This window comes from Hippopotamus amphibius, chromosome 2, assembly GCF_030028045.1.
Source record: "Hippopotamus amphibius kiboko isolate mHipAmp2 chromosome 2, mHipAmp2.hap2, whole genome shotgun sequence".
Classification (NCBI taxonomy): Eukaryota; Metazoa; Chordata; class Mammalia; order Artiodactyla; family Hippopotamidae; genus Hippopotamus; species Hippopotamus amphibius.
The window spans coordinates 117,067,445-117,139,533 of NC_080187.1; the positions used below are offsets into that span (position 1 = coordinate 117,067,445).

Below are 72,089 nucleotides of genomic sequence, written 5' to 3' on the forward strand. Positions count from 1 at the left end.
ATACGCGCTGCTTTGGGATTTTTATTTATTTGCGCATCACCCATGCTAATACTGATACATTTTTAAAAATATTGTGTGTACTTTAAAATTCTTGAGCTCATGATATGTTAAAATATATTTTTTCTGAATACAGATTAAAATGCATAATTACTAAAATTAAAAAAAAATGCCTGTCACCATCACCCTGCTACCTGAAATCAACTGACATAATGCCAGTGGGACACACACTGTAATATGCTAAAAGATGAGAAACCTGGCAGAGAAGGGGAGGGATGCGTGTTGCTTCACTCTTCAGGTTTCTGTTCTAATCCTGATGATGGAAGGTGGTACTGGATAAATATTTGGGGCCCCTCTCTACACCTTCTCTCTCGCACCTTCCCAGGCAACAAAGAAGAACTCAGTTTCTAAGACTTGCAGGAGCTCAGGTACAGCGTTTTCTAATTCTGCCCTTGGCGTTCAGGGAGCAGTACTTCTTACTCCCACGCTGGAGCTGGGCTTGAGTGAGGAAGACTGAAGTTCATTTGTGGAGAACTGGAGCAAACCTATTTCTGCTTTAGGCCTAAGCCTCATCTCCTACTCAGCTTTACTAGGGAACCCCATAATTTAGATGATAAGACATACATTTCAATCTCTGCTTCCTGGGTCTATTTCTCAACCTGGCTAAAGTCCATAAAGCAGAAGCCCAAATTCCAACACAGCATTTAGTTACAAAAACAAGTGAAAGAAATGAGAGAAGAAAATGTTGACTGAAGAAAACGAATGCTCCTGTTACACAACAAAATGTTTTGTGTTAATAAACATTTAGTGATAGCTTATTATGCAAAAGAGTTTTTTAAAAAGTTAATGTTCCTTGACACTCAAATATTGTGGCTGTGAGTTTTCACTTCTCCAGCTTGGGGTTAGAGTCGTGTGGTATTGTAGTCTCCTTGGCTGAGTCTGCACAGGGAAACAGGGGAACCCTTCTTTGTTCCCCAGTCTCTGAGAAGCAATGAGATACAGTAGAAAGAATATGGGCTTTGGAGTCGGGTCTGGGGATGTATTCTGGATGTTTCAAGTTGGGCAAATTACTTAACCTTCCTGAATCTCACTGTTTACAGGTATAAAATGGGGATAGTGACTCTCATTGGGTTGTTGTGAGGACTGAGATAATGCATGTGTAATGTACTAACTTGATGCCGGATCCCCTCCCTGCCCACAAATTGAGCTAAAGATACTCTAGGAAGGATTCTTTCTCCCTACTCAGTGTTCCTTCACGGTTATCCTCTGGGACTTACTGGGGATCAGCAGTTATAAAACCTTCATTCTGGATCCAGTCCTTCTCTTTCCACACTCTTCTCCCCTCACAGACCTGAAGTTTTGGAGCTATTCCTTACTCTGGAGGACTTGTCATTTGGAACTCAGACTTCATCATTTTCTTTGCTTCGTGGCTCTGCCTATGTCCCATCACCAGTTTCCAAGACCACAGGCTGTAGCCCAAGTCTCCCACTTCCCCACCTACAAGGAACCAGGCTGAACAGGTGTAAAGCACCGAATTGGTATTTGGCACACAGTAGATGCTCATTACCTATAAATTTCTTTTCTTAGATCTGGAAGCTTTGAACTGTTTTCTACAGAGCTGTATTGACTATTATGATTGAGTACAGTGATCCAAGAACTGTATTTTAGAAATGAAATATTTTGGATATCACTGACTCAGTCTTTAAAACCACTAACTTCTGCACTTAGTGAGACTGCCATTCAAATAGAAATCATATCCATGTCTAGGCATCCACTCAATATGTCCACATCTAGATAGTTTTTAAAGACGTTTTGAGATCTTTCCCTTGCATAGAAAGAGTATGGTTTGCCTCCTTATGCTCAGCGGCCTTTTCCAGCACAGATAAAATTCCAAGATAATAAAGATTTTGATCTCATGCAAGTTCCTTGGTGCAAACAGGCTTGCATAGCAAAATGATGCAGATAAACGTGGATGAAAACGGACTTTACACAAATAAATGAAACTATATTATGTTTCTCTAGTATAAAAATAGATCAAATGGCAGGAGGACAAAAATAGGTGAAGTGGTAACATAAACTGACTTGTGAAAAAAAGCAGTCAATAGAAAATGACCTCAAGATGATTCAGAGGTTGGAATTAACAAACAGGGACTTTAAAGCAGCTATTATAAGTGTGTTTAAGGACTGAAGAGAAAATATGGTAATAATGAACAGATGGACATCACTGTAGAAAGAAAGAAGTATTTTAAAAAAGCCAAATGGAAATTCTAGAACTGAGAAATACAAAAGTTCATTGATGGATTTAACAACAGACTGGAAACAACAGAAGGGTCAGTGAACTTGAAGATAGATCAACAGAAAATATCTAGTCAAAAGGACTGAGAGGACAAAAAAAAATCTATAAAAAAGTTAACAGAGCCTCAGTGTTCTCTGAGTCCAACATCAAATGGTCTAACATATATACAATTGGAGTTCAAAGAGAAGTGAATGGGGCAGAAAAAATATTTAAACACATGACCAAAAATTTCCCAACATTAGTGAAAACCTTAAATATACACACATAGTGTGAAAATGACATATATTGTGAAACTCATAAGGTGAAAAATGAAGGCTGGCTGACTTCTCATGAGAAAAATTAAAACCAGAAAAAAGTGGGAGAACATTTTAAGTGTTGAAAGGAAACTACTATTAACTAAGAATTGTCTAGGCAGTGAAAATATCTTTTAGGATTACAGTCAAAATAAAGGCATTTTCAGATAAACGAAATCAGAGAATTTGTCACCACCACACGGGTACTAAAGAAGAGTTAATGAAAGCTCTTCAGCTTGAAGAGAAAGATAAGAGATTCTACAGAGAGGAGTAAAGAGCTTGGAACATGGCTTGAGCACATGCACACATATATAAAGAATAAGGAAATGAATCCAGAAAGATATTGCTATGATTTATGTTAAGGAGTTTTATAGTGTTTTCTGTTTTCCTCTAGGAGTTTTATAGTGTCTGGTCTTACATTTAGGTCTTTAATCCATTGTGAGTTTATTTTTGTGTATGGTGTTAGAGAATGTTCTAACTTCATTCTTTTACATGTGGCTGTTCAGTTTTCCCAGCGCCATTTACTGAAGAGACTGTCTTTTATCCATTGTATATTCTTGCCCCGTTTGTCAGAGATTTGGGTTATGACGGCATCTGTGTGCTGGGATGGTGATGCACTGCCCCTCCTCCCACTCGAGAGGGCATGGAAGTTTTGTGTCCCCCACCTCGTTCCTTGCCCTATGCATCTCTTCTGTTTGGCTATTTCTGAATTGTATCCTTTATAATAAAACTGTAATGTTAATTATAGTGCTTTCCTGAGTTCTGAGTCATTTTAAGAACTCATTAAATCTGAGCAGGGAACTCCTGAATCTGTAGCTAGCCAGACATGGATGTGGGGATCCTATTTATGGCTGGCATCTGAAGCGGGGACAATACTGTGGCACTGAGTCCTTAACCTGTGGGGTCTGCACTAACTCCAGGTAGCTAGTGTCTGAATTGAGCTGGAATGTAGCTCAAAGCTGGTGCAGGAGAAGTGAAGAACTGACTGTTGTTTGTAAAACCAAACAAGGTCTCAAGGTCAACATCTGTGGTATTCCTGCCAAAAGTGCCTAACTTGTATCTATTCAAGGAAAACATTCTACAAGATAACTGCCCTGTATTCTTCCAAAATACATGTTAAGAAAGATAAACACTGAGAAACTATTCCAGATTTAATGGAGACTAAAGAGATAGAACAAGTATATGCAATATGCAGTCCTGAATTAGAGCCTTGATCAGAGGGAAAAAACAACTATAAAGGACATCATGGAACAACTGACCAAATTTGACTATAGAATGTCAGATAAGAGTACTGTATCATAAAATTTCCAGATTTTGATTAATGTATCAAAATTGTGTAAGAGAATATTCTTGTTAGAAAATATATACTCATAAAAAAGTCTCCAAATGGTTCAGAAAAAAATAATATGCATATATTACTTACATGCATTATATATAGAAAAAGAAAATAATAAAGCAAATGGCACAAAATATAAACAATTGGAGAATCTGTGTGAAGGGTATACACAAGTTTGTGATGCTGGTCTTGCAACCTTTCTGTAAGCTTGAAATAATATAAAAATAAAAGATAAAACGAAAACGGAAATAACACAGTAGACTTGCCAAATTATATGTCGGTTTTCTTCTGCAAAGTGGAATACCTAAAGATTATTAGAACATTGAACAAAGATAGAGCAGTTCCCGAACTGTGTTTCCTGGAGTACAATTATGCCATGACAAATTTATCAAATTTATCACAATTATTAATTTTGATAAATTAAAAGACTTATCAAAATTAAAACAGTTGCTGTTGTTCTTTCTTTCCTCTGAAAATTCATTTTAGAAATAATTTCATTCATCAGAAATTCACTTGAGTAGCAAGTGAGACCTGTAGGATGAGAGCTGGTGAAGATTTGTTTATCTGGAGAAGGACTGAAAAGGGAGGAATAAAGTAGGGGTGGGTGAAGGCCACATGAGTGGCAATGTGACCCTTCCCTAAGACCTTCCAAGTTTCCTCCCTAGAAATCATGGTATCCATGGAGAGGCTGTCTCCAGGAAACAAGAGAAGAGTACAAGTTTTGCATTCCAGTTGACTTAGGAAAAAGGGTTGTTTAGACAATGTAAATCCTTTGACATAGGAAATCTTGGGGAGGCTTATGGCTTCCACAGGACATGGAACCAGGGGTTCAAAGCAATTTGTGATGTTTAATTTTCTGTGTCACCTTGACTAGGCGAAGGGATACCCAAGTGCCTATAAAATGTAATTTCTAGGTGTGTCTATGAGGACGTCTCCAGAAGAGATGAACATTTGAATCAGGAGAATGAGTAAAGAAGATGTTCATCAATGCAGTGGGCATCACCCAACCCCTTGAGTACCTGAACAGAACAAAAAGGGAGAGGGAGGACGAATTTGCTTTCGGAGCTAAGACATCCATCTTCTCTTGCCCTCCTGCTGTCCATCAGAGCTCTTGGAACTAAAGCTTTTGGACTCAAACCAGAGTTACACAATTGACCCCTCCCTGATTCTTAGGCCTTCAGTTGATTATACCATCAATTTATCTGGTTCTCCAGATTGTGCAGATGGTGGGCAGATTGTGGAACTTCTAGGCCTCCATATCCAAGTGAGCTAATCCCTACAATAAATCACTTATTTATCTCTGGATATCCTACTGGTTCTGTTTCTCTGAAGAACACTGACTAATACACAATTCAATCTAGATATTGGATGATATCTAGTTTTCACATATGAGGATAATGCCAACACATTTATATAGTTGTTCTGATTATTATGTGTTAATATCTTATTATTAATAAATACTGTGCCACATTCAAGAAATTTGCATGAATGATGGGGCTGATGAAGGAGGAGATGATGTGTGACTGAACACCATTGGTATTTGTGGTCTAATTGAAACTCACTGGTCTAACCTGTGGACCTTGTCTTCTATTTTAAACATATGAATGTGTTATTTTATTAAAAATAAAATAGTTGAATCCCTAAATTTATATCATTCTGTTACAAAGTTTTAAAAAGTGAATCAAAAGTTAACCATTTCTTACAATTAATCTATCTAGCAGACTATTTTTTTACTCTTAGCTTCAATCTGAGCACTACTTTGTTTCACGGCCACTTCTTGGATTTCTACTGCTACATTATTAATTTTTAAGTGTTCTGTGGTCTCATAAGCTGAAGAAATGTGTCATTTTCACAGACACGTATTTAAAGAAGTAGGACTCAGAAAACATAGAACGTACTTTCATATTCTGACTATTTTCATAAAAGGTTATGAGACAGTATTTTGACTATTCAAATTATGAGTGGGCTAAGTGATGAATTACCCACTAGCCAACTGATTTCCACTGTTAATACCAATGTAAATTATGGCCCAGATCAATCCCACAACTTCTAATGAAATTCCTGGGATGGGAATAACTTCGGCAAGGCCTCTATAAACACAGATCAAGGGTGTCAAGGGTGAAGCAGCAACATGAGAAATCCACAGACTAAGAGGCTTCAGTCTGGGGTCACTGCAAATCCAGGACACTGAGCCTATTTTAGATGGCAGTACAAGAATTAAATCATTACTAACTGCAAAACAAAGATTACACCATCAAAACTCTAAGTATGGTAAATAGATTAAATAACGTGCATATAAGTGAAGAAATTCTCAGGGCTGGAGAAATTTAGGACCATGCAAACAGATGAAGGCTTTCTCAGCAAAGCTGTAGCATATTTATGGTCCTACTGTACTTGGGAATATAGTGCCATTGAAAAGCGGAAACCCAGCTGTCACCTAAGACAGAAAGGGAATTCTGCAAATTTGGCAGCGATCCTTCAGCTGTGTCCTTAATATCCCACTTGGAGTCTGCTATGCTGTGACATTACTTAACAGAGCTCAAAGAGGTCATGGAGATAGCTCCGTGAAGAATCAAAATTGAAAAGACTGCTGGTATAGAGTGGATTCTGAAAGCTATCTCAGGATTTAGCCAATCTGAACTATCACATCTTTCCCCAGATACCTGCCCTCAGTATTTCTCACCAGTTACTATTACTTATTCACCCAACTTCAAAACCTGAGTCTTCTCCAACTCCTCTTTTCTCCTCACTTCCACCTCCTGTTAGCTGCCAAGTCTAGCAGATTCAGCTTCTTCATCTTTAATCCATTCCCTCCTTTTGGTCTCAAAGGCCAGTGCTCTGGTTCAGGTGCTTACTCCCTCAGACTATTTAACCTGTCCTCCCAGTTTCCAGTATTTTTCCCTCTAATTCATTTTATGGCCACCATAATATTCATCTTTCTAAAGCACAGTCTGAATCATGCCAGTCCCCCTTTCAAACCATCTTTAATTAGTCCTCATGGCTCTGAATCAAATAAATACTCCTCAGCTTGGCATTTAAGACCCCAGTAATCTCCAGTAGCTCCTCAACGTCTATACTATCACCCACACATTTCCTTACAAGCACCACATGGTCCAACTTCCTGTTTCTTCCTCAAACTTCTTTTTGCAACTGGATCTCAATATGCACACGACTCAATCTACTGAAATCTTATCCATCTTCCAGGGTCCATATCAATCATTGCTTCCTCAGAGAAACCTCTCTCCATCTCCCCAATTATATGTGATCTCCTGCTTCCCTGAACCTAACACATTTTCCCTGGATCAATTATGACCTGCTATCTAGTCTACTTATTTATCTCATCTACTATAATTTTCTCCCAATCAATATTTATTAACACTTATCTATGTTCCAGGCACTGTATTAGGCATCAGGAGTACAGGAGTGAATAAAACATCTATGACCCCTCAAATTACACAGAGGAGCCTCAAGCTGGTATTATTATGGAATCTTCAAAGTGTACCACATGATAAGTAACCAGCATAATTGTTCTATCATGATGCCAGAACATAATTCATAAACATACTAAGTGTCATTCAGTTAAGATGATTTGTTTAAAACCTCTAATTCAATTAATAAAAGAATCATTTTAAATGGGAAATTTGAAAAATCATACAGTGTAAACTTTAAGTCCATAATAAAGATCTGTTCATAATGGAAGCAAAAGTGGAAGAAATATCAAATCTTTCCACTGAAATATTGTAGGGCAAAAATGTCCATTTTCTAGAGCTATCCACACATTTATTTGTTTAATGAAACGAAAGAGTGGAAAGAAAGAAACTCAGACTTTGGTGTCAAAGGGACTTCAAATGAATGAATATGATGCATTGAATGAATGAATTTAAAAAGACTATGGGTTTGGTTTTCTGACACTTTTTGGACCTATCATTTTAGAATCTTAGTAAAGTCCCCAGAAGTTCACGTGGAGATAACATAGATAGGGGATATGTATAGTGATCAGGTAAAAAGATGAAAGAATACAACTGTGAGATGAGCTATGTTAAATTATCATTAAGCAGGAAAACAAGACAATATTTCCCTCAGGCCTCTATCCTTGATTCAGCCCCCAGTGAAGAAACTCTGGCATTTAAAAGATGGGGAGGTCCTTACCAGACAGTCCCATTTTTAAAAAGTATGCACATTTTTACATCTCAGTTTCAAATATCCCCACAATTCACAGTAGTTGTCCAAGGCCCCACCCACGCTCCACCTCCCTCCCCGCCTCTGTTTCTTATTTACCTCATATGCATCTTTGATGTTCAAGGGCTCACCAAGAGCAGCCACATGTCCCACGATGCCTTTGTTCCACTCTAAGCGGATACAGTTATTTGAAGCTTCTTCCAGTGTTGAACCTTCTGCAACATCAAAGAGGCGGCTGATAAGAAACTTGTCGTTGGAGCTGTCCTCACAGACAAGGAACAGGGAATAGCGGTCAGTGGAGATGAGTCCATGGATGTGCAAGAAAATTTTGTGACATAAGGCTGTGACATCCAAGTGACTAGAAATATCTTTCACTAATTCCAAGAGTCTTGAGCACTGGTCCCCTTCATCATTATCAAACCTTGGGGGGGGTTAGAGGCATCTGTTCCTTCTTTTCTGAGTCAGAGAGGAAGCTCACAGTTCCCTCAGAATCCTTGACGACAATGGGTCTAAGAGGCCGATCAAATTCGGAGGCGGAGATTTTCCTCGTTGGTGTTCCAGGGACGCTGCTCTCTGCATGGGGACTCTGCTGCGAGGGGCAAGAGCAAGCTTCCGTGTGGCCTCTGACGCCTTCCTTGCACACAGGGATGGTGTGAACTCTCTCAGCAAACCATGCATTGACCATTTCTCTGCAGAACAGAACATGTAGACACAGTAAATGTTTGAGGAATACCCCTTCTTAAATATTGCTACCCCTGAAAGCTTCTAAAAGTCCGCTCGTGGTAAACTGATGTGGTAATGATTGATTTGTCATAGAAAATAAAAACAAGATGGTTTATTTAAGACGGTTTTATTTTGGAAGATGCCTTTGAGGACTGGGGCGGGGAGGGTGGGGGGGGCTTGGGGGGGGCGTCAAGGAAGGGAGGGAAGCTGGGGATATGTGTATAAAAACGGATGACTGAACCTGGTGTACCCCCCCAAAAAGTAAATAAATAAATAAATAAATAAATAAATAAACAAACAAAAAAAAAACAAGCAAAAAAAAAAAAAAAAAAAGAAAAACTCTAGAGGACAATTGCTTCAGTGAATGTTTTAATAAAGCCTAACTCCTATAACGTGTATTTTCAGATATCTGATTTATAACACATTGTCAAGTCTGCTCCTCTCAAATCAGTTTGTGTTAAAGTAAAAGACACTAAATTTGACAAGAGTCTTAGGAAAATATAAATATGGAAATTTATCTGCTATTTAAAACATACAACTTTTTCTGAAGTTAAATATTTAAAAATTTTTAAAAATTTATATAAAATTGGCTAGCTAATATGCTTAATTTTAGATAGTTGTTTTAATCTATATTGCTACATATAGATTAGATTTAGAAAGGGAAGTGGAAAATATAAACCATTTGATCTGGTATGTGGTAGAAAGATTATAGATTTCCATTAAAATCATCCTAATAAGATTTGTTCAATTAATGGTAAAGATGATCTCTTCTTCTAGAGTATCTACTCCTTGTATAAAGGAGAAAACAAAAAAGGTAGGTAATAACATATAGAAAATTCAGTCCAAGAAAACTTAAGTTATTTATGTTATTAATGTGCCATCCCATGAAAAAAACCCATTTGGGTTTGCCTTCACAGTGGGTGATTTTTTTTAAACAAATATGCCAGATCATACACATCCAAATGATTGTTGTTCAGGTCAAATAATTCCTCTTGGGAAGCTGCATTCTCATGCCAACTGATGGTGCCATTACTTTAGACATTTTTGGAACTCTTCTTTTGAAACTAACTTCTAAAAATTTTCAAGAGCCACATAAGAATATTAGTTTTTTAAATTAATTTTTTTTGGAGTACAGTTGATTTACAATGTTGTGTGAGTTTCCGCTGTACAGCAAAGTGAATCAGTTATACATATATCCACTCTTTTTTTGATTCTTTTCCCATGTAAGCCATTACAGAGTATTGAGTAGAAAGAATATTTGTGTTATCTTAAAGTTAGATCTTGTTTTTCACTAAGCCTTCCTCTCAAAACAAGCAAGTAAAACCACAAAAACCTAGAGTAAAAGCTAACTTAATGTATATCTTATGCATTAGACTTGACTTTTTCTGAAACTCAAATTCACTTTCAAGAGACAGAAACTTGCTACCACTGAGGATACTTAAAAGAACTGGCCTATAAAAGCAATGCAATCTCCACTTGACAATGACTTACTGATTATCTTCACCAAGGAGCCAGGATAAAAAGTTTGACAGTGTATCATTTTGGAGAGTGCAGGGAAACAGGCACTCTCTAATCCTTCTGAATGCAATAGAAATTGATAACACCTCTTCAGAGGGCAAGTAGGCAATAGCTAACAAGTTTTAAAATGCATTTATCCTTTGTTCCACAGATTTTACGCATGTGGGAAAAGAAGTACCAGGGTATTTATTTACTGTGGTACTTTTTGTTATAGTGAAGATAAGAAGCAACCTAATACCACAAACAGAAGCCTGGCAAAAAGACATCATGGCAGGCTTCCTAGGTGGCGCAGTGGTTAAGAATCCGCCTGACAATGCAGAGGTCACAGGTTCGATCCAAGCTCCAGGAAGATCCCACATGCCATGGAGCAACTAAGCCCATGTGCCAAAAAAAAAAAAAAAAAAACACATCATGGCACATTTATAAAGGGAACACTAGGCAGACATTTAAAAATGGTCATAGGTACTGATGTGAATAGTTATCACAATTTATTAAGTGAAAAAAGAAGATCCAGAAGGGAGAAAGAAGAGTTAGCCTTTTTTCTGAGTCTCTACTAAGTCTTTCACTTATAGAATGTTCCCTTAATTATTTTATTTTGAACAGCAACTATTGTTTGGTAAATACTGTACTACCCTGAAATGACACCAGTCTAGAATGAAATGGGTCAAAAAAAAGATAACACAGATATGATCAGGATTACCCCATAATTCCAAGTGTTAGATACAGTTATAAATTTTAAAGTTCTCTTTAAAAAGCAATGTAGGGACTTCCCCCGTGGTCCAGCGGTTAACACTGCATGCCCTCAAGTGCAGGGGGCAAAGGTTTGATCCCTGATTGGGGAACTAAGATCCTGCATGTGACGCAGCATGGGCCAAAATAGTAATAATAATAATAATAATAATTAGTTTTTAAAAAAGCAATATAGGGCTTCCTGGTGGTGCAGTGGTTAAGAATCCGCCCGCCATTGCACAGTGAAAGAAACCATAAACAGGACTAGAAGACAACCCTCAGAATGGGAGAAAATATTTGCCAATGAAGCAACGGACAAAGGATTAATCTTCAAAATATACAAGCAGCTCATGCAGCTTAATACCAAAAAAGCAAATAACCCAATCCACAAATGGGCAGAAGACCTAAATAGACATTTCTCCAAAGAAGACCTGCAGATGGCCAACAAACACATGAAAAGATGCTCAACATCACTACTCATTAGAGAAATGCAAGTCAAAGCCACAATGAGGTATCACCTCACACCAATCAGAATGGCCATCATCAAAACAACTAAAAACAATAAATGCTGGAGAGGGTGTGGAGAAAAGGGAACTCTCCTGCACTGCTGGTGGGAATGTAAGTTGGGGTACAGCCACTATGGAAAACAGTTTGGAGGTTCCTTAAAAAACTAAAAATGGAACTAACATATGACCCAGCAATTCCAATACTAGGCATATACTCAAAGCAAACCATAATCCCAAAAGAAACATGTACCATAATGTTCATTGCAGCACTGCTTACAACAGCCAGGAAGTGGAAGCAACCTAAATGCCCATCAACAGATGAATAAAGAAGTTGTGGCACATATATACAATGGAATATTACTCAGCCATAAAAAAGAATGAAATTGAGTTATTTGTAATGAGGTGGATAGACCTAGAGTCGGTCATGCAGAGCGAAGTAAGCCAGAAAGAGAAAAACAAATACTGTATGCTAACTCATATATATGGAATCTAAAAAAAAAAAAATGGTACTGATAAACCCAGTGACAGGGCAAGAATAAAGATGCAGATGTAGAGTATGGACTTGAGCACACAGGGTTGGGGGAGGGGGAAGGAATGGGGAAGCTGGGACGAAGTGAGAGAGTAGCTTTGAAATATATACACAACCAAATGTAAAATATATAGCTCATGAGAAGTTCCTGCATAACGTAAGGAGACAAACTCGATGATGGGTGATGACTTAGAGGGCCGGGATAGGGAGGGTTGGAGGGAGTCACGGGAGGGTGGGGATATGCGTATAAATACAGCTGATTCATTTTGATGTAACTTAAAAATTGGCAAAGCACTGTAAAGCAATTATATTCCAAAAAAGAGCTTAAATTTTAAAAAATGACACAAAGATAACTAAAAAATTAAAAAAAAAAAAAAAAAAAAGAATCCGCCTGCTAGTGCAGGGAACACAGATGGGTTCAATTCCTGGTCTGGGAAGATCCCACATGCCATGGAGCAACTAAGCCTGTGCACCACAACTACTGAAGCCCATGCACCTAGAGCCCATGCTCTGCAACAAGAGAAGCCACTGTACTGAAAAGCCCAAGCACCACAACGAAGAGTAGCCTCTGCTTTCCGCAACTAGAGAAAGCCCGCACGTAGCAATGAAGACCTAACGCAGCCAATAAATAAATAAATAAATAAATAAATAAATAAATAAATAAATAAATAAATTTATTTTTAGAAAAGCAATGTAGTAAGTATACTGTACAGATCCCCGGTGTATACCTACAGCACAGAATCTTTTAAAATATAATTGCCTAATGTTTTATAAATTCATGACAAGGCTTAGGACAAAATTTTCAGCAATGAGAACATACGGTGATAATAAAATAATGCTGTATCTCAAAAACTTCGACAGAAATGAGGGGGACATACTTTGGGAAATGCTTGCATTACCTCCAGAATCACAGCAGTAGTGCCAAAGACACTGATGTCAGACATGTATGTGAAAAATGCACAGGAAGCATTTGAATATAAGCTGTTTCATAAAATGTAAGACAGAAAAAAGCAATACATTTAACTTAACGTCTCATGTGATTTAAAAGTGTGTACATGTAACTTAAATTCTCAAATGTATACAAAAATAGGCATTTTAACTATTTCAGCTACAAACCTGAAACACAGCCTCAACTTATTTCTTATCCTCTCATTGAAAAATGGTGATCGACTTTTAAATTTTTTAATCAAACCACCTACTTGACAACTCCATGTGAACATCTAAACAGACACCTTAAAATCGTGAAATCAGAATTCCTAATGGCCCATCCTTCATCTTGCTTCAACCTCACTCCTTGACAGTTTTCTTCATATTAATAAGTAGCACCATGATCTCCCTAGCTACTCAACCAAATATCTAGGAGTTACTCTGAATTTCTGTTTCTTTCAACTCACACGTCCAATCCAGCTGCCAAGTCTTGTCTACATGACTTTCAAAACCCTATATTCTAGTCTGTTCATTTCTATCTCCTGTACTACCTCCCTGATCCAAGCCCATCACCTCTCACCTGGGACTGTGGCCACAGCCCCTTAACTGGTCTCTCTGATATTATACTAGCCTCCCTTCAATCCATTCTCCACACAGCAGCCAGAGTCATCTTTGAACAAAGAAAACCTTAACATCTTAACTACCCTACTTGGCTTCTCACTGAATTGAGACTAAAACTCAAACTCTTTCTATCCCCTACCATAGCCCCTCTCGCCCATGCCGGCCCCTGGATACTCCTCATCACATCAAACTCTAACTGCCCCCAGTCTGGACCACTCTACTCACCTGCACCCGGCTGACTGCAGCTCCTCATCCCCTGCGCAGACAGGTCTTCCCTGATCACTCCACCTCAAGTGGCCTCGACACACTATGTTCTCCCCCCACGCTATCTGAATTCTTACTATCGTCTATTTTTCTTGTTTACCAATCTGTTGGTTTATTGTCTGCCTCCTCCAAGGAGATGTAAATGTCATACTTGTCTGTCTTGTTCATGGCTGCATGTCTGTACTTAGAAAATGCCTTGCACATACTAAGTCCTTGATAACTATTTGTGTGAATGAATAAATAAATGAAGCCTCCTAAATTAACTGCATTAAAAGGGACAATAGTCCTTTGAAAATCTGAATGCTGGTATATTTGTTACAGAAAATCAACATTGTGTTTTAGCTATTAATGTTCATCTTCCTTTGGATGTGAGTCTCATAACTGACCATGGCTAATTTACCCTATAGGATATCCTATAGGGCCTAATATATGTCTTAAACTAAGCCAGTGTCCAAAAATTCTTTGTTAGGTGTTTTGTATTATATTTGTATTGTGTCACAAGTGTTTTACTTCTAGATATTTTCTTGGAGAGATGAACTCAGTATTAAATGACACAGGAAAAATAGATCTGGTATATTCAGTGACTCAATCAACAATTTTTATTAACTACCAGTCATGGAGGGAAGGGTTTTCTCACGACCACATTATTGATTATCTGAGTCCCTGTAGATATGTCCCTGCGTAGGAAAACATATGTTATCATAACATCAAAACAATCACTTATAAACCAAGCATAAATGAAATTAAATCCTCTCTCCCACCTCTCTCCCTTTAGGCATCCCTTGAGGTTTGGCAGTGCATGACCTATGTGGCTGTATGAAGTGGGCCTTCCTTCCTAAGACTAATATCTATCATCTCCTGTTGATTGTTTTTTAATACTTTAATCTCTGCAAATACAAATCACCTGCAGACTGAAATTTTACACTCTTATGTAAGATATAGAATTTCTAGAAGTAAACCAAGGTGATATTGGAGAACTATTCTAATATTACATAAAGCCACTGATAATTAAGGGTTAAGTCCAATTAAAAAACAGCTAACAACTGGAAAAAAATCAACAAGGATCATAACAAACACGTGAAAAGAGAATTCTATTCAAAGAACTGCATTCTAGATTAAGAAAGGCTGCTGGAAAAACGTCAAATATTAATTTTAAAAAACTATATTTGAGGAAAAAAGACTCTCTTTAGGATCCTGCTGCGAATGCCAAATAAGAAGTAAAGATACTTGTGTTTACGATACAGCCTTGCCAGAAAATTGTTTATTTTAATAGCTTGGAGTTTTCATTATAATCTAAATCTTCTTAAATCTAAAATAAGGTAAATTTACTCTTATAACCCACGGTTCCATTTTTCAAGATAAAGTTCCAATCAAAGCCTTTTCACTGATATTTTCCCATTGTAATTGGATTCACTTCTGTGTCCTTTTTTTTCTAGAATAAATTATTCTCATGAAGGTCCTTGAGTGTGTCAGGCACTAGGGATACAGGAGTGAGCAAGCCCAGACCTCTCCTCCCCAAACTGAAGCTTATATTGTGTCCAGCAGCTAATTTACACACACACTGAATTTGCTGTCATATGAAGTTATATGTAACTGCATATGAATGAAAAAAGATGGAAAGATGAACATGTCAAATATGAGGGTAATATACCAGATGGGATTCAAGAAACCTGGCTGGTAGCTCTGATGGGGCAAATCACTTCTTTGGCCTGAGATAGGATCTCTGTTTTCCCTTCTTTCTCTTCCTTGAGTCTCTGAGATTTTGAAAAGTATTTACATTAGTGATATTGGAAGGGAAAAAAAAGCACCATTTTATTTAAACCTCGTGAAGCAGGCATGCACAATCCCAGTTTCTAAATTATGAAGCTAAATTAAATGGCTGAACCAAACACATTCTGCAAGCTGGTAACAAAACCTGGAATCAAATCTGGGTCTCCTAATCCAAGTCTTACGGCCTACAAGAACCTAAAAGTTCCCAGAACATCAATGTTTGTCACGAAGACACTTCATAATGTCTAGCTGCATCTGAAAGAGTCAAAGATCAAATTTAAACACACAAGGCATAGAGAAAATAAAATCACCTATAATACACATCCTCTAACTAAATTCTTTCCATCCAGATCATAAAAGGACAGCACACTTAACCACCGAGGTAAAAACACTGCCTCAAGGGATTCAGAGAACAAAGATTCTTAAGGATAGTGTCCTGAAAAAAAATCTGACTGAATCCCATGCCTATGTTTCTCTGAAAGCATAAAATGTTTTACAAACCAAAAATGATTCACTGAAAAGAATATATAATAAATGTGTTCAAGAGAAGAATAATTCTCAGGGCTGCTAGATTTAGCAAATAAAAATCCTGGATATCCAGTTAAAACTCAGTTTCAGGTAAACAATGAATAATTTTTTAATATAAGCAGTATCTAAAATTCAAATTTTACTGGCTGTCCTATATTTTAGCTGGCCACACTAGTCACTCGATATTCTATTTTTCCCAAGTGAAACTGTTGGCAGGTAGACAACAAAGAAAAAAGCAGGTTCTATGCAGCATGCTAATGAGCTCCAGGCTATCAAATCACTAATACTAATTTTATCATTGAAAGAGCACAAAGGACCCTGTGTAAGATAACTGAACCTTTTGAAAGCTCTTGGATTAATAATTTGTGGCATAAAAGTCTTCCTTAAATCAAGCTTTTTCATTTTACTGTCCAAACTATACCATATATTTAATAGAGAAAAAACAAACTGCAATCTACTTATAAAAGGGAGGCTGACTACGTGCTAAAAACTCTTGGGACTTACAACCACACCCCGAGAAGCTGTGTTTTTCAGCCATAAATCCTAAATTCCAATCTGTATCTTAGCTTTTGCTACCAATGGGATTTGTGACCAGTGGCAAACAATTTTCTTCTTCTGAGTTTCGATTTCATCCTCTGTATAATAGGGGAAATACTGCCTATTCTAACTTCTTCATGAAGCGCAAGGTGCTGACTTTCTTCAGCAGAGTATGAAGTCAAGAATACCAAACTGGCCATCAGGAGAGAACTCTAGTTCCAACTATAAGAATACACAGACCTGAGGCTGAACCAATCACAACTTCTCTGGAGTTCATTTTCTCCAGAGTACAAGTTCTTCATTGTACACACGGTCAGCCATATGAACAGGTCATGAAGCCTGCTTACATGATGAACGGGCCAGTAGGTGATGATGATTAGGTTGGTCAACTCTTGTCATCTCCTTTTGCCCCTCAGCTTCCTCATTTTTAAACAGGCAAAAGGCTTCTTCCTCCTTCACTCACCGCACAGGGTTGGTGTGCGCGTCAAGTTAGAGAACGCACGTGGAAGCATTTCAAAATCTCTTCCATATATTGAAGATGTTGCTATCTCCTAGACCCTTAGGATTCATTCCAGTGGAGACGTAGGGCTGGGGTAAGGAGCCATGGCTGTTCACTCCCTCCTCAAGTCCAGCCAAGAGAATCAGAGAAAGTGAGGGAGAAAAAGGTTGTATTCCTGGTGGCACAGGCCCACAGGCTGAGTGGGCCTAAGAGGGTTTGGAAACAGGCTGACTACCTGCATCCTGAGCATCCAGAGTACTTGTCCAAAGCAGATACTGCAGATTGTCACTCATTATAGAATCCCACTGAGTTCTCCCTCTAAAAAGAAGTTACATCATAAGTCTACATAAGTTACATCCTAGCCATTTGAACGAAAAGAACAAAATGGATGCACGTTCCACAAACATATTCTACCCTCTCCTACAAGCACTAATAACTTAGTGACTCTGCTCTCAGGTATCAGCAAGTCCTTGCTAACTGCCCTGCAATCGAAAGCAGAACAGACCTCTTGAAGTCTTTGAGTTGATTTAACTTTTACAAGGCTGTTAATGAAAGACAACAGGCCCTGGTTAATGAAAGACAACAGGCCCTGGACCCTTGAAAAAAACCCACAGCCAAGGGAAATGCAATAAAAATTAACGCCAAGAATTTATAATCGATGACAAGATCCCGATGTTTAACACCCCATCTAAGTCATTCCTTCTCTCCTCACCGAAATCTGTTTTATTATTCTCCAGTCACTTATTTCCTTCCACATTTTATTACACACAAAATTTCTCACCTCATAAATGAGTTGCATTATACACCTTTTTAAAATGGGTAAATTCGACGTAGTTTTGTTTTTAAACTTCTACAATATGTCTTAAAATAACTGGAGAAACCCTGGAGGGTGCCAAAATCAATGTTGGGAGTTACTTCACTCAGGTAACATGAATGTGAATACCATCTGTGCTTTCAAACTTACAGGTACCAGAGATGCTGCTCAGGGCTCACTAAGGGATCCTTTCCCTTCCTGAGCAAGTAAAGAACCCAAAAGATTGAAATTAATTAGAGAGCCGGAAATACAGCCACTGGAAGCTGATCAAAACGTGCCATGGGTTATCATAAATGTGACTTGGATTTTAAACCCCGAATCTCTTAAAACAATGAATCCAATCAGAAGTCTACTATCTTAGTATTCTACTTTACTGAAGACGCTTGCAGCTCAAGAGTCCCACCCGTGCAATGATGATTTAATACAAAAATCAGTGTCATGAGGAATAACGTTTAACATATTTTGATTTCAGGAGGCTTCTGTAAAGCCCCAACGGCACCGCATCCTTCAAGACAATGTTCATTGTGGCTGGAGCACCCTACAAAACTAAATGAGTTCATGCATTCAAAAGGCCAGGCGGCCAGGTTCTAGCAGCTGCTGCAGGAAAAGGCTGAGCTTGACATTTCCAGTGTCAGGCATTTGGGATCTTTGGTAATACACAGAGAAATGGAAAGAATAAATTCATTCGTGAATGATACGAAAAAAGCATGGAAGAAATTCTGGGGGGTAGAAAGCCTAGGAGGTGAATTGTCATTTTTTACAACGGTTGTAACAAAGAGTTATCTCATCAAAATTACACACATGGTAGAAACAAAGTGCTACATATTTCATTCCTACACATCCTGGGTGCTCATATTTTTAAAGAAGATGAAAAGTGTATCATACTTAAAATGATAGATTCAATTAAGTTAATGGTTAAATTTAATGGTACCAAGCTAAGAATATCTTTTTACGGGATATTTAAATAGGTTTAAGTTTTAGATATGAGCTATGCTTCATCTCATATTCTACAAAAATTTTATAAACTGATTAGTAATATCCATTGAAAAAAATGGAATGTCACCAGTTGATGGCACATACTCTGCTACGAATGACAACTTCCCCCCTTTTGCAATTTCTAATTTTCACTCAATATTATTACCTATCACAGGGAGGAAAACTACAGTTTATAATTTGTGTTCTAGAAATTTCCCACTAATCTAAACAAGTCATAGCTTCTTCCAAATGCTTACTATCTAGAAGTATTAAATAGAATATGCAAAACTTACTGCATAGTGGGATGCAAATTCTCACATACCATTTCAAACACGGTTAGCAAAAGGGAGACACACACACACACACACACAAACACACATGCACTCGCAACTGTGTACAAAGGGGCTCCATGAAGCAATAACTTTTACTGTGCTCACTCATCTTAAAAAGACAGAAATACCTTAAAGTACATATTCAGTATTCCAGATGCCTTGAAAGGGAAAAATAATTTAAATACTTTGTCTAGGTTTTATAGACTATTTCCTGGCATCTAGAAAAGTAAGGAAAAGAAAAATTTACAAAGCAGTGTAAAATTCTGATGTAAACATAATTCTCACGGGTTAAAAATATAATTAGATGAAATCTACTTGTAGAGCAACTAGTTTAATGTGTTTCGTACTCTTGCCTAAAATAATGTATCAGAGGATAAAAATTCTTTGAAAATATACTGTACTTAGGGTATTTGTGTTCTAATACTAAAAATACGATGGTAACAGTCTAGTACCCAAGTTTTCAGCCATTCTATTTTAAAATGTCATTGGCGAGGTCCCACTTTTCATACTCTAAAATTATATATGGAAACGAAACCCACTTGGGCAAAGTCTTTAGGCACCTCATTTAGTAACGTGCTTGCACATTAAGAGGCCCTAGGAGAAACTTTAGCCTCTTCCTGAGTTAAATTCCTCACGACATTAAATCTATGAGTCTTTGCTTTACTTCTGTTAATATTGAATATTGAACTTCAGTAGAGATTGGTGGGTAAGGGCTCTTGGTGGGACAGACTGAGGCTTCAACCCCAGAGCTGCTTCTGAGATAAGACCTCAGGTGCATTATTCATTCTCTATAAAATAGAGATAATGGCATTAACCCTCATAGCGTTCTTCAGAAAATTAAGGGAAATGATGCCTATAAAGTAATAGCATAGAGTCTAGTACACAGTGTTTAATATGTGGTCATTACTGTTTTTAAGTTAACTGAATTTTTTTTTTCTGGCCACGCCATGCAGCCTGTGGGATCTTAGTTCCCTGACCAAGGATCGAACCCGGGCCATTGGCAGTGAAAGCACTGAGTCCTAAACACTGGACCACCAGGAAATTCCAAAGTTAATCGAACATTAACTGAAATATATTTTCAAAATTTATTTTGTAAAAATAAAAATAATTTATTCATGGGTTTCTACAGAATAATGAGATGTTACCCATTTGTTTCTTTTTAAGCTCCTAGTTTAAAAGCACTAATTTCTCTATAGAAACACTTGTGCAAAAAAAAAAAAAACTTGTTTCAATGTTGGTATTTTCTCAAATTAGAACTGAAAAAACATAGACTCCCTAGACCAATAACTACACTTACATATGACATAATTTCCTGAATAATGCACAAAGATTAAGAGCTGAACAGTGTTGTGTTTTGTTTCTTGAGAAAAATCACTGTCTTTCTATTACTACTCAGAATTTAATTTTAATTAATTTAATTTTTAAAAATAAGTTATAGAATTTCGGTGATGAGTTTTTCAAAACATCACAGATATAATAAAACTGTTTGACAACAAATGTGATAAAATATACAACTAATTACTTATGATAAAAACCATAGCAATATTTCATAACAACCATACCTCTAAACTGGAGAATGGTTTTAAATATCAACACTTGATAAAAACAATGCTTTAACACTCTGCTACAGGAGATTTGGGGATTAAAATTGGTCCACTTTAGTTCCCACCCACTTGGGGGAATTCTATAGGTAGGCTGATATCTGGGCCTCAAGGATGTTACCCTTGAGTAACATTACAGAGATTTGCAGGGTGCCTCAAACAAAACAAAGGAAAAAGTTACAGGCCCTGAATGATCCACAAACACAGTGCACAATCATGTTTTTAAGTCTGCTATTAAAACATGACCCCTTTCTCTTTCTCTCCAGTGCCTTTTTCCATCACTGATGGGAATTAACCACTTAAAACCAGAATTACAAAGAGTACACTAATTTCCTGTCTAAAAAGGGATGGTTGATAACATAGGGAAATGTGATAAAATTATCTGTAGGAAAAACATAAAAATAACTCACATAAAATATAATGTTAGATATTTCTTCCGCTCTTGGATCCTAATTTTACACAGTTCTAGTTGTGTTGTTTGCATAATTGACCTAGATCCACCACTCATACTTGGAAAATACTTAAAGAAGGAAACGATTCAATCTGAGAAGTTGATATTCTGCTCTCCTGGTGAGAATCAAGAATGCTTAGAGCTGAAAGAGATTGTTAAACTCATTTATGAATTTCTCTGCTTTGATTTCTCACCCCCTCCTATCTCCCATTTTAAAGCCAAGATTTATTAACCTGGGCCAGTCACAAAGCTGGGAACACAGGCAGGAGGTCTGGACTCCCATTTCAATTCCCTTTCCAGTACCTTACACAATCCACAAAAGGTTCTGTTCCAACCATTAATAAAAACTCATCTAAAAAATGAGAAGGACACAGTCTATTAAGTCCCTGTTCTGTTGCTCTAATTCCCACTTATCAGAATAAGGGGGTGACTCTCAAAGTTTGCAATTATAATTAAGGCACTGATGATTCTCAGTAAAATAAATAGTAACCTACTGAAAATCAGTCTAAAGAAGATAAGGAAATATGTATTAGTTCCTTTAAATTCCTTAAGAACACTAGAAGTCAATGCTATTATTCCCATTTTGCAGAGAAAGCAAATAAAGTACCTAAAGGTACTTTTAAGAAAGCGGTAGTTCTGGGATTGAAGCTTAAATCTATCTTATCTGGGGCCCTTAACCACCATAAATAGAAGTAAATTTTAAAGGGTTCAGAACAGTGGCTCCTAACCAAGTAGTGGTGCCAGCCTTTGGGGGTCATGTGGAAATGTGTGCCACAATAATTGGGGTGCTCCTGACATTTAGTTTCTGGGGCCCAGAGATGTTAAACATCCTGCAACACGCGGAACAGTTTCTCACAACAACAAAAAGTATCACTACCGAATGCCAAACAGCATCCCCTTTAAGAAGCAATGGTTTACTACAATGAAAAAGAATCTGAAAAAGATGAATCACTTCGCTTTAAACCTGAAACTAACACAACACTGTAAATCAACTATACTTCAATTAAAAAAAAAAAAAGGAAAGAAAGAAAAGCAATGGTTTGGATGAATAAAAGATTAACATACTATAACAGGGTATTAAATGAAACGGGCGATCTGGGACACCTCCAAGTGATTCCTCCAATAATCTCTACTCTGATGTTACAGTGAGTAGTTCCTTTGCTTCTGGCATGGTTTAGAAACAAATGCTGCCTAAAGTTATTTGATGTTCCCAAGTGTTCTCCAGCTATGAAAACATCTGAGATGCTTACTGGGACCAAATATAAATAAAATGCACAACTGCTTCATATTTTTACATTCAAATTTGACCAAGAGTTGCAAGAGACATGTTTTATAATTTTCCATGCATTCACAATCACATATATGAAAAATGTTCTTTCATGGAAAACCTGCTTACATCTGAAAGAAAACCTAATAAGCAAAATCTATACTGTAAATATGTAAACCGATTTGTTTTGCAGCTTAGATATGGGAAAGACTGGACTAGATTGGCATGTCTCAATCTAAGGTACGAGAAGCCGGGACAGTCCAAAGCAAGTATGTTTTGAAGATCTGTAGTTTTTCTATGGAAATGCTTCAGTTTTGCGTTTTCACACTAGTGACAATTAAAACCTAAAAAAAAAAAAGTAAAAGACATATACTTTAAATGATTGGGATGACCACCTTATAACCAAATACTATCCTGCAATTTTAGCAGTCAAGTGTATATTTCTGTTTACAATCACATTGCAGCCCAATGGTTCTGGGTAAAGAGAAAAAAAAGTAGATTTAATATGCAAATATGCTTTCAAGCCAAATAAAACCCCAAAGCTGGTGTACTGTGCTATGGGACTAAAAGTTTCATGACTGTTAAGAGGGCCCCACTGGGAGAAACAATCATCAGGAGGCAACTGCAGCCAAGGCAAGCGGACCTCACCAGACCCCCGCAGGGCAATCAGGGCCACAGTCACCCTTACGAGGATGATTTAATGAAGCCTGTCAATTTACATTTGGCTAGAGTTTTATCATTTAATTCATAATTAACTTATACACTTTTTTTGGTATTAGTTGTATAATTGCTATAACTAGGATTAACTTATACCTACTCTTAAGAATTCCACATTTAACTAACATTAAAATAAGAGAAAGTCAGTACTAGGTATGGCAGATCTCTGGAACCTCTGGAGGTGCTGACATCACTTTCTTTTGGGAACTTCTCCTCCCCCACTGACGTATCACACTATGGGCGACCTGCCCCAGCAAAGTAGTGAGACACCCCTGTTCTTCTCGACACAATGACAGGTCCAGAGCAGGCAAGTCATGCAAGCAAGGCCAAGTAATCTTGAGATGACTGATATGGATAAGAAGGTACTTCTCAAACATCAGAAGTTTAAGACCCACATAAACTTGCCAAGGAGAAACATTTCCAGTGCACAAAGAAAGCCTGCCTGAGAATAAAGCCAAAGCTGCATAGGGCCAAAGGGATGGAGGGAAGCAGGGATGGAGGGAGGGAGGGAGGGAAGGAGAGAAGGAATGATTGGAAGATTGATTAGACAGATATACAGACAAAAAGAATGTTGACAAGATTATTTCATCAGGTGAATTTCACACCCAAACCAAACTCCAGGAATGTCAATTGTCAGTTAATTTTGTATGAGTTTAAGATGAGTTTCTGTCACTTGTGACCAAAAGCTTTTTAACAAAGATACTGGGGATCAATAAGAATGTCTTTCTTACAAGGTAAACATTACTTAAATTTGAGAAACACTGGACATGATCTCCTCTAACTCTACAGTTCAAAGATCCTGTGTGTTTTAATTATTTCATCAGCTTAAAAAATCAGGGTTTTTTCTCTTCTTATAACCTCAGTATCCTTATTCAACAGAAAGTAGAAATGATGACTTTTTAAAAAATAATTATTACCAGGGATATGAGATCAGATAGGGATCTTTTCTTTCTCAAGTTTAGATATAATAAAATTATCCCGAGAAGACAATTTGCAAAAAGTTAATTTTACTTTACAATTCAGAAATAAGGGAAAGGTCTCAAAGAATACAGAAGCTAACAATGGCACCTAAGACTTTAAAAAGCATGTTCACTACAAACTACAAATGGGGTATGTGTATATATACATCTATGTATACATCCATATACAGAAGGCTTTTTATAAAGCTTTTTAGACTATTCATCAGGATGATTCTTATGAACTTAACTCTTAGTTTACCTTACCTGCCTTAAATATTTAGTTGGCAATAAGTATAAATTCCTACCAGTTAGAGAAAATGAATAAAGCACTCACACCATGAAAAAAAATATGATTCAAAATAAAGTGAGAATACCAAGTCAGTAAATAAGATTACAGAGCTAAATATCAAACAAATGACTCATGTGGAAAGAGTTTCTTCAATTTTTATTCTTAGGTTGTAATTCATAGGCACTTTTTCTTTTTTTTTTTTACTGAGAATCTGATTTAACAGATATTTCCAAGGCCACATCAATCAGCTGTAACATTGATCAACTGAATCAACATCTGTCCAGCTAAAGTAATCTCATAGGAAGTCCTGCAAAGTCAGTAGCTAGTGTGCAGTCTAAATTCAAAAATTAGTCATTTTTCAACCGTCCACTATCAATCAACTCAGTGATTTATTTAATTGCCCTGAAGCCCTTACCAAAGCAAGAGGTTTTATCCTACAATTAGCCCTGAGAACAAAGAAAAAATCTAACTTAACGCAACAGTTAGGGGTTTAATAAATTGTTAGTTTGAAAAATATTTGAGGGACAAACTAATAAATACCAAGCAGTTTTTTTTAAGACTTTTCTCGCACGAAAGAACTCTTTCCCAAGCATTATTAAAAAGTATTAGGAAGTTCAAGCATGTTTAGGTTAATTCGTGTTTTCAAATCTAGAAGAAGGGAAGCATGCATCTTAGTAAGACATACTCTCTGTAATCAGATAAGGGTGAAGGTACAAACTTTACCCATACAACTTGAAAGCATTTTCATACATTTTAAAAGAAATCGTATCAGAAACCAGACTCAAGTCATTTCTTCAGGTGGAACTATTTAGAAAGGAAATTTGGTTGCACAACATAATCAAAATGCTAAAAACTGCTCATCTTTAGGTACTGAAAACAATATTAAGAAAATACTGGCAATCTCTATAGATCTTCAGATCAAAAACAAAAAAAAGCTACTGAATTGTACTACAAGCCTATTTAAGTGTTACACTAAGCAAATAGATTTGAATGACTAATTGCCACTGATTAGTTCTGCCACAGTTTTAGGAATCATGATCTTGTATTGGGGGCTTTCAAAATGGAACTGAATATGAAACCCTGAGAACACTGGTGATAGAAGAGCAATGAGAAACATTTCAGGGGCTCCTATGGATTCTTCCAGATTCAATCCTATGCAAATTCAATCCACATGAGTACTTTTAGGGCACTAAAAGGTGTCTTAGAGCTGGCTATAAGGACCCTGGTCATAAGCAATACACGGATAAAAGGACATTATTACACCAGAATTACCATAATGAAAATAGAAATAATATCAAAGCCAGACTGAGTCAATGCCCACAGGACTTTATTATCTTCAGTATTAGTGACTGCTTAACAAAATATGCTTAGCAACTCGTTTGAAAATTGTGAAAAGTTTATATTCCTATATGATCACAGAAACAATCATTTTTAAGATCGAATAGCAAGATTTATTTTACACCCATCATCTGACTTTAAGATAAATATCATGCAAATAAAAGGTTATAGCTTTTAGAGACACACACACAGAGAGAGACAGACACGGGAAGGAAGGAAGGAAGGAAGGAAGAAAGAGAGAGAGAGAGAGAAGGAGAGAGAGAGGAAGAGAGAGAGAAAGAGAGAAAGGAAGAAAGGAAGGAAGGAAGAGAAAGAAAAAGAAAGAAAGAGAGAGAGAAAGGAAGGAAGGAAGAAAAAGAGAAAGAGAAAGAAAGAAAGAAAGAAAGAAAGAAAGAAAGAAAGAAAGAAAGAAAGGAAGAAAGAAAGAAAGAAAAAAAGAAAAAGAAAGAAAGAGAAAAAGAAAATCCCAAACACAGGACCTGAAACATCAACTAATTCACCACAGCTTTGCAATGTCAAATAAAAAGTCTATCATAGAAAACTACATGGGAGTGTAAAACTTCTGTTTCTGGACTTTGATCCAAGTAGTCATAAAAAGTTGTCCTCACTTAATATCTCCTATTTCCAGTACATGCCAAATATTCTCAAGCTTTTGCCTAGTGCAAAACAAAGCAATAAAAGTCAATCATATTACCCCTACAATACTAAAGGATCAAAAACATCACCCACAATCACAGAGCTGATTAGTAACTAATGAAAGATAAATTATTCTAATATGCTGTCAAGAATAACAACAGCTGTTAAAGTGGCATTAGCACCAAAAAGGCTCCATCTGTGAATGCACAAGCATTAAAGCCCTTAATGAACACAGCATCCCAAACCTGCAGGACTGCAAAGTTTTCTATAATAGCGAGGGTGGAAGTTTTCCATAGGTTTTAGTTACTAGTCTCAAGTTAATTTTTATGCCAATAGATTATATTATGAAATGTTCAACTGACACTCTCAAAATTCACTGAAACAGGTTTTGATTGCTAAAAAGCATCTATTTGTGTGCTACAAGCTATAGCTTTTAAGGAAAAATAATTATAGGAAATAATGTAAAATATAGCAGCGATAATTGCTTTCAAGGTCAACCAAAATTCACAGGTGTTTACATGAGAGTTAAGGAGGGCCAGAACCTTCCTTCTATTCAATGACTTACTATTGAGTGCAGACCATTCCGTTTGGGGAGAGAACAGAGAAGCATGCATGAATGTCAAACAACAATTAAATCAAATAAGGTAGAAATAATTCTACCAAGGAGCCTGTTTACAGGCACAGGTGGCCATTCTAAGTGAATGCAAATTTATTTTAAATCTTAAAACACACCAAATGCCTCTACAGAACTATTCTCTTTCAAGGCTTTCCCAAATCACATACAGTGTTCATTTTATACATAGTCTAACAAAAGGGGAAAAAGCAAAGTAATGTGAGCTTTTCGTTAAAAACCAAAAATCACAACAAAAAACAGCTGTGAACAAAGTGTCTCCAATAAGCTTTTACCACAACCATGTGAATCACACTGTGTTCAGCAGGTTGGCATTTTTATAATTTGCTAATGTTCAACCTCTCATTCTGTGTCTCCAGGTCATGCCATCAAATAGAAGCCCAAACTGGAGTACTGTTCCGTGAAAAATCTCTGGCTACAGACAAGACAGATTATATTCTTCACACTGACTACTTTCAGCGCTTTATCTATAACTCCTAAAATTGAGGGCCTACACTACTCTTGATTATCTTACACTTTCGTTTTTCAACTTGAACTCAACATAAACTCTTCTCCCAAGATTACATACACACACATATATATACCACAGAAAGCGTTTCAGCGTATTGTCCACATCAACTATGATATAAAAACCCTAACTGAAGAGAAAACCTTTAACAAAGTCTCAGATGATCTACATTTTACACTAAGCAGTGTAATTTTGAGAACTGGGATTTTAATCCTATGCTATTTGGGAGAAAAAAGTAATGTGAAAAGAAATGTAACAACTCATTCAACTTATTTTCCGGAAAAAAAACAACAAAAAAAACCAAAAAAAAACGTTACTCTCAAACTTTTGGCGGGCTCTCAAAGTGAAGTGTTGTTATGTATGAGTTAAAAGCTACCACCAAACAATCCCAAGTTTATGTCTTTAAAGGGAGAGGGGAGAAAAAAAGAAAAAGGACATTTACGCTGAGTTTAAAATAAATAATTTTGTTCTTTCTTAATAATCTGCCTAAAGAACATCCCTCTACACATTTAAAATATCAGCCCCGTTCTCCTGCCCACTCCGCATTATACTATGCGCTATAATTCATTAAGGGCGGAAGGGTGGAAGTATACAAGGGTGAAAGGAAAACGGGGACAGATGGCCTCGGAGGAGGAGACCTCTCAAAACTGCTGGCTCCCAGCAATGGATAATTCCAGACCTAGATGGTCTTAGTGCCTCACCCCAAACCCGCAGAAAAGTGCCCTTCGAAAGGGAACCACTTTCCATTCAGGATTTATCCCCTGGGTCGCTCCAGATTTAGTATTTTGATAGAAGGCGAAAGCGGGAAGAGCATTTTAAAAGGAAGGCTGAGTAATTAACCAGAGGAGATAAGATCTGTCCCGAAGCCATCGCCTCTGTTAAAACCCCCCAAAAGTGATCAAATCGACACCCACTGAACATTCGTTAGGAGCAAGGGAGTTAAAAAGCGTCCCATCTAAGACCTCAGAGTATTACATCTGCAGGAAGGTAGAGGAAGACAGAAATGTCACAGAGCACATTTTCAACGAAGCATCGCCCCGCCGGTGTGACCTGGGTGCAAGCACCCTGCACCCGGCCCCCACCGCGCCCCCGGGGAAAGTGGGGAAAGAGGGGGAGGATGCTTAAGGAAGTACCTTGTTTTGTCTCCAAAAGGCAACATAGCAAACGTGGCGAGTTGGAGATGCAGATGAGGCGGCGTCGGCGGACCCTGGACTCGAGGAGGCGCCGTGGGGGTGGGGGCTGGGGGCCGACGACGTGCCCAGGTGAGGCCAGCGACTCCAAGCCTGCTCCCCTACCGCCGCCGCCCGCTCGCCCCGCGCTGCGCCGCCCCCTGGCGGGGAGCGCCCGGCCGAGTCGCGGCGGTGCACCGGCGGGTGGGAGCCCAGCGTCCAGCCCCAGCCGGCCCCTTCACCATCACCGCCCCGCTCGCGTCTCCCTCCCGGAGAGGCGGCCAGCGCCAGCTGCCCGAGGGCCGCTGCCGGGAGCCGGCGACGCCGAGATCCCGGCCCCTCCTTCAAAGGGGTGCGTCTGGAGTCAGCCCCGCGCCGCGCGCAGCGGCCGGCCGGGCTTCGCACCAACTCCCCCGGCTTCGGGGCACCCGGCCGCCGGGCACTCTGCGTTTCGCCCTCCTAGCCCCTCGGCTTCAGCCGCGATTCCTCTCCAAGTCTCCGGCGAGCGTTTCCCACGCGCGCCCCGACTGCCCGCTGAGCAGCCGCCTCCCGAAGGATAGTCTCTCTCTCCTCCCCGCCCTCCGCAGCAGCCGCCCTGGCGCTTGGCTCCGGACCAGGAAGAGCTGGCCTTTGGGGTTGTCCCGGGCCGCGGGACCTGTCACCCCCCCCCCCTCCAGGGTCCGCTCCCCGCCGCGCCTCCGCGCCGTCCTTTGTGTGCGCGCCGCGAACCCCTCCACGGAGCCCGTTCGGCGGCGCCGCCTTGCGCGCAAAAGCAGCCGAGAGGAGGAGCGCGGGACAACCAGGGGACTGGAAGGGGGCAAAAAAACGACAGCACTCACTCTGGGAAGGTTCCGGCATGTTGCTGCCCTTGGGGCTTCTTCGTGGTCTCGTGCCCTACCCGGGCTTCCCCGCCCCGCCAGGGCCGGGGCGAAGGGGGACGGGGGAGGAGCGGAGCCACAGGGACCGCATTGGAAATGGTGCTTCCGGAGCGGCAGGGAAGGGGCTCAAAAACTGTTTTTGGTTTCGCTAAGGAGATTTAGGGGAACCAGGAGGCTAGAGCAGGGCTAGAGGAAGGCCCGTGAGCGCAGGCATAGGAAAATAGTCTTGCTCCCAGGGAATACCAGGGCTGCCAGCGTGTTGGGGGGAGGGAGGGAGGGAGAGGGGGGTCCGGCACGTTCATTTTTGGATTTGAACTTTGTGCAAGTTGGATCGAATCCGACGCTTGGGGTTTTCGGCTGTACTCGCCTTAAAGTCGAGGTCTCTACACCGTAACAGGATCACGGCCCTACTTCAAAGGCAAAGGGCCTGAGAGTGGAGACTGTTTAATGGTTAACGAAGGGGAAAATTCAATAAGGGACAGAGATCAGCCCCAGGTTACGCTCCATGCCCCGGCCGGGTCTTCCACGGGTCCTCTTCTTACCTGGTGCCTTTCCTAACAAAGTAAGAGAAGGTAAAGTCCCAGTGATCGTCCAGCCACGCTTCGACCGATTCCTGGTCCCACTGCTGCTGCGGCCGCGCGGAGCCGGGGCCGGCCCACTCCATGATCAGCGCGGCGCGTCTCTGCGGCTCCCCCGTGCAGGTTTTCCACCCCAGCTGGGGTCCCTCCCTCGGAGGAGCTGGACTCGGCCTCGAGACTCTCCCCCTTCGCCCCGCTCCAGTCCGGCCGGCTTTCGGCGGCGCTGCTCAGGCACCGGGGCAGCCTCCTGCCGCGCCCCGCCTCTCCCGGTCCTCACCGCTCCCAGGTGTGGCGGGCGGGGCGGGGTGCCGCAGCCCTGCGCTCTCCCTGGGGTCTGGCTGAGACTGGCTCTCGCAGGCTCTCGAGTCCCCAGATTCCGAGGCGCGCGCGGCGGCGACTGGCGAGCTCTGCGGGAGCCTAGTGGCCAGGACTAGAAGGCAGCTACGCGGCCGCTGGGGTGCGCTGTGTGCCGGCCGGCTCCGGACGAGCGCGCAAAGGTGACTGTGGGTGTGTGTGTTCGCTGAGCGTCCCACTCCAGGACAGGGAAGGGCGCGCTGTGGAGACCCATCCCAAGCCCAGAGAGCGGCAGCCGGGGGAAGTTTCTCCCGAAAGTGAGAGGTGCTGGTAGCCCGGGCCAGGGAGAACAATGACTGTCCCGCCTCGCTTTCTTCCAGCCCAGCGCGTGGGTTCGGGAGGAGCGGGGACCACCTCCTTCGGAGCTCCGCCAGCGCAGTGGCTCAGAGCGCGCCAGCCAAGCACCACGCCTCGGTGAGGAGAGTTGGGGCGTGTGTCACCGAAATAGATTTGCGGGTCCTGGTGGGTAACTTCCAACAAAGCCATTCCCGCGATTTAATGTTAATAATAACAATCATGATTATAAATTATGTGCCTTCGCATCAAAGGCTTAATTTGCATTAAGCCCCCTTTCTTGACTGGAAAAAGAAAAAAGTAAATTGAGATACAATAATCACGATGGTTTCTGTATGAAGTCAGAAAACAAGGGCATCTCCGTACCATTAGGTGAACTTGAAGGTACGGGAACTACCCAGGTACAGTGCAGAACAGCCAGTTAGCCGAATTTTAAATTAATTCATCATCTGTACTCAACTGGAATTAACACACACACACACACACACACACACCACGGAAAAAAGTATCTGTTTAAAAGGGCTCAGCCTTCCTACCGGGTTTTGTCCTATCCCTATTACGCTTTACAAAAAAGAATTGGTGTCTTCCTTTGCTTTATCCTCATCCCTGTCTCCCTGCAGTTTTCACATGGTATTTTGCAATGACCTAATTTTTTTGGCAGAATTAAATTGGAGCTGTGTGTTTCACAACGTGTGAACGACACCATTAGCAGTGATATCCTAAAAGTGATTTAGCTGACATACTTTTAACAAACTCCTTTCAAAATACTCTTGGCAAGAATGTAAGACATTACTCACTGTGTAGAAACACATAATTCAACAGATAATATGAGAATTTTAAAAAATGTCTTCCAGTCCCCCAATGCAATGGTTTATACTTCCTGCATTAAATAATTGTCCTTTTGTAACTTCAGTTTCTTTGAAACTTCATTATTGTATGCAAGTAGCCACAAACCAATAACAAGCAAAGGAGTATAGTATGAAGTAATGCATGATAAATTATATCCGATTTTAAAATGAAAGTTCTCTTCTAATTTGTTACTATGATAGTGATTATGGTGCTCATGGAATAAAGACTTTCTCCTCAGTGCTCAGTTTTTCCCTGTGGAAAGCCATGCATTTCTCCTCTCAAGAGGTCAATTATAATTTAAAATTCTATGTCCTACTAAAGATGGAGTGAATTTTTGGCTTGAATTTCTTGCCTTGGTTGGCTACCATGATTAACTAAACAGGCGTTATCCAAATGTCCATTTTCTTTCCTAACCTCAAAGGGTTAAATTATCAGCAACCAGGAAGGCTTCCGAAAAATTTGTGCAAGAAAAACAATCCATGGACTCTCCCATCAGTGAGTCTCAATTCTGCGTGGCATAGATGCTGGGTTGAGGGTTACTGTGAAGGCCTGTTACCTGAGTGAGTATATCTCAAGGGATGGGGGATGAGGCATTTCAAACTGTTCTAGTCTCTAGAAAACTCAGAGAAAACAGTATGTCTTGTAACTTTAAAGTACTTAAAGTTAAGCATATTTTGAACTGGCCTCACCCTGGCCTTTTGTTCTCCAGCTCCATTAATTCTTTATCCCATTTATTTGCTCCATTATTTTATGTATTTTCTAACTTTTTGGTATGGATTGCTCTAAGCATGTCTATCTTGTTGTAGAGTAAGTTGAAGAATGAGTAAGTGATAAACATTACTAGGAAATAACTTGGAAAACGATATTAATACTACTTACAACAAACAAACATGCAACAACTTAACAGAAAGCCCTCCAATGCATTCCCATTGAATAAAACCCAAACTCTCTACCATGGCTTAAAAGGTTCTGCATGATTTTTACCGACCTCTGCTGCTAAAGGTTTTATTCATACAACTAGAAAAAACGAACAAAACCATGGATAATAAAATTCCTTTTCCAAAAAAGAGAACACAAATTATAAAAGTCATGACATCTTTCCTGCCTTTTGTTTTGTTTTGTTCAAATACCACATAGCAGCTTCTGTGTCCTTGCACCGAACCTATATACTCTAGGCTTGGGAAAACTGAGTAAACACATTTGCACATATAATGCGATCTAGGTTTCTCATTGTTGAAGGGGAAGCCTAGAAGGTACATTGTGGTGTTGAAATGGAATTGGAGGTTAAAAAGTAAATGTGTGTGTGTGTGTGTGTGCATGTGTCATGTGGGGAAATCCCACATGACAAGGAAATGCAGGCAGTTTCTAAGAGCTGTGGACAGCCTCCAGCTGACAGCCTACACGGAGCTACATCCAGCAACAAAATGAATTCCTCAATCTTATAACTGCAAGGAACTGAATTCCACCAACAACTGGAGTGAGTGCAGAAGCAGATATTTCCCCAGTCAAGCCTAGATAAGACCACGATGCCAGCCAATAAACTGGTTGCAGCCTTCTGAGATGCTAAGCAGAAGACAGCTTCATAATTGGCATCTTAATAACACTGGGTCCTAGAATCTAGTAACATAGTATATTTATTCATTTATTCCAATCTTTTAAATTTCTCCCAGCAATGTCTTGTAGTTTTTAGTGCATATCTTGCATGTATTTTGTTAAACTTATCTCAGTATATACTTCACTGTCACTGAGAGATACTAGAAGCAATGACATTCATGTGGCAATGAGTACACTTCATCCCAGATTTGGTTTCTAAATACCATTATTCACTTTAAAAGAAACCAGGAGTCTTTGGAGAAAAGATTCCAGGTTTGTGTCAGGAAAAGTACAAAATGTGCCTGGAAAATCTTGTTTGGACAGAAAATAAGAAAATAAAAATGATGCCAACATATCAGAACAGAGAACATATCTGAAAGGGGCTTCCAATGTACATATCTAAAGCAATTGGAATATCAAAATATATATTGATTGCAACAAAATTTAAACCATTGACTAACATAAGAAACTGTGATTCCATACTGATATAAATAAATAACTAGATAACCAAATAAACAGAAGAGAAAGGGATGTTTCTTACAGTAGAACACCAACAAATAAATATAAAAAGAATCACGTAATTAGAAAAATATTAATAGTTACTAAAACTAATTAATGAGACTGATGATGGATAGGATATTTTCATAGCTTACAGCATCTCCTCACATAAGAATCAATATTGTCAAAGTGACTACAAAATGACTACAAAATGACTACCCAAAATGACTACAAAATGACTACCCAAAGCAATCTACAGATTCAATGCAATCCCTATCAAATTACCAATAGCATTTTTCACAGAATCAGAACAAAAAATTTTACACTTTATATCGAAACACAAAAGGCCCCAAATAGCCAAAGCAATCTTGAGAAAGAAAAATGGAACTGGAGGAATCAGACACCCTGACTTCAGACTATACAACAAAGCTACAGTAATCAAAACAGTATGATACAGGCATAAAAACAGAAATATAGATCAATGGAACAGGATAGAAAGTCCAGTGATAAACCCACACACCTATGGTCACCTAATCTATGACAAAGGAGGCAAGAATATACAATTGAGAAAAGACAGTCACTTCAAAAAGTGGTGCTAGGACTATTTACAATAGCCAGGACATGGAAGCAACCTAAATGTCCATCAACAGATGAATGGATAAAGAAGATGTGGTACATACATACAATGGAATATTACTCAGCTGTAAAAAGCAATGAAACTGCGACATTTTTAGAGACATGGATGAACCTAGAGACTGTCATACAGAGTGAAGTGAGTTAGAAAGAGAAAAACAAATATAGTATATTAACACATATATGTGGACTACAGAAAAATGGTACAAATCAACCAGTTTGCAAGGCAGAAACAGAGACACAGATGTAGAGAACAAACATATGGACACCAAGTGGGGAAAGTGGGGAGGGTTGGGGGGGGATGAATTGGGAGATTGGGATAACAAATTGTACACTCTATATGCAGTTTATTGTAAAAAATAAAAAAATTAAAAATTAAAAAAAAAGTGGTGCTAGGAAAACTGGACAACTACATGTAAAAGAATGAAAGTAGGACACTGTAATACCATACACAAAAATAAACTCAAAATGGAGTAAAGATCTAAATGTAAGGCCAGATACTATAAAACTCTTAGAGAAAAACATAGGCAGAACACTCTCTGACATAACTTGCAGGAAGATCTTTTTTCATCCACCTCCTAGAGCAATGCAAATAAAAACAAAAATAAACAAATGGGACCTCATGAAACTTAAAAGCTTTTGCACAGCAAAGGAAACCACAAACAAAACAAAAAGACAGCCCACAGATTGGGAGAAAATATTTGCAAACAAAGTGACTGACAAGAGATTGATCTCTAAAATATATAAACAGCTCATCAGCTCAATAGCAAACAAACAACCCAATCAAAAAATGGGAAAAAGATCTAAATAGACATTTCTCCAAAGAAGACATACAGATGGCCAACAGGCACACAAAAAGATGCTCAACATCACTAATTATTAGAGGAATGCAAATCAAAATGACAATGAGGTATCACCTCACACACTAGTCAGAATGACCATCATCAAAAACTCTACAAACCATTGCTGGAGAGGGTGTAGAGAAAAGGGAACCCTCTTACACTCTTACACTGTAGGTGAGAATGTAAATTGGTCCAACCAGTATGGAGGTTCCTTAAAAAACTAAAAACAGAGCTACCATATGATCCAGCAATCCCACTCCTGGGCATATATCTGGAGAAAACTATAATTCAAAAAAATACATGCACCCCAATGTTCACTGCAGCACTATTTAGCCAGGATGTGGAAGCAACCTAAATGTCCTTTGACAGAGGAATGGATAAGAAGATGTGGGGTGTGTGTGTGTGTGTGTGTGTATACACACATACATACAGTGGAATATTACTCAACCATAAAAAAGAATAAAATAATGCCATCTGCAGCAACATGGATGGACCTAGAGACTATCATACTGAGTGAAGTAAGTCAGACAGAAAAAGACAAATATCATATGATATCACATATGTGGAATCTAAAAAAGGTACAAATGAACTTATCTACAAGTCACAGATGTATAAAGCAAACTTATAGTTACCAGGGGGTAAGGGGGGGAGGGATAAATTGGGTGGTTGGGGTTGATATATACACACTACTATATATAAAATAGATAACTAATAAGAACCTACTGTATAGCACAGGGAACTCTAATTAATACTCTGTAATGACCTATATGAGAACAGAATCTAAAAAGGAGTGGCTATATGTATACATATAACTGATTCACTTTGCTGTACAGCAGAAATTAACACAACATTGTAAATCAATTATACTCCAAATAAAAACTGTAAATCAATTATACTCCAAATAAAAATTAAAATAAAAGTATCTCTTCACAGGTTGCTTATTATTTATCGTGGGAAAATAGTATCTTTACAACAAAGAGACCTGTTGGATACCTCTCTAACCAAGTGATTTGATTTAGTATCACTTATACTGGGACAGACTAACAGTATACACCTTTTAATAGAATATACTGAGAAGGACACAACATTACTTCTATGTCATTACTGCCAAAAGCATGAATCTAATCACGAGGATGAGATGGAGGGATTTATATAAAACACACCTAGACTGAGAGACATTATAACTGGCCTCTATGCTTCAAAGATTTCAAGGTCAAGAAAGACAAAGACCGAGGAGCTCCTTATTATTTATTGCTATGCAACGATATTACCACAATATTAGTGGCTTAAAGCAACACACATTTGTTACCTCCGTTTCTGTGAATTTGAAGTTTGGGTTGGTTGAGCTGGGTCCTCTGCTCAGAGGTGTCTCACAAGGCATTAAGGTGTTAGCCAGAGCTTCAGTCTCATCTGAGGCTCAACTGGAGAAGGATCCTCTTCTAAGATTACTCAGGCTGTTGGCAGAATTCAATTTCTTGTGATTGTAGAACTGAGAAATTCTTTTTCTTGTTGGGTGCTTCCTGAAGGCCTTTTTAGATTATTGGCTGGAGGCCCCTCTCTGCTTCTCAAAACCACTGTCAGTGCCTTGTCACATGGAGTTTCCCAACATGTCCAGTTGCTTCCTCAAAGCCAGCAAGGGAGAGAGCCTCCAGCAAGATGAGCAGTATAAACTTATAATAATATAATCAAACAGTCACATATACACAATCACATACATACATGCATATGTACCTTTGCCATATTATATTTGTGGAAGTGTGGACAGAAAAAAGTTGCCTGCCATTTCAGTAAACAATGAATGTTGCCTGCCATCAAGCCATGAGCCACTGTAGCTGCCCCAACAGTGTGCCCAGAGGGGAATACAGCATGGAGAAAAGCAGAATACTGGCCCTAGATATTGATAGTTAAGATGCATAACAAAGGAATAATTTCTATAAGCCCAGACTCTTGCATCTTCCCATATATAGCAAAGCACTAAAAATCATTAAGTTGAAATGTCTGGGGTTTTTGTTTGTTTTTTTTTTTTTTTTTTTGGGGGGGTGTGTGATTAGCAGTAGTCTTTTGATGTTTGACTACATGGTTTTGTTTTGTTTTGTTTTCCCAGCAGAAAATCCTCTGTGTCCTGGCTCCTCCCTTACCTCTATGGAATAGTTCCTCAGAGCTGTTTGAGAGGATGTATCCTATAGTCCTCCATAAGGCCACTGATTAAAACATAATTCTCAACTTTTAGGTTGAACATTTTTTTTCAGTTGAAAGAAGCAAGTCAAGGTTTTGCCCTCACATAAGGGGAAGGGATCATACCTGAGTGTAAACAGCAGGATGAGGGGATCATGGAGACCACCTCAGGAATCCATCTAGAATAATATTGTATAATAAAGCACAGTGATTGGGACATAGCATGGGTTCAGTAGATATTTGTTGGGTCATTTTAAAAAGAAATGTGGGCTTTTTCTTTTTTTTAATTTATTTTTGGTTGGTTGGGTCTTCGTTGCTGTGCATGGACTTTCTCTAGTTGTGGCAAGCGGGGGGTGCCCTTCGTTGCAGTGTGCAGGCTTCTCAGTGGGGTGGCTTCTCTTGTTGCAGAGCACAGCTCTAGGCATGCGGGCTCAATAGTTGTGGCTTGTGGGCTCTAGAGTGCAGGCTCAGTAGTTGTGGCACATGGGCTTAGTTGCTCCACAGCATGTGGGATCTTCCCAGACCAGGGATCAAACCCATGTCCCCTGCATTGGCAGGTGGATTCTTACCCACTGCGCCACCAGGGAAGTCCTGGGCTTTTCCTTAGAGTACTTTGGAAATACTTTTGCTCATTGTATGTATGTAAATATGTCAGCAATTGATCTCTGGGGAAGGGTTATTTCTTTTAGTAGTCTTTGGAAGTCATATCACGCTTAATAACATCACCGTTTATTCTTAGCAGCACTAAGCTCATGTGACATAGCAGTTTTCTGAGGACAGTGTTGGAGTACATGTTTCAAGTTGTCACACAGTAGAGATCAGCCTAATATCTTAAATGCGTGAATTTAAATCAGATCATAATTCTAAGTTTCAAAGACAGAGCCAAACTATGAATAATAAAACTATGTTATAGTGCAGTGCAATGATTCCAATCAGTACACAGTATTTTCCCCTCAAATCAAACCTAGGGTTTTCTACCTAGGTCCCTTGAAGCAGCCAAGAATTCAGTTTGATATACAAAGGCTGATCCATGTGAAAGGATACTACACAGAGGATGGCAAGCAGCTGTTCTCTGTATCAAGGAAGGTCACACGTAGAGGAAATGGACTTACATTAAAACAGGAGAGATTCTGGACAGATACTAGACACACTTTCCTGACAGAAGGATGCAACACAGATGGACTCGTGATGAAAACCAACTGTGGAATTTTTCCCTAGAGACTTTTACAAATGAGGTGGACAACCATCTTCTGATAATGCTTTGAAGTCCTGTCTCAGGGCAGATCAACCTCAGGAACTCTCGAGGCTCCTCACTGCCCTTTCACCTGCATATGGAGAATATGTTAAACAGAGGAATGATGTCATTTTAATTGATAAATAATATTAACCATTCACAGAAGCGTAAAATAACCTAAAACACCTATATTCAGAACAAATCTGTACTCTTTTCATCCACTTTCATATTACAGAAAAGATTTCATTCTCTAGAGAAGATATCCTGTGCTAGTCAGAGTGACTAAAAATAAAATAATTAGTTTAGAAAGAAATAGCAAGGAGACCCCGAATAGCCAAAGCAATCTTGAGAAGGAAAAATGGAGTTGGTGGAATCAGGCTTCCTGACTTCAAACTATACTACAAGGCCATAGTGATCAAGACAGTATGGTACTGGCACAAAAATAGAAAGGAAGATCAATGGAATAGAATAGAGAACTCAGAAGTAAGCCCAAACACATATGGGCACCTTATCTTTGACAAAGGAGGCACGAGTATACAATGGAAAAAAGGCAGCCTCTTCAATAAGTGGTGCTGGGAAAATTGGACAGCAACATGTAAAGGAATGAAATTAGAACACTTCCTAACACCATACACAAAAGGAGTGAAACACTTTTAAGTTAACTGCATCCAGGTGTGACACACTTAACTGAAAACCAGTTTAAAAGTAGGTCATTTAAAATAGACTCTTTAAAGGTTAAAGGAACAAAATGTGTATTTAAAAAAAGAGATAGGTTTGTTGATCTTGAGTCTAGCCTACAGAATCATTTGTTTTTCCTTTATAAGTTACAGATGAAAATTTTTTACTTGATGCTCAGTCTCATTTAGAAAACCTCGGATGGCTGCATAGACACTGTTGTGAAGCCTGCCTCTTTCCAAATGTGTAAGGAAAGGTGTGGTTTAATTATTATGCCAGAGAAAAAGAAAGAACCTCATGACTGGAGATAACTTTCATCTTTTAGGAGTAGCTTTTGGATAAACTTCTTTGACTCAATTCTTTGAAAACAAAAATCAACATTTTACAATTTAACAAAATCAATTAAAACTCAAACAAGACCCCCAAATTAGGGATAATAAGTGTGCAAAATTTTTCACTCAACTTTGATAGATGCCTTGAAAATACTCCATTTTTTAAGTAAACAAAGGCTGTATGAAGATCTAGATGAAGCCAGAAGTTCATTCTTTATATTAATAGATATAGTCACAGTGACTGAATTTTCCCATTCCTTTCTTACAGGGAAATGAATAATATATTGACAGGTGATGTGCAGCCGTTCCAATCTGGAAGTTCTAGGATAAAATTTCCAGCTATGCTTACATAAAATGTTCTCTTTAAATAATAGCACTTCCAAGAAGAGTAATCAATAAATCAATTGAAAGAAGGAAATACTCCACAGAACAGGCCCCAATTCCTTCAGTTCATTTGTTTTCATTCTTCCCTGTCCATGAAATCACTGAGGTGGTGCATATATTAGAAGTATTGTGCAAGCTATTCTAGCATGAGAGTAAAACCTGCAAAATTTCTTTCATATTAGGTCTGCGAAACTGAAAAACATTTCAATAATGTCTTAAAACTCTAGAATTGATCAATGCAAGTGATTTTCTCTCTGCAATAGTTACCTTGGAAGGCCATATGATTTTACGAATGGTATTGCCATTGCTCAAAACATTTTGGGAAATTCTTCTTTGAATGCTTTCAGAGTCTGCAGCAGACTTTTTGCATCTCTTCAGTAGTAACAATATTCTGGTTTGTTTATTTTATGCTGAGAGTGAATTTGGTTTTTTGTATATCTTAAACAGTCAAAAGTTACTTCACCTATGGTCTGGTGGGAAATACATTTTTTTTTTGGTAAAATAAGAAATGGTTATAAAATAATGGCTCTGGTTTTTATAGTCTAGATTGGAAGTTTGTATCATCCTGTTTTCCAGCTGGGTGACTGCCCAGTGCCTCAGCTTCCTTCTCTGTAACAGGAATAACAATGGCTCACATAGACTTGTTCTGACTATTATGTGATATAATAAATATACCTTAGTAGGCAGAGTGCCCAGCACTCAGTTAGAGCTCAGTAGTTCTTACCTGGAGAATAACTACATGAAGGGACTTCTAGCCCTCTCCCTTCTATTAAACTCCTTACTCCATCTATTCAAATCCAGCATATGGTTCAAAACTGACTCCAAATCCATTCTCTGAAGCCACCTTTTTGGTGTAAATAATTTATTTTGTAATTTTCTCTTTTTCCAGCCAATCATGGAGTCCTAAAGACTGATCTTATATCACAGCTCTTAAATCCATCCCCTTTCTCCAACCCACTTCCTGTCTTCAATCCTGAAGCCATGCGTTCTCTATGTCGCAGGCAGAGTGATCTTTGCAAAGTGTAAGCCTGCTGGAGTCACTTCCGTCTTAAAACATTTTGGTGTTTCCCCGTTATCCCCTCTAACCAGAGGACAATCTTCTCAGTGGGACATATAAAGCCATGTGTGGCCTGAACCGGGTTCACACTGGCAGAAGCATCAGTGCCACAGTTCTTTAAATGTAGCATATTCTCAGTTTCCCAGGACTTTGCACAAGGCTGAAATGTGCTCTCTTTGGCTTCTTGCTAACTCCTACTGTTTCCTCTGAATTTCATTTAGAGATTAAGTTCTCCAGCAAACTCATACTCCCAGGCCTTAACAGGCCCCACTTCTCACCCAAGGCTCATTTAGTATACCTCTTAAGTAATCTCATAGCACATGCCCAACCTTTGCACTGTACTGTAATCCTCTACTTGAAATTTATTCCCACATCAGGATAGGAGCTCCTGGAGGGCAGGCCCTGTGTCTTATTCATGCTAGTCTTAGTCACACCCTTCTAAGACCTTGTGTTCATATCTGTATCCCTAGGAACATAACTGAATGAATGAATGAGTAAGGTTTCTTATGTCTTATTTACTATTCTTGTGACTCATTAACAGTTTTTATTGTTATTAAGATTAAAAAAAATCTCCCAAATTGGGGAGATTGCTCACTCTGACTTAAAAAAAAAAAAACCCAAATAGTTGCATAGCTCCACATCTCAATTAATGTGGATCTTTGCTCACGTATCATCTCAGAAGGGTCTTCTGAGTAAGTAAATAGGACACACAATCAGACCACTGCCAAACACAGCTGTATTTTTCTTGATACACTTATCTACTCTGGACATTATAGTCTATATTATTTGTTTGTTTATTCCAGATGTCTGTAAGCTCCATAAAGTTGAGTTTGTTTTATTCACCACTGGGTCGCCAGCTCCCACAATACTCTCTGGTACATGCTAGGTGCTAAATGTTAAGCATTGAATACCAGATTATAAGGTGCTTGAGAAGAGTAAATTGTGTATATCCACATCATAACCTAAAATGTTATAGCATATAATTGATAAATATATGTACATGTATTTGTTTTAGTCACCTAAAAAAAAGTAACAGGGTGCCTCTTGAGGCAGACAATACCTGTAGATAGCCTTTGGGGGGGGCGGGGGAATTAAAAATTCAGTGAGCACTTCCAACCTGTAAGAAAGGAGACAGTTTCTTTGAATCAGATCGGCTGCTACAAATCACATGACATTTTCCCTTTAGTTATGTACATGGGGTATAGGAAGGGTTCCCTTGTTTGAAGGGGGAATGACAGTTGAAACAAAAGGCTGCCATTCCCTGGGACCCCTTCATCACAAACAAGGTCCCTAGGATGGAGTTAGATTAATTTTCATAAGGAATTTGGAACTTCTGGAAGAGAGGAACGAAACCACGTCTCTTTATGAGCTGTAATTCAGCACTGGGAGGCAGCGGGGGTGGCGGGGGCTGGGGTGTACTGTGTGCCAAGCTGACTCAGGATGTCCCTGATCTAGAGACAGAGGCAGAGAAGAGCAACGGCTCCTCCTGAGGAAACATCATCTGCAAAAAAAGGGCAGAGGTGGATGTACCCCAACGTTACAGAAGCTTCCGGATCATTCCTTTATAGGGCCCCTTCTGAATCTCTGAGTGGGTTTCTAGCAACATGGCCACATCGTTGCAATTATTTAACTGCTGACTGTTTAAGACAACGGACTCTTTACACCCAAAATTTCCTCCTCAGACGTCAGCAATATCACTGGAGAGGCTGAAGGCATTTTTGGGGATTCAGCGAAGAGGAAGTTCAGTTAGGAATACATTTAGTTTGGTTTAAGGGAGATATCTTTATCTGGTTCAAAGTCAATTCTTTTCATTGTTAAGTTTTTGCTCGCTGCCCTGGTGTGGGAGAGACTTATATGAATATTCCTACCACACATTCTTCAGAATCACCTAATTCCAGGATGAAAAGGGTCAGACATCGTGTTGCGAAATGAATATGCCTTACATTACTTGTTACTGGAAGTGTGTGGATAGTTCAGGAGGAAAAAGCTCTTTCTGACTTGGGGAATCTGGAAAACTGTGATAAGACTTAGTTTAAAAGGAAACTATAATATATTTAAAAATTACTGGACAGCAAAAAATTCTGGAAGGTATAGAAGGAGAATGCTCCTTTACTAGTCTTTGCTGAAAAAGGAAGTAACTATTTGATTCTGAAGATAAACCAAACAGAAAATGATGTACAGTATGAGTTTAAGGCCTTCACCTGATACTCTACCGTTCCCTGCCTTCCATCCAAAAAAAATTTTTTTAAATAGAACCTCACGATGGAAGGGGACACAGTATCTAATGTTGCTAGACTCCTGAGGCACAAATGTACTGCATCCCAAGCCTCAGCATGCTAGCACACACAGACTAACATGTTGCTACCCACCCTGTGTAAGAATGATTTGCAAGAATATTCCAATGGTGGGATTCCAGTTGGAGGTAAGTCTATTTTTTCCCTGTAGATGGGAAACTGCAGTACCATAATTGACGGTATGTAGGGAATGAAATTCTAGCCCACACCAAAGAACACTTCTATATGAACACAGATTAAGACTGGAAGAATGAAAGGTACAATAATAGGAAATACAAATGCAATGAAGGGCTTATAGGATTCTCTCCTCTTGGTCATTCCCATGTTCTCAAGAACAAACTCCTATATAACTCTAGCACAGTGCTTGAAAGCCTTTTTGAGGGTTTGGAGAGTCATTGGATATGCTGGATATCTTCTGTTTGTTCCTTCAGGTCCTACTCTGTTCCCAGAAGGCTGATCTATAAAGACTACATAAACAAGCTCCTCTGGAGCTAAGAATATACACTGGAGAACAGACAGTCTCTTCAATAAGTGGTGTTGGGAAAACTGGACAGTTACATGTAAAAGAATGAAATTAGAACATTCTCTAACACCATATACAAAAAATAAACTCAAAATGGACCAAAGACCTAAATGTCAGACCGGATACTATAAAACTCCTAGAGAAAAACACAGGCAGGACACTCTGACATAAATTGCAGCAATATCTTTTTGGATCTGTCTCCTAGAGTAATGGAGATAACAATAATAAACAAATAGGACCTAATTAAACTTAAAAGCTTTTGCACAGCAAAGAAAACCATAAACAAAACAAAAAGACAACCCACAGAATGAGAGAAAATATTTGCAAATAATGAGACCAACAAGAAACTAATTTCCAAAATACACAAACAGCTCAATATCAAAAAAACAAACAACCCAATCAAAAAATGGGCAGAAGGCCTAAATAGAAATTTCTCCAAAGAAGACATACAGATGGCCAACAGGCACATGAAAAGATGCTCAGCATCTTTGCTAATTATTAGAGAAATGCAAATGAAAACTACAATGAGGTACCACTTCACTCCGGTCAGAATGGCCATCATCAAAAAGTCTACAAACAATAAATGCTGGAGAGAATGTGGAGAAAAAGGAACCCTCCTACACTGTTCATGGGAATGTAAATTGGTACAGTCACTATGGAGAACAGTATGGAAGTTCCTTAAAAAACTAAAAACAGAGCTACCATATGATCCTGCAATCCCACTCCTGAGCATATATCTGGAGAAAACTGTAATCCAAAAAGATACATGCACCCCAATGTTCATTGCAGCACTATTTACAATAGCCAAGACATGGAAACTACCTAAATGTCCATCGACAGATGAATGGATAAAGAAGATGTGGTACATATATACAATGGAATATTAGCCATAAAATAGAATGAAATACTACCATTTGAAGCAACATGGATGGACCTAGAGATGATCATACTAAGTGAACTAAGTCAGACAAAGATGAATATATGCTATTACTTATATGTGGAATCTAAAAAAATGGTACAAAGGAATTTATTGACAAAACAGAAATAGACCCACAGACATAGAAAGCAAACTGATGGTTACCAAAGTGGAAAGGGGGGAGGGTGGGATAAATTAGGAATCTGGGATTAACATATACACACTGCTATATATAAAATAGATAACCAACAAGGACCTACTGTGTAGCACAGGGAACTATACTCAGTATTTTGTAATAACCTATAAGGGAAAAGAATCTGAAAAAAGAATATATGTGTGTGTGTGTTTGTATACACACACATATATAAAACTGAATCACTTTGCTGTACACCCGAAACTAACAAAACATTGTCAATTAACTGTATTTCAATTAAGAAAATAATATGAATATAAGAATGTATTGTGTTGGCCAAAAAGGTCATTTGGTTTTAAGTAAAACTAAAAGACATTTTTCATTTTCACAAAGCACTTTATTGAACAACATATTCACTAACCGAATGAATGTTTTGACCAACCCAATATTAACAAACAATAAATATATGACGTGATTATAAAAGTATAATAATATAAATTTGTATATTTATAAATTTGTAAATTTTCTCAAATTTTTAAATTTTAGTAGGATTAAAAAAAACAAGCTCCTTTGCCCTCTGGGTATTGGTTGTCTTGGTTTATAGAGAGCATCAGCAAGAGATGGCAGGCCAGGAGGAAATGAGCTCAGAATCTTTAATAACTGGACATGCTAAACTAAACATGCTGTCAAGGGTTTTTGTGCTGTTTCTCCAGTTGAAGATTTGATGAGTGGAGTCTAATTCCTCTCTCCCCTTTAATCAGAGCTGGCCTAAGTAACTTGCTTGAACAATCGCATGTAGTGGAAGTAACATTTTGAGACTTCTAAGGCTAGGGCATCACAAGAAGCCTTGCAGCCCCTACTACCTAGGTCTCCTGGAGCCCTCACTCTTGGAGCTCTGAGCTGTCTTGTCAGAAGTCAACTACCCTGAGACTTCCCTGCTGGAGGAAGCCATAGGGAGAGATCATGGAGAGAGAGCGATGCTGGCCATCCCCTAGCTGTTCCAGCCTTCCAAGGCAGATACGTGAGTGAAGACAACATCTTGGAGGACGTTGCAATCCCAGCAGATATATCATAGAGAAGAATGAAGGAACTCAGCCAACAACCGTACTGAGGCCCCAGATATATGACCCTTGTTGAGCTGTCTCAAACATCTCCAGCTGTTCAAACCACCCCAGCTGAGACTCCAGGCTTTGGTGAAGCAAAAATAATCCATTTCTGCTGTGCCCTGCCAGAGTTAGTGACCCACAATATTGTGCGTACAATACATGATTATTGTTTCACAGCAATAAATAACCAAACACCTGGTAACCTCCCAACTGGGTCAGCCCTGGTTGGCTGTGTCCCTCTGCCAAAATCTCTTCAAGACAGCCCTCTCCATAGAACTACTCTTGCCTTACAGCCTATGGGAGGTACTGGCTCCCTGCCATTTCTAACTGTACTATCTTTTGTTATTGACTTTTAGAAATCTTGTCCACCTTTCAAAAATGTCCCTTAATTAAATTCTCCTGAATTACCCAGTTTGAGCATGTCATCTGTTTCCTGTCAGGATCTTGGCTTATATACCAGACCTGATGTACATATCTCAAGATTTATTAAAGAACAGAGGAGAAAGCTAACAGTCTATGTTAAGGACGTCCAAAATTATGCTTTAGAAAGCCAGAGACAAATTAGCACAAGCATATGTGTGTGTATTCATATCAGGTAATTAGCATGTTACCCTTAACAAAATACTTTAGAATATTTTAGAAGAGACCAGGTTTTTCAGGCCATCCTTTATTTAGGTTTTCTGGATTCAGTGAGTCTTCCCATTGTTGCTTTGTGGGGAATTTGGTCATTTTCTGGCATGCTGTCTTATTTTATATTCTTTTATTTATATTATATATATTATATATCTTTAATATATAATTATAGATATAATTATATCTATATATAGATTCTATCAATATAATCTATAGATTAGATATATATATTAGATATATCTAATTAGATAGATATTATATAGTCTATACAGACTACGTATCTATATAATATTATATTGATAGAATCTATATATGTATGTAATCTATATATAGATATAATTATATCTATAACATATTTATATTATATAGTATATATGTTTTATATGATTCTATATTCTATAAAATATACACTTTCTATATTCCAGGCACTCTGGAACAATATACAAATAATAATTTGTTTAATCCTAATAACCTTATCAGCCATGTGCTATTATTATCGCCATTTTACAGATGCAGACACTGGAGTATGTAGAGGTTATATTATTGGTTCAAGGGCTTACTGCTAGTAAGTGGCAGAGCTCATACTTGAAGGCACACAGTTCAGCTAGAGGGTGTGCACTCTTTACCACTGTGTTATGCTGTGAAGTCTTGTCAGGAAAGGCTTAGAGAACAGGAGAAATGAGTCACCCTGGTCTGCTGTGTCATTAGGGTCAGTGAGCGCTGGCGCTGCCTATTCTCACAGGTGTCAGAGATGATGGACAGTGAAAAAGAGGAAGAGGTTGGGAGCTCCTCAGAGGACAGACGCTGGAGAGGACAAGCGTAGTAGTTATCTGTTGCTGTGTAACAGGGTGCTTCGAAGTGCAGTGGCTTAAAGCAACAATAATACGTTTTTCTGTCTCATGGTTTCTGTGGGTCAGGAATTCAGATGGGGTACAGCAGGGTCTCTAATCCACTACACCTGGAGTCCCAGGTGGACGACGTGGAGGCCGGGGTGGGAACCACGTGAAGGCTCGTTCACTCCTATGCGGGCCTAGTGGGTCTGTAGCCTGGAATACCCTTCACAGCTCCCTATCCTCCTTCTGATTCCAGGGGTGCTTAGAGGAAATGCTACCCACAACATGAAATGTGGTTTCACCTGTAGGAGTTCCTATTTTGGAGAACCTGGCTTGCGTCCTTATTTAATTGTTTCAGTCAGGATCTCTGAAGAAAATAGAGGGTAAACTCCAACTGATTCAAAGGATTATTTTTAAAACTGTGGGAGTGTTTAAAGAAACCAAAAATAAGGATTATGTAGAACTTCAGAACTAGCAACAGCGGAGAACCATTACCTGTTCCCGGTCTGAAGGAAAGGGAGAAGTGACCAGAACTCTGAGGGTGGCTATTTGTAGAGGGTGTCTGACAAGAGCTGTGGCATTTAGGGAGAGATGCAGGTAACCAAAGACGACCCAGTGGATTAACAGGAACCAAATAAGAGATATGCATAATTTTTTTTCCCTCTGGGTTTGTGGAGTAGGCCATAGTAGATACACGTTTGTGTTCTGTTAGAAAAAAGTTTTAAAGATGTCTACCTTTCTCTTTATGTATTTTTGGGAATTTGAAACTATACCAATTTATATATTCTTCACTCTTGCCCATCACTAAAACAAACAAATAATCTTGCAATACTATAAGATTAAAGGATTTGTATTTATACGCTTCATTTCCTTTGAAGGTTAACTTCTTTAATTGGGACACTCCAGCAACAGGCCTTTTCCAGAAGTTGCTTAACCTTTATGGAGGGCCTACTTTATGTCAAACATTGCTCCATGATTTTACACAGTTCATCTCATTTAAATCTTCCCACAATTCAGTGAGGTAGTTTTTCTTTCTTTTTTATAAATGAGGAGATAGCTTTATAAGGCTCAGGAATTTTTCCTAGCTGGTTATAACTGATGAGTCTCTAACCATATTATTGGGTTTATAAGCATCAATTATGATCACATTTGAATCAAATGGCAAGTGAAGCAAGAATATTAGTCAGATGCTTGAACATCTAGGAACATAGTCAAGATTTAATATAAATGGAAAATGTAATATAACAAGGGTTTGCATAGCTCCTATTTTGTTCTAATTAATCCCTCACTCCAAACAAATCGTTTTATCAGATAGCCCAGCATATTCGCCTTAAACTCTATCTCCTCCACCAAATTCATGAACTACATATGTGCCAATAATATATGAAAGATGTGTAAAAAGTACCTTGAGTAAGGATAGTGCTTGTTAAAGTCTGGCTGAATAACACATTAGAAAAAAACATAATCTGAAATGAACAGTAACAAATGCGGGAGGCAAATAAAATATCGGATACTATTTCCAAAGTTATAGCCTGACTTAAAAAATAGCAGCCACAGAGTGACCAAGCTGGTATATAATTCTTTTTTGCAAAGAGGCTGAAAACACACCATGAATTTGAAAGACAGGATTGCAAAAATCTCCTGACCGAAAAATTCTAAAGCTGCAGAATAAAAATTCTGTATATATGGAAGAGTATTGCTCCCTCAATTTTTTTATTTGCTTTTGATTTTTGGAGGGCTATATTTCATACATGATCACCAACCACTACTTGAAACAGACATTTCTGCTGCCTACAAGCATTCGTTTCTCTCTTCCTTCTGATAATACCTAAACTGTACTCAAGTATCTGCCCCTTCGCCATACCTTTCATGGGCCTCAGGAGAACCTGACCTCAATCACTCCAGGTCAGCTCTATTGGGTGGTTCTGGTGCATCTAAAGCTAACCCCATCTCTAGAGCAAGTCATGGATGCAGGAGATGCCATGTGACCCGGCTAATGTGAAAGGGGTGTTCAAGGGGCATCTGAGAAAGACATCATCACAATGAGAGAGATTCTCAGAGCAACCTTCTCTCTAGACATTGTCATGATTCTTCTGCAACTCTTTTGCTACTACCCTGAAAATGAAGCTTCTATTTAGAGTAGGAAAAAGAACTCTGGCAGGTGACAGGATTGTCACCTCTAACACCTCTCTGCCTTCTCTTTTTCTAGCTAAGTAAGCCAATAAATATGTGATTATTTAAACTAGCTTGAGTTGGGTTTCCTGTCACTTGCTGCTGAAAGTATTCGAATCTATGCACTATCAACATTTTATTCTGGTGCTGAGTCAATAAAACAAGTAAAAAAGATAGTCCTTGCTCATGGTATCAAAATGTTAAGACTCATGCTAACTCAGAAGTCTGTACTTAGAGGCCTGCAAAATCAAATAAACACTTTCTAGAGACTACGTTAGTTTAAAACTTGCCAATTCAAATATACCCACTCATCTGAAGTCACCAAGTTTCAGTTCCCTAACATTGTACATTGCGTGTTTTGTGAAATTACAAGTTTCCTATGATAGCAAGAAGCTCAAGTAATAATTTACCTGGCAAAGAAACGTGAAGAGTGAAGATGGGTATATAACTTGTGTATGAATTGCTGTAGAACCTTTGCATATTTTAACACCACATGACATGATTAAAATTTTAAAAATTAACTGATTTTAAAATCCAACAAATTAAGAAAAGGCCATGAGTTACTTTTCAGGTACAGTTAAAGAGAATCGCTACAATCAGAGCCATCAGAATTTGTTTCAAGTTGTAATGGTACCTTAAAAAGAATATTTGACCTTTGAGTAGGTGACAACGATATATACAATTTTTAGCAAACATTCTGAATTGAAATGATCACAGAACTATTGATTTGGGATTTCAAAGTGAGACTATCTCAAGCAATTAACCTGAAATAATGTGTCCATTTTGTTTAAAGGTATAGCAGAGAAGTCTAGTTGGCACTTATGAAATACCATTTCACTTACACTCAAATTTAAAACTACACTCGTGACTTGAACAATGCTCTTGAGTATAAAATAGGACTCAGATTTACTTTTAAAATTTAAATGATTTTATTTGTTAAGTGACTATTTATGGCCTACAATCAAATTATCAACTTTTTTAAAAAAGCATTTACTTTTTATGTAAAAAAGATTATTTATTAAGTTTTCTTGCTTTCCTTCCCAACTAGCATTTATGGTACATTTACTTGGTGTAAAGGGATAAAAACAATCCAGCTTTTATGTGAGCTAGAGAACTGACTTTTGGAATCCCAAAGAGATTTCTTCTTTGTATTCGACATATACTTTGTATTTATGTATTTTGGGAAAAGCAATAATTCTATTCTTTTTTTTTTTTAGGTAGCGAGATATGTGTTCTGTTGGTCAGAATTTGTTCACGTGTAATCACACTCTTGTCCCCAACTGATCTTATAGTAACTATTTTCCAACCTTTTCTTGGACTGATGGTTTATTATGTTAAACATTTATTACTTCACGTAAAATAGGTATAATCTTTAAATCAAATTAACAAATATTTATTGAATATAACTATATGCAAAATGTTATATTTAAATATTATTATTTCCCCTGTTGGACATAAAAATTCATGTTGTTTAAGTCACATTATCACCCGATAAGGTGCAGACAGTATCCCAACTGCTTTATTTACAGAAAATAATCACTAGCTGTAAAGAAACTCTAGTTGCAAAACAAGTTAGTGAAAACATGAATAGTGATCATTATAATCATAGCCAACATTCATTGTGTTGAATTTAGAAAATAAATGTTTCCTAGTGCCTTCTGAAATCTCTATCACCTTGTCTGCTCAAGACTTTCGCCACTGTCTAATAAAAATATGACTCTATTCAGATAAATGTATCCCTTATATTATCTGTTCTACAAAAGCTAATTGACTTAGAGCTTGTAATACTTTTTTCTTTTGCTCTAGGATCCAACAGGCAATGTTCTATTGCCTATAAGGGAAGGTAACTCATGTTTTGAAGAATAATTCCACTATTCACAGGATCCAGAAAGCTCCTCAATGTTTCTTCAAAGTTTATTCATCCATCTGTGTATTCATTAAAAAGGGTTTTTCTGAATGCCTCCTATGTAAAATAAATTCTAATTATTTACAAGTGTTTTGTGAAAATACACTGTTACTGGGAAGACAGCTATTAGGGCATTTATTTTCTGTTTATTTTACAAGGAAATGTACCCCTCAGAGTTTGATTTGGACATGTATTCCTAAAGTACATATTGCTATTGATGGCTTCCTGTTTAATGTCAGGCTAGTTAAGTGACCCTAGAAATCTTCCAGTTGTGTTTAAGTTTTCTTTACATGGATTCCAATGTACTTGCTGTCATATTACAAGTGAGTCAAAAATTATCTGCACTCCAGTTATATTAAAACTTCTGTTGCCCGCACTGTCTTATCAACGCTTTCCATTCAAGGCTACTGTCTCCCCAGTCACTGCTGTGCAGGTGTGAAATGTGTTACATCCGTTCATTGGTAACTGAGGTGCGAGCAAAAATGGATGCCCCACTTGTGATCTGCACGAAAGAAGAGCAGCATGCAGTGATTCATTTTTTGTGCTCTGAGGGTGCACCCGGTGCCGTTATTTATCAAAGACTTTGTGCACTGTATGGAGAAGGTGTTTTGTCGCAAAGAAGCGTATATGAATGGATAGAGAAGTTCAAGGAAGGTTGCACAAGTGTTAGCCGTCAAGAGGGAGCCGGACGCCTGTCCATGACCACGGCTGATGACAACATTGAGTGTACATGTGAAATGACTCTGTCGAATAGATGAGTGACAGTGGATTGTGTGGCAAATCGTTTGCAAATCAGCCACGGCTCTGCCTATGAAATAATCCATGACAGACTTAGGTTTCGAAAAGTTTGTGCTGAAGCCTAAACTTTGGATTAAACGCAGAGGACTACTATCCAAGGGCTTTGTGATCTGGTGTGACAATGCACATCTGCACACTTCTGCCCACACTGTTGACACTCTGCAAAAACTTCGCTTTGAGGTGTTAAAGCATCCTCCCTGTAGTCCTGATCTTGCTCCATCGGACTTTCACCTGTTTGGTCCCCTGAAAGCAGCCCTATGAGGACAAAGATTCACTTCTGATGAAGAAGTGAAGGAGGCAGTGCATTTGTGGCTCGCAGCTCAGCCTAAAACATTTTTTAATGAGGGAATACGAAAGCTCATTGACAGATGGACAAAGTGTATTGAAAAGAAGGGAGATTATGTTGAAAAATGATGTATTTGTCTTTTCTAAAAGTTAATGAAAATAAATTCTAAGGCCAGAGTGCAGATAATTTTTGACTCACTCTCATATTTGATATGTAAAACCCAGCTGCCTTCTATATTCAAACTTTTATAGCATTTTATTCTTACACTTACTAAGAGACAAATTACTTTATGAAAATAATAGTATCATTTTTAAGGAAAAATACTATGTCCCATTTGGGCCAACATTTAACATGTCACAATTTTTAGACAGAAATTAAATTAACTATCCTGGCTTCCTGGTTCTTGGGAAGTTATGTACTACCATTTTTATCTTATCTGCAAAATTAAATTCTACCAAATCTAATGAGTTTCCTACATCTGGACCCACATCCTCTGCTGTTCCTGCAGTAGCATTCTCCAACCAACTCCCTCCCCCTACCCCCAATTTGTGTTCTGGGTCCTGTTCCTCCTTAACTTCCCTGAGGCTGGGCTGATCCCATTTCTCTTCTGCATCATCCTTTCTTTCTGCACTGAATTATTCCCATCAGTTAAAAGCATGTGGAATATCTCCCATCTCATTACAAAGAATCCCTCTCTCGACTCCTCATCCCACACTAGCTCTGCCCATTTCTCTACTCCCTTTTATGCTAGAACTCCATACTTGTTTCTATTTTCTTCACCTCCTCATTCTCTGCCTGGATCTTTTATTTGAACCGACATATCTGACTCCTCCACAGCACTGTCTCTTACACCCACTGCAGTTAGGTTTTCTCCCATTTTGGCTTCATAGAAGAGCACTTGTTAAAGTCACTCATGACCTTTACCTTGCCATATCCAATATAAAATCCTCAGTCCTCATCTAATTTGACTTACAGGCAGCATTGGGAGCAATGACTACCCTTTCTCCCTTTTCTTCACTTGGTCTCCAAGACATCACTCCCACCTCCCTTTACCCCCATCTCACTGGCTGCTTGTCTCTCTTAGTTGCTGGATCTACCTCCTCTTCCTGATTAGAACTTAGTCTTCAGCCTTCTTCTCTACTCAGCGATCTCATCTCTGTGCTTAAAATTACCAAAATTATATGCTCAGCCAATGTAGAGGACTGATTTTTATTTTTCATTGTGATCTACTAACAATTAGGTAGGAAGCATCCTTCTTTCTTGATTCCATATTCAACCCTTCATCTTACTTGCTCTCCTTGGGAGCAAATATGAAGTTCACTTGTCCACTCATTTGACAAATACTTATTGAGCAATATGTGCTGGGCTCTAAGCTCCCTTATTCAAAATCTAGGCTTCTAATGGTTTCTGGCCTTTGCCCTCTTTCCTTATTTCTATCAGTTCCTCTTGCTCAATCTTATCCATTCCCATCAGTCCAGGAATGTTCTAATGACCCCTCAAATATATATCTCCGACCCAGACATTCTCCCCCTTGCTGAAAATGCAAAATTCTACCAACTAGATTTCTAATTTGCAACAAACGCTTCAAATTCAACATTACAATTTAAATATAATTTTGTTAGAAATAGAAACAACATAAACAAATGTCTCCCTGCCTAAGCCAGAGATGAGTCATTCTCAATTCCTCCTCTTCCCTAAGTATGTCCGTACCTGGTTAATTTATTTCTATTTATGCTAATACTGCTTCATCATTTAGTTGCCTTAACCATTTACTCTCTAAGAATCTCTCGGCGACTAGTCTTGTCGTCTTCGGATGCTTGACCCCCATTGCTGCCAGCATGATCTGCTTAAAATGAAATCTGAATAATTCACTTCCTTGAGTATTATCTTTGATGGCTCTCCATCTCCTATGGAATAAAGCTCATTGTCTCATTCCTTGTTAAAAACAAAACCTTGTGAGCCTCATCAGCTCTTCTTCTGCAAAAACTCTGCAAGTTCTGGCCCAACAGAGTGACTTGCAGACCCATGAAACCAACGTGCTCTTTGTATCTGCATGTGTTTCCACACCCTGTGTATCTGTGGAAGATGCACTCTTCCATAAAGACTCAGATCAATGTATACTAACTTTGAAGCTCCTTAAGCACTGATGCCACCCAGAGATAGACCGTCTCTCTTCTGTGTTATATTACCTTGTATAGATCTCTCATTTTTTCCCATGTATTTCATGTAGTGTAATTATTTATCTGCATGTCGTCTATTCCACGGTACAGGGAAGTCTCTGTAGGCAGAGACCTTGTATAATTAATCCTATCATTGCTGTCCATTATTTTTATTTCATCTGTTCTAAAGAAGAAGGAACAGCTGATGTGCATTGTCCTTTTAATGAATATTTTTAAATTGCAGAAGTTTACTTTAGATAAAACATTTTTTTCTAAAGTACAATAACTATTTCCCTAATATTAGCTACTCACTTATATAGTTTTTAAATTGACATATAATTCACCTATCATAAAACTCACCCTTCTAAAGTATACAATTCACTGGAAGTTGTACAACCATCACCACTACGTGATTCCAAAACATTTCTAATCCTAGAACACATTCATTACCAAAGAAACTCTGACCCCATTCCCTGTCACTCCCCAACCCCATCCCCTCTCCAGACCAACTAATCTATTTTCCACCTCTACAGGTGCCTACTCTGACCATTCAATATAAGTGGAATTATATAAAATATGGCCTTTTCTGTCTGGGTTCTTTCAATTAGCATAATGTTTTCAAGGTTCATCCAGGTTGTAGCATGAATCATTCCTTTTTATTAGTGAATAATATTCCACTGTATGGATATACCATGTCTTGTTTACCCCTTCTTTGATAGATGGACTTTTGGATTTTTCTACTTTTAGCTATCGTGAATAATGCTTCTGTGAATATTATTGTATGTTTTGTGTGGACCTATGTTTTGTGTGGACGTATGTTTTCAATTCTCTTCTGTTTAACTTTTTAAGGCACTGACAAATTGTCTTCCAAAGTGATTGCACAATTTTACATTCCCATGATCTATGCATGAGGGTTCCAATTTCCCTACATCCTCATTAATATGTATTGTTGTCCATCTTTTTTTATTACAGCCTTCTTAGTGGGTATGAAGTGATAGCTCATTGTGGTTATAAGGGTTTGATATCACCCTCCTGTAAAAGAGTTACAAAGAGTTCCTTCTATCTAAAATCAGTAAACATATATTTTGTTTTATACTACTCTGAAACAAATGTGAGGTAAGATTCTCAGAAGACAGCTATTCTTTTTTTCTTATCTAAACATCTTTAACATTTCATAGCACTTAGCATATTTTAAATTATTTATTATTCCTAAGATTCGTCCAAGACTCTCTCCTGTTTCCTAAATTTGGGGGCAACATAAGGCCCCAAAATACAAAGCTCTTAATTCAGATTTGACATATATTAACTTTGAGAGAAAAGCCTTTCTATCTCTCATTTTCCTGTTTGTCCTATATGTAAGCATTATATGACAGTGTAGGGATAAGGATTGAGATAACACGGTTAATTTGTTGTCCTTTGTGACTCTAGATTTTTTTCCTTACTAGTCCTTAATCAGTCTTTCCTGGTAATTTACTAGTTATTACCTTGTTTTTGTCTGTAATGAACCCACCTGTCTTAGTATTACTTGAAAACTTTCATAAACATACTATAAATTCCTTTCTGTTGCCTAACATGGTATTCAATATAGACAGTGGGTTTTAGAAATTGGATGATTTATTTGAACATGTGGTAGGGTGAAGTGACATTTGTTAGAGTGGCTGTTTGTATCTTTACACACACATTCCCTTGGTTGAGTCTTTCAAATGAGGTGACTGTGATTGTGGCCAGGACTCTAATATCTAGCTGAGGAGAGGATTATTTTAGTTTACACAAAAAAATGGTGACAATGATTTGCCCAGGTGGATTTTCCAAGCTGATAAGATAGGGCCAAATGCTGCAAGCCATTTTCTACAGTGTTAGGGCTTTTGAGAGACTTCTGTTGACATGTCCAAATATATTCTGTTGGGGTGATTGCTCTCTTTTTCCCATGCTTATATAAATATTCATCCAATGATCCTGTGTTCATACAATTTAAGCATTTCTCAGTTTTGTTTGTAGGCTTTTAGTTCAATCATTGACTAAATGTTTCATTCATTCACAATTTATTCACCCAGGATTCATAGTGGTGTGCCTATGATTTTTATTATTATTATTAAAACATTATGTCCTCAAAGACCTCCCTGACCTTTCCTTCAAGCTATCATACGTTTATTCAGTTGTACAGAGGCCAATCCACACATTCTATACAACCTTACCTTAGATATCCTAGCTTAAATATTACAACTTTACCGTCATGTGAGTGCATGTTGGAACATTCAGCTTAGTGTCCCTTCATCCTTGCAAATGTGCACAACTAAACGTTAATCACCATATAACCCATCTTACGAATTACACACAATTATTTCATTTTGTCCTAGAAGTCTATACTAACAAGCATTCATGTTTCTGTGCCAATATACAGTGAGTTTTAAAAAGAAAGTAAAGCAAATTATGTACATATTTTGTGTCTTGCAATTTCTTTGTTATACTGACTCTTCCTAAGAGGGTTAATATTCTTAGTTGATTCTCAAGTTAAGGTTGATATTGGCAAGAATCCAACTTCCCCAGTTCAAGTATATCTTTCTCACCAGTCAACCTTCTTGCTTTTGCTGTTTACATCTTTAACAAAATTACATTTAATTTGAGCTAGTGGGAGCTTTGATAATTAACCATATAAAATTGTTCTCTCCCTCCTCCCCCAAGGATATCATACTTATCTATCCAAAAAGTTGAGGCATATTCTATTTCCTCAAATATATGAAAAGGAAGAATAGACAAGGCTATGTATTCTAGCAACTGGAATTAAAAGATATGATCATCAGCAGATATTCCATTTATCATGCAGTTTATATCATGAGGGGATCTGTCACTGCTGTAATTAGCATGTATACCTGTGTAGTCTGGGACCTACGGTTAGGTCTATAAATGAAAGGTTGTATCCAGAGTTCTCTTTGGTACTGCATCATTTGTTTCAATTTGAATGTGCAATGAATCACATGGTCACAGTCCATAAACTTGAGTAGAATGTAGCACTGGGCTTGGATGACATGGTTTTATGGTTACAGATGTTCTCTGATCTTTCAAATTTGCTTTGTGCTAAATGATCCACCAAATACCATCTTTTTAGAAAATTTTTCTCTCAGTACCAGCTGCATTCACTTTCTCTAAGGAATCTTGACCCCTAAATAATAAATTCAGTGAGTTCCCCAAGTCCTATTCTACGTCTTACATCATCATATTACTTTCAACAACTTTAGAAGTCAGGAATTTGACGTTCCTCTGTCTCATTTTGTTGGCTTCATTGGTCAAATTCTTTTTGTTAGAAATGATTTTAGAATCCTAATTTTAGTACCAATACTCTGTAAGACTAAGACTTGATCTTGCAGAATGGATGCCGGCTCTGATCTTAGTCAACTTAGAGAGCCATATAAAGCCTCAGTTTTCCTATATATAAAATGGGTAAGAGCCAGATCAAGATGGCAGAATACAAGGACACAGAGGTCACCTCCCTCCACGAATACATCAAAAATACATCTACATGTGGAAGCGTTCTCACAGAATACCTGCTGAATGCTGGCGCAAGATATCATACAAGCAAAAGTGCAAGAAAGATCACCACATAACCAGGTAGGATGAAAGAAAGGGGGAAAAAAAAGGAATCAGGACAGGACCTACACCCCTAGGAGGGAGCTGTGAAAGAGGAAAGATTCCCTCACTCTGAGAAACCCCTTCACCAGCTGTGAGATCAGCTGGGACAGAAAGGGAGCTTCAGAAGCTCAGAGGAGAGTGCAACAGCTGGGTTGTAGCAGGCAGAACAGAGAGAAACCTGCACAGAAGGTCCTGACCATCTTGCTGCAGTCCCCAGCCTGAGGACTCATGTTGGCTGGTGGGTGCAAGGCCTAGGTGCTGAAACTCGGGCTTCAAAGGACAGACCTGGGGAGAGGACTGGAGCTGGCTGCATGGAGACAGCCTGAAGGGGCTGGAGTGTGGTCCAAGCCACAAGTGGGGATGTGAGCAGGAAGGGGCCTGGCTCTGCCATTAAAGCCCCATTGTTAAGGTGTGCGCTCAAAGGGAGGGGCAGGGACCGCCACAGCAGCCTCGTTCTTGGGGTGCAACAGTGGGCGCAGCTCCACCTCTACAAGTTCTGGGAGCACCCAAGTACCAGCAGGTTGCCCACACACAGAGGCAAGGCTGAAATCCTAGCCAATTCTCAGGGGCTGCATGACTTCATAAGCAGGGCTGAAATCCGAGTGTCTCAGCAGCTGTGCGATCTGTGGATTTATGTACCACAGGCGGCTTTGTAAACTCAGTGCCTGTGGACATCTAAGTGGATTACTGCAGGCAAGCATGCAGGGGCAGGGCTGGGATCTGGATAGACTTAGTAGCTCCCAAGGCAGGTCTAAGTGTGTAACTATGGCAGTCTTTGTGCCGGACCTCAGTGGTTCTGTTCCAGAAGATCTGTGCTAGTGCTTTGTGAGCACAGTGCCTGGGGGACTGAATTCCCACAGTTGATGCAGGGCTGAGGGCAGTGCCATTTACAGTGTACTTTATGAGCCTGCACAATGGGTAACAGGTGGCACCACAGAACACACTTTCTGGTGGACAGCTCCTGCAGAGGAATACTCAGTGAGGCCTGTCCCAGTAGGAGTGTTCCAGTCCTGCTTATCCCACTCTGTGGTTCAGAAATAGATCTGGGAGTGTCTACTCCAACAACCAGGGTGCAGACCTGCCCTTAACAGGGCTGTGACAACCACAGAGAAAAGATGAGGCTCTGCACAATATCCAGTGCAGGCTCTGGTCACCACAACAGCAATCCTACCCCCTATCAAGGGGATAATGGCCAACACACACTGAGGAAAGACAAGGCAATACTCCTACGTAAAAATAGCCCTTCAAGACCACAGTAGTAACTGTTTCTCCTAAACTCATAGATTCGGAGTAACATAAGTAAAATGAAGATGCAGAGGAACCACTCCCAATTAAAAGAAAGAGAGAATTCCCCTGAAAGAACAAACAATGAAACAAACATCTCTAGTCTACCAGGTCCCAAGTTCAAAAAGGACATAATGAAAATACTGAAGGAATTGAGAAAGGATATTGATAGAAATGCAGATTACTGTAAAAAGGAACTTAAGCCAATTAAAATAAGAAAGCTCATTTGCTCAGACAAACTCATTTACTGAGCTAAAAGTAATCAGGAGAAAACTGGATGATGCAGAAGAGCGAATAAGTGATCTGGAAGCGAGAATAATGGAAATCATCTAATCAGAACAGCAGACAGAAAGACAAGTGAAAAAAATGATAGCAATATACAAGACCTATGGGATAATACAAAGCACCACAATCTATACATAACAGGGATCCCAGAAGGAAAGATAGAGAAAAGGGGATCAAAAAAATGTATTTTAAGAAATTATGGCTGAAAACTTCCCAAACCTAAAGGAGTAAACAGATAACCAAGTATAAGAAGCACAGAGGGTCCCAAACAAGATGAACCCAAACAGACCTTCACCAAAGACATACTATAATTTAAGTGGCAAAAATTAAACATAAGGAGGCTTCTAAAGGCAGCAAGAGAAATATAATTACAAGGGAACCCCCATAAGGCTATAAGCTGATTTCTCTACAGAAATGTTGAAGGCCAGAAGGGAGTGGCAAGATATATTCAAAGTCCTGAAAGGAAAAAACTTGCAACCTAGGATGCTCTAGCAGCAAGATTATCATTTAGAATATAAGGAGAGATAAAAAAATTTTCTTAGACAAGCAAAACCTAAAAGAACACAGCAATACTAAACTTATCCTAGAGGAAACAGGGAAAGGTCCTCTCTTAACAGAAAAGAAGTAAGAATCTATAGGAAAGAGAAAATCACAATTGGAAAGTAAATCACTTAAATAAGCCAGTACACAGATTAAAAAAAATCAAAAATTTTTTGTGAAACTGATGACAACCACAATGAACAGCAAAAGGATGAACATAAAAGATGTAAAAGAGGACGTCAAAATCATAAAATATAGGGGAGGAGAGTAAGAAAATGTAGATTTTTTTTTCTCTAGAATGCATTTTAGCCTATAGGACTACAAGTCTAAGGCAAGTAAAGATAGGAAGGGGTTAACATACTTGAAAAACAGGGTAACCACAAAACAAAAACATGCAATAAATTCACAAAAACCAAAAAGAAGAGAACATAAGTATAATAAAAAAGAAAATCATCAAACCACAAAAGGAAAAACAAAAAGAAAAAGAAAGGGACAAAGAAGAAATATAAAATCAATGGGAAAACAAGGCTTAAAATGGCAATAAATACGTATTTATCAATAATTACCTTAAATGGCAACGGACTAAATGGTCCAATCAAAAGGCACAGAGTGGCAGATTGGATAAGAAAATAAGAGCCTACAATATACTGCCTATAAGAGACCCACTTTAGGGCAAAGAACACAAATAGATCAAAAGTGATGGATGGAAAAGATATTTCATGCAAATGGGAATGACAAGAAAGTGGGGGTAGCAATACTCATATTAGACAAAATAGACTTTAAAAACAAAGAAGACTTTAAAATCAAGAAAGATAAAGAAGGACACTATATAATGATAAAAGGATCAATACAAGAAGAAGATATTATACTTGTTAACATATATGCACCTAATATAGGAGCACCTAAATACAGAAAACAAATATTAACAGACGTAAAGGGAGAAATTGACAAGAATGCAATAATAGTAGACTTTACCACCTCACATCAATGGACAGATCTCCTAGACAGAAAATCAATAAGGCAATAGAGATCCTAAATGATATAGTGGAACAGTTAGACTTCATTGATATTTTCAGAACATTACATCTAAAAACACCCCACAAAAAAACAGAATACACATTTTTTTCAAGAGTGCAAGATATTGTCTCTAGGACTGACCACACAGTAGGACGCACAAAAAACTTCAACAAATTTAAGGAGATAGAATTTATTTAAAGCATCTTTTCTGACCACAATGGCATGAAACTAGAAATCAAACACAGAGAGAGAAATGAGGGAAAAAAGCTATTACATGGAGACTACACAACATGCTACAAAAACAAACAAACCAACCAACCAATGGATCAACATTGAGATCAAAGAGGAAATTAAAAAATACCTTGAGACAAATGACAATTAAAACACAACCATACAAAATCTATGTGATGCAGCAAAAGAAGTTCTTAGAGGGAAGTTCATAGCAATACAGGCCTTCCTCAAAAAACAAGAAAAATCTCAAATAAACAACCTAAACCTCCCACTTAAAAGAATTAGAAAAAGAAGAACAAACAAAACCTAAAGTCAGCAGAAGAAGGAGATAATAAAGATCAGAGAGAAAATAAATGAAACAGAGACTTAAAAAAATTAGAACAAATCAATAACACCAAGAGCTGGTTCTTTGAAAAGGTAAACAAAATCAGCAAACCTCTGGTCAGGCTCACCAAGAAGAAAAGACAGAGCACCCAAAGAAACATAACAAGAAATGAAAGAGGAGAACTAACAACTGATACCACAGAAATACAAAAAACTGTAAGACAATACTATGAACAATGATATGCCCACAAATTGGACAAGCTAGAAGAAACAGGCAAGTTTCTAGAAACATACAGCCCACCAAAACTGAATCAAGAAGAAATTGAAAACTTAAACAGACCAATGACTAGAAGTGAAATAGAATGTGAAAAAAAAAAACAAAAAACAAATAAACAAAAAACTCCCTGCAAACAAAAGTCTAGGCTTTACTGGAGAATTCTCCCAAACATATGAAGAAGAACCCTTACTGATCCTTCTCAAACTCTTTCAAAAGATTGAAGAGGAGGGAACATTCCCCAAGTCATGCTAGAAAGCCACCATCACCCTGATACTAAAAGCAGACAAAGACAATACCAAAAAAGAAAACTACAAGCCAAATCTTTGATAAATATAGATGCAAAAGTTCTCAACAAAATATTAGCAATCAGAATCCAACAACACATAAAAAAGATCATACACCACAATCAAGCTGGATTCATCCCAGGGTCACAATGATAGTTCAAAAAAATTAATAAATAAAAAAAATTAAAAAAAAATACAAGTGCCAGTCTCAGTTAACAGTGTTTTGTATTAAACAGTAAACATTATTTATGTCAGTAAATTTTGACCATTGAAATTGAATATTTTATAGTGTATGATGAAACGGAACATACAAACATCACACATCTATATGTCAAAGAGAATGGGGAAAAGCTAGATCAGATACTGATGAAGAGGAAGCATATGACATGGATGACAGATGTGAAAAAATGGCTAAAATGTAGCACAGAAAAGAAAGAGAATGTATGAAAGAGAAATTTATGGCGGTAGAGTCTACTGATGCCTTGATTGTGAACTTTGCAACCTCCAGAACAGGGAGAAATCAATGTCTGTGGTTTAAGCCACCCCGTCTGTGGTAGTTTGTTACATCACCTTGAGCTAAGACATATTTTGGTACCAAGAAGTAGCAAATACCTAAATATGTGGAAGTTGCCTTGAAATTGGATAGTTTGTAAAGACTGAAACAGTTTTGAGGTGTATGCTAAAAAAAAAAAAAGCTGAGATCGCCATAAAGTCCTTTCAGCCTTTTCCTATTAAAAGTGATTCTGGTGAGGGCTCAGAAAAGAAGCACACTGGAGAGAAAGTCTCTATCTCTGTAGAGAATACGTAAATAATCATAAATAGATAGAAATGTGAACATTAAAGGCTCTTCTGGTGAGGTCTCAAAGAGAAATGAGGAACATGTTATTAGAAATTGGAGGAAAGGCGATTCTTATCATCAAGTGATAAAGAACTTGACTGAACTGTGTTCTAGTGTTTTTTGGGAGGTAGAACTTGTGAGCGATGAAACAATATCATGTGAGGAGATCTCTGAACAAAGTGTTGAAGACGTGACTTGGGTCCTCATGATTGCTTTATAGTAAAACACATCAGAAGAAAGATAAATTGGAGACAGAATTGTTAAGCAGAAAGAAATCAGAACTTAGAGATTTGGAAAATTCTTAGCCTATCCATCTTTCAAAATGAGAAAGCTTGTTCTGAACACAACTCTAAGGGTGTAGCTGAGCAACCATTTGAAGAAGAGATTGTGGATGTGACTCGTTAATGTAACCAGTCACCTCCGCAGAGACTAGGAATAGAGAGGGATTAAACCAGCAGAGACACTGCCAGTTTGAACCAAAGGGGACAGAGAAAGCCAGGCAGAATGAGGGAAGGCTGTCAGAATTCTTGGATTCTACAGGATGGGAGAATAGAGCAATTTGGGTGTGAACGTGTACTTCCCCTCATGAAAAGGGAAGAAGGACCCCAAAGGTGATTCAGAGATCATCGGGGCTGTCAGTCCCACCACAGGCCCAGGGGGCCTCAGTTTCAAAGTATGAGATTGTCACTCTTCCACCTACAGACAGCTGCAGTGTGGGTGGCACCCCACCAAGCTGAAGGAGTGGGGCTGCCCATCGAGCTGTGAGGGTGATGTTGGCACCCCAGTGGGCCTGGAGGGCAAAGCATCAAATCAAAGAAGATTATTCTCATACCTTAAGATCTAATGGGATTTGCCTTGCTAGATTTTGGATTGCTTGGAAACTGTCACCCCTTCCTTCTTTCCTGTTTCTTCCTTTTGAGTAGGAATGTCTATTATCTGCCTGTCCCACCATCGTAGTTGAAAACATTTAACTTGTTTGGGTCACAGATTTACAGCTGCAGAGGAATTTTGCCTCAGGATGAACAGTACTTCCAGTCTCACCCATATGTGATTTAGATGTTGCTTAGATCAGACTTTGGACTTTAAACCTTGGAGCTGATGCTGGAATGACTTAAGGCTTTTGAGGCTGTTGGGATAGAATGAATGTATTCTGCATGCAATAAGGACATGAATTTTGGGTACCAGGGGCAGAACGCTATGGACTTATACCCCACCCCCCAAAAAAAATTCATATGCTGGAGCTTTAACCTTCAATGTATTTGGGGATAGGGCCTTTGGGAGGTAATTAGGTCATGAGAATGGAGCTTTCATGATGGCATTAATGCCTTTATAAGAAAAGACACAAGAGCGATCCCTCTTTCCTTCTGCCGTGTGAGGACATAGTAAAAAAACAACCATCTGAAAGCTAGGAAGAGAGCTCTCAGCAGGAACTGAAACTAGCCCCTTGATCTTGGACTTACAACCTTCAGAACTCTGAGAAATCAATGTCTGTTTTTTAAGCCACGCAGTCTGTGGTATTTTGTGATAGCAGTCCAAGCTGATGAAGACAGAGAGAATATATGAGATGGTCTAATATACATCTATCCAGCGTTCTGCAAGTAGAGACAGGAGAGAATGTGGAGAAGAAACATTTGAAAAACATAATATTATGTTCTCGAGTTGATGAAAAATGTGTATTATCAGTTAATGAAGCAAAATAGGTTACGTGGAGGATAAATTTAACCCGAAACTAGTCACACATCAAGAAACCGTAGATCTCAAAAGACAAAAGACAATCTTAAAAACAATTAGCAAGGAAGATGATCGTCCACCATGAGAGGATTTATTGATGGCATAATGTTAAAAAATAATAAAAACCATATTGGATGGAATAAAGTTTCAAAGTTCTGAAAGGAAAACCTTTTTTTCTGGAATTGATTACCCTGTAACATTGTATTTTATAAAAGTTCACCAACATGAGAACTGAGAAATGATTTTTAATGTATCCATACAATGCAAAATTGTAAATAATTTAAAAATTAAAGAACATTTGTCAACTTTTCTTACTTTAAAGTAAGAATGTTGAAATAAGAAGCCAAAGGCAATATGATATACATATGACAGCTTATATAAGCAAAAATAGTATTGTATATAATTTTGATTACCTATAGGTGTGCTAAAAGCATAAATATTTTTAGAAGATGGATATACACCAAGTTCTTGATGGTGGCTCTCTTTCTCATTGTTGGTGAGAGTGTAAAATGGTACAACCCTTAGAAAAAACAAGATGAGGTTTCCTGCAAAAGTTAAACATGTAACTACCATGTAATCCTGCAGCCCCACTTCTGGACACGTAACCCAAAGAATTCAAAGCAGGATCTCGAAGAGATAGTTGCACACTCATATTCATTGCAGCATTATCCAAAAATCCAAGAGGTGAAAAAACCCAAATGTCCAATGCAGATGAACGGATACTGTGGTCTATACACACAATGAAATATTATTTCCTTCCTTAAAAAGGAAGGGAACCGGAATTCCTAGATGGCGCAGTGGTAAAGAATCCACCTGCCAATGCAGGGGACACGGGTTCGAGCCCTGTCCTGGGAAGATTCCACATGTCACGGAGCAACTAAGCCCGTGTGCCACAACTATTGAGCCTGTGCTCTGGAGCCCATGAGCCACAACTACTGAGCCCATGTGCCGCAACTATTGAAGCCCATGCACCTAGGGCCCATGCTCCACAACAAGAGAAGCCACTACAATGAGGAGCCTGCGCACCACAATGAAGAGTAGCCCCCGCTCTCAGCAACTAGAGAAAGCCCGTGTGCAGCGACGAAGACCCAGCACAGCCAATAAATAAATAAACAAATTTATTAAAACAACAACAACAACAAAAACCAAAAAACAACAACAACAAAAAAGGACGGGAACCACAAGACATGCTACCACATGGATAAATCTCTAAGACAATATGCTAAGTGAAATAAGCCAGTCATAAAAGGATATATCATAGCCACTCATATGAAGTATATACAGTAGTCAAAACCATAGAAACACAGAAAGGCGATTGTCAAGGTCTGGGGGGGAGGAGGGAGAATGAAGGAGTCTCTGCTGTCCCAACCCTGCCTGGGTTCTGGGGAAGGAATCAGAACTCAGAACCTGGAGAAGAGGCTTTGGCCAGGAGGGAAGAGGGGTGAGGCCCAGGGTGGGTCCACAAAAGATCAGAACGTTTAAGTGGTTAGGAGGAAGGGGCTTCAGAGGCGGGCCAGCACGGCACATGATGGGGGCTAAGCAGACTGGGAGGGGCCGGGGGAGTTCTGGGACACAGCAAGGGTCTGCTCCCTGTTCAGCGGGTCCTTTACCCTGCTCTGACGATGTGAGGTCCCCTGCCAGCACCCACAGGAGGGTGACGGAGGTCTCCACACTCCTCAGCACGGATCCCAGCTCCCACCCAGATCTGGGCCACAGACACCTCTACCCTGCTGCCCTGCTGGGTGAGCTGTTCTTGTGAAGCGTGGTCATAGTTTGTGAGGAGGAAGTGTTTTATATGTGACTACAAATCAGTGTTGACACCAGTACACACACATGTCCAGCCATGGGTGGCAAAGGAAGGGACAGTAGTTGCGGGATGTCTTTGCAGACCCATAGGTCTCTAGGGCCAGGCCCCACAGCCACAGCAAGATGGGTCCTCCTCCCTCAGTTAAACAAGATGCTCCTGCACAGAAATCCCACACGTTCCACGAAAGGGCCCACCTGTCCTTTCCCTTATACATACCTTTAATGGGCGCCCCGGGAATTTCCTCTCACCATTCCCCTTGTTCCGTTCTCACTGGGATTAAGAGGTAGCTGCCACCACCACTCTCCACATGGCAATACTCCCACTGAGATGAGAGGATGCTCCCCCGACAAGGAGGCAGAGAGGCAGACGGTCCTGTCCCTGGGGCCGAGACGTTCCCTCTCTGGTCAGACCACCCACACAGGAAACCCTGGATGAGCAGAGGATCATCCCAGCGTCCTCTGGCCGCTTCCGGGAAGCAGAGAGAAGCTCCCTAGAGACAAGGGCTGTCTCTGGGCTCCATCCCAGAAATGGGTTAGTGTCCAGAGGACTGAGACGCACAAAAGCAGCTCCCCTTCCCTAGATGGTTCAGGGATGCAGAAGGTGGTACAGTTGCCCCAGAAGGCACCTAGCCAGGCAGACTTGAGCGAGGGGGATGACAAGGGGTCTTTGGGGAGAGTGAGAGCTGGGTGCTCCCAGGAGCAGCCTGAGGGGTCCTGGTCTATGTGGAAGGAAGACTTGGCCCCCTGTAGATCCACAGCTCCTGTGACCTCCCTCATCCTTCCTTCCTCCCAGGATCCCTCTCTGTGGACCAGCTCAAACACAAACAAGATGACGGTGGCCTGAGAGCATCTCCCAACAAAACTATCTTTATTCACAAATTACATACCTCACTGCAAAGGTCCTGCTCCCACCCACACCCACCCAGACCGCACCCCCCCCACCTTCCTCACCCTCCATAACCCCACGTCCCCCTCTCCCCACCCTGGTGGTCCTGCCCTCCCTCCCTTTCCCCACATCAGCCAGGATCAGCACTGGGATGAGACCACAGGGAGCCCCTAGGGTCCCCTGCAGGCCGCCCCAAGGGGCTGGCACTGGAGAGCTGGCCCACGGTTCCCTACTGGCTGCAGTGCCGCTTCCTCCTGCCCCCTGAGGCAAAGGGGTCACACCTTCTCTTTCTCGGCTGTGTGGGGTTATCCAGCCCCAGAGCCAAGGCTGGCCTCCCAGAGACCCCTAGGTCAGCCCCGGGGACAGGCAGCTTCTCACCAGCAGCTGGGCCTCCACACGGAGCCCGCTTCCTAGACTTGGCGGCGGCTGGTGGAGCTGGGCTGAGGCCTGTTCCCTGAGGGGAGGGGCCCTGGGGAGCTCTCTGGGTCCCCCAACCTCCAGGGCCGACCAGCCCCGAGGCAGGGGCAGGACTCAGGCACAGGCCCTGGGGCAGGAGGTTGTGCTCAGAGGCCAAGAGGAAGGCCAGGCTGGGGAGGTCCCCCTCGTCCTCACTGGACCCGTCCCTGGGCCCTCGGGCCTCCTCAACAGGAGAGGCTCCTCTGAGAACGGAGGTATCCCTGGGGCCCAGTCGAGGGCCAGGGCGCCTTTGACCCTGGGGAGGGGACGGCTGTGCAGCCCGGAATGGAGGCAACTCCTGAGGTCTGGGAGAGGGAACAAAGCCTTTGGGCCTGGACAGGCCAGTGTCTGTCTGGCTGAGCCTATGAAGGGCCTTGAAATCCATCTCTGGTGGGCAGGCGTCATCGCAGACCCCGAGCTGGGGGCCTCGGTCGTGCCTCTGGGCACCTTGCCCGGCGCGGGACTCAGAATGACTTGAGTCCATTCGGGGTGCGCTGTGACTGGGGGGTGCTCGTGCACCCTTGTCCTCCTTCAAGGCCAGGAGTCGTTTCTGCACCAGCTGGTAGGAGGGAGGAGGACAGTGACTGCTCCACACACACGTGTGAGAGGAGAAGCACTGGGCAGTGGGACAATGGCCCTCAGGGGTAGGAGGAGATGGGTGACCCCGGGACTTGAGTCCACACGCAGACACTGTGTGTTCCTGCCATCCTCCTGCACCTGATTCCCAGCTGTGTGTCCTACGTCCCCTCGCGGCTCCCCATCCCTCCTTCCTGTTGCCCTGCACTGCACCCACCCCAGGCCTCCCAGGCAAGGGAGGGATGGACACAGCCACGTGGGCCTCCTGTCCTGGGGTCCTATCTCTCCCCTGCTCACCAGAGTCCCTCCCTCCCCTGTCTTACCTGGGTGTCCCTCGTCACCCCTTTTCTACCTGGGGTCCCTGGCTCCCCTGGCTCCCTGGGGTCCCTGAGTGTCCCTCTCCCTCCCCTGGCTCACCTCTTCAAGGGTGAGTCCTTCCTCCTGCTCCAGCTCCTCAGCTAGGGCCAAGAGATCCAGCTGTGCTTCTGGGGAAAGCAATTCCTCCAGGAATCGAGAGTGAATGACCACCTCAACTGGGACAGAAGGAAGAGGCTGTGAGCATCCTTGGCCAGGAGTGGCCTGTGAGCCAAGGCCTGGAGGGAAAGTGAAAAGCCGAGACCCGCACCTCCTCCCCTCCACAAGGCGGGGATGGTTATCTGACACACACACACACACACACACACACACACCCCTCCCTACACACAAAGCCCCCCCCCCACTACAGCTCAAGAACAAGGAGCTGAGCTTAAGTCCCATTGGCCTGGGAGGAACCCAGATCTTGGGTGCTGAGAGTTCCACGCCCTGGAATCTAGCAGACCCCAGGCTCCAGGCCAGCCCACCTTGGTGATAAAGTCTTCCTGGGAACACAGCTGGTCAATGTAGCTCAGGAGATCTGGGTCCGGGTAGGTCCCGTCCTCCTCCTGCTTCAGCTCACTTCCATCCTCTCCACATTCTGCATCTGACTCGCCCGTGGCTGAGGCCCCACCAGTACCTCCATGATGTCCACATACTCTCTCACAGCCCCAGGGGGAATCTCCTTGGGTGCCTTGGGCCCCAGGGGCCGCTGGGATCTGTGTGGCTTCGGGCGGGTAGGCTGGGCCCTGCAGCTGGCCTTCCTGGGAGCGCAGGCTGAGGCAGAGCAGGAAGGAGGGAAGTAAGGTGAGGGGCTCCCAGTCCACCTCCTGACCACCGAGCACACGGTGGTGACTGCAGTGTTGGGGTGACATTGACGTGAGTGGGGGCGGGGTCAGGACCGCCTGAAGCCGTATGCACAGTGGGAGGGGCAGGTAAGGGGGGCATCTAAGAGAGTCCCATGTGAAGGAGTGTGGGACCTCTGATTTTCCTGGGGTCTCCCCATCAAGCCCACACTTTAGGCAGACTTTGTGTGGGGTCCTTTGATAGGGAGCTGGGAGAGGAGTTTCAAAACGGACCGAGTCAGAACCCCATTGTGACCAAGGGCTGCTGAGACCCGCCCCTCCCCCCCCGCCCCGCCTTTGGTAGCTGTTCTGGTTGAAAGACCAATGCCCTCTTGAAGGAAAAGGACCCATGTGGGGACAGTGGCCATCCCGAGGCCCTTGTTACCTTTGCCGTCAACGCCAGTGGGAATGTGGGTGCCTGGCTGAAGGCCCACGTTCGGGACTGGGGGCCCCCGAGGATCCAGCTTCAGTGGGGCTGGGGGAGGCAGGCCCTGTACCCCCTGTAGCCATTGCAACTTCTGAATCTGCATCTCCTCCTCTGCCTCAAATTCCATGAACCTAGGGGGTGACAGAGGCATAGGCCACCCTGAGATAAAGGCCTGGGCTCTGGAGCCCAACAAAGGTGGCAGAGAACGAGGGATCGGGAGAGGATGTGCCTTGGGGCTGTCAAGGCCCTGAGATGCTGTCCACAGCAGAGAGCTGTGGAACCAATCCAAGATCTGGGACATTTCCTGCCTCACCAGCACTGGAGGGCATTGAACAGCACAGACCCACATCACTGAACTGGGCCAGGTCAACGGGACCCACAGCAGACCCACGGGACACCCTCCTCATGCCCCGGTCCTTATCTAGAACCACACGAACAGCCAGAGGCTGGATCAGACATGTGTTCCCCACAGGGGTCCTTGCCCGAATCCAGGATCCTGGGCTGGGACTGAGAGTCCTGGGACATAAACCTGCAGACAGGGCTCAGGAGAGGCTGGAGGATGTGGACGCTGAGCATAGAGGGGAGCTTTCCTTTCCTCTGAGAGGCGCTTGTTTGATTTTGTTTTTTGAACCAAGGGGATTGCCGTGGAGAAAACCCTGGAAGGGCTGACAACAGGCTGTCTTCCCCGGCCTCTTCAGGGATGCCAGGGTACCCAGGCAGGCCACTCTTCATGAGGAGCGGGGGTCCCAAATTCTATGTCAGTGGCCGCCAGCCACCCATCACTACGGAGGCAGCAGGCTGGTGGGTGGAGCGCATTCCCCTGCAGGGCCCTATGGCTGGAGCTGGACCCCTACCAGACTCACAGCTTTACCCCACCCCATCCTGAGACCTCCATGTCAACACAAGGGTGGGTGAGCATCAGGGGAGGGCAGAGCCCCGGTGGAGGAAGGACAGAAGACTCAGGCTCTGCAGGTGAAGGAGGGGCTCCTGGAGGGCAAAAGGGCCCCTGGGATGCAGGGACCCTGTGCTGGGTGACAGTCCTCCTCCTTTGTCCTCTCTGGTGGGCACCCCTACAGCCAGACCCTGCCCTGGGTCTGGCCCTCAGCCACCGCTCTCACCCACCCTGCAGCCCTTGAGCCCAGGACGCTGACTCACTTTTCCGCCATCTCGTAGTAGATCATGCGGTCAAAGTTGCTGGTGCGCTGCCACTCCTGCACGGCCAGCTGCTCT

General features: G+C 40.2%; 2 pseudogenes; both read right to left on the minus strand.

The window, feature by feature from the left end:
- Positions 1-6,079: 6,079 nt before the first annotated feature.
- On the minus strand, positions 6,080-30,576 carry LOC130844448 (cGMP-specific 3',5'-cyclic phosphodiesterase-like; annotated as a pseudogene).
- A 37,857-nt stretch (positions 30,577-68,433) lies between these two features.
- LOC130844449 (NUT family member 2D-like) overlaps positions 68,434-72,089 on the minus strand; it is a 5,226-nt pseudogene continuing 1,570 nt past the window's right edge.